Genomic DNA, 72,089 nt, shown 5'->3' with positions numbered 1-72,089 from the left:
CATGAATTGAGCACCCCACTCACCCGACCAAAGATCGACTTCTATTGATCATGATGTGATTTTTATTTACATTATATGCTCTTGTTCCGATTATTAGGATATCTTTACTATGTGAGGGCAAACAAGTATAAACTATTTTGCAAAAGTTGGAACACTTTGATTTTATATTTATTTGAAAATTGTTTTAAATATGCGTCACTTGAAAAAGTGAGTTTGTATGTACACTAATCAATTCATTCCAATTTTAGCAATCAGTCTTTATCTATAGGCATTCAAACAGGTATATCACTTAAGCATTTAGCCTCAGGGAAAATATGCTTGATATGGCAACACAAACATACAATGCAATATGCTAAAACAAGAAACGCTCACCTAGTACTCCAAGGCAAGCCAAATAAAGCAAAAGAAATAATTAGAACAAATGCATACTCCTAAACAAGGCAACATGACGAATGCGATACACACATGATGTAAATAATGAGTTCGGCTACTAGCATGGAATATGAACCAATTCAAGGTATGCGAGAAAGCACGTATTCGACTAGAGAATTTGAAATTGACATTGGTTAGTATAATGAGCCGGACCCAAATGCATGCGAGACGAGTGTATGTGAATCATGGAAAATGCTAAGGAAACATGATGGTCTATGCTACCATTATAAGCGAGTAAATAAAAGGGAAAAAGAAATGGGGGTTGGAAGACATACACAATTATTACATATTTTGCCCCTGCGCAAGAGAGTCCGAATGTCCAAGTGTCCGAATTAACTATTTATTACAAATCCAAATGAATACTAAATGGATTAGCTAGCTAACTAGTTTATTACAAATTTGGATAAATGTTAAATAAATAACTAGTTATCTAATTTATTACAACAAGGATAGCATAACAATAAGAATTACAACACTAACAATTACAACAATAATAACGATAATAATTGCAACAATGATTACAATAATAACATGAACGGTATTATTACAACATTAATTTGAACAACATTAACATGAACGATATTAATAATGCACAAGAATCGGATGCGCATCCATGCATACAGTCTTCAGAAGCTACTTTGTTTGCCCCACTGGGAATCTACCATGTTTCATCCTCAGCCACTGCCCAATGTTTCTGCCAAAATGCTCTGTTTACCAAACAATGGAGCCTGGCCGGCCCCAAATGAGGCCCGACCGGGTCTAAACAAGGCCGGTCGTGTCGTATTTTCTTGCAAAAAAATGTTTTTGTGCTCTGAGGTGAAAACATTGCAGATAGAGCAGTTTTAAACCATGTTTGTCCCTTCTGCTCTTCTCTATCATGGAAAAACTCAAGAGAAGAATGGATTCGGTTCCGAAATCATCAATGGTCGCAAGTTGATTGCGTGATGGTTTTGGACACAATTGGACATAAATTTACGAATGCAATGAAAGACACACCACCCCTTTCTCCTATCATAAAGTTAGCTCAAAGAGGGAGGTAGACACACCTCAAGATTCATCAAAACATCATGAATTGATATGTGATGACTCTTGACGCGATGGACTCGGCATAACGTCTGGCAGAATCCAACTAATTTTATTCATCTTCTTTATATCCGTTTAATCAATTTTAGGCCAATTTTATCTTACTTTTCCATTACTTAATCGGTTAGTCCAAAAGTGAGATTTAAGTCCACTAAAAGGAGGGAAATGTCGAACAAGAAGTTGTTTTGGGCATGAGAAAGATGTAATGCCTTGGTAATGAACCTTCGAAGAGATTAAACCATTAAGCATAGAAGGGTCTTTTTCTTAAGCATAAACAACACTTGCTTGAAACGACTCTCAAACAAAGAAAGCCAAGAAAGGAGGAAGGGTGCAGAAATGATTATGTGAAGTTGATTATTAAAATGGGACTCTTATGTGAAAACTATGTAAAGAAAGCTATCAACTCGAATGACTCGGTGTCTAAGGCCTAAACAACCGAAGCCATGAGGACTTACAACACAACAAGCAAAGTATTCAAAGCAAAAACTAATTAAATAAATTAAAATAGCCCTAAAATAGTCCCTAACATACAAAAACAGTAGCTAAAAGTATGTTGAAAATAGTAAAAAAGATAGCCAAAAACAAAGAGATACAAAACCAGTAAGCAAGACCAAGGAGGGTTGGCTAACCCCTCTACTTTTTGGACTTCTAAACCATTTTTTTAAGCCCATTTAAACTTTGAAAATCAGTTTGTAGGCCAAGAAAATAGTGGTAAAATAAAGGGGATGAGCTATGAAATAAGGTGGAAGAAAGGGTGTTAAGCCTCTCTACATTTGGTAGCTATTCAACCCCAAGTTCCAACATTTGAAATGGATCCAAAATAGTACAAAAACACTAGAACAAGATGAAAAAGGATTGAAATGAAAGCAAGGAAAAAGGTGACAAGCTTATACCTCTTGAAGAGAGTAAGCTTTAGTTGTATAACAAACTTGATCCTAGAGCACTCTCAAGGTTGAATTATGATTCTCAAGGCTCAACCAAGGCTCTTAGGTTCAGCTCTAAGGGTTTATATGATATGTAGATATAGTTCAAGGATGATACAATAGCACAAAGTTAGCTTGCAAGGAAGAAGGAGCTCTCAAAGGTGTGTTTGGGTCTTTTAAAATTTTCTAACCCTCAAAACAAAGATATATGCTTGTATTTATAGAATTTGAGCCAAATAGGGCACAAATATCTTCAAAAATAGACAATTGACGGATTCCCACCCAGAACAGTGTTTATCGCCCAAAAGGCACAGCCAGCCCCAAATGGCCACGACTGGTCCCCAATAAGGCATGGTCAGGCCCCAATGTGGCTCCCATGTTCCTCTATTTCAGGCTCAGTGTAGGTTGGCATAGTACTAAAAGATGGATTTTTGTGGTATAGAGGTATAGAAACAGCTTTTAGAGCTAAGAACCGGATTCCTTCATTAAGAATTCAAAACATTGGCAACGTAACTTCATCATTGAGTGCTTAGGATAAAGCGCCCAAGTCTTGCGGGCAGTCAAAAATGGGGTGTCTACACGCACGGAGAAGATACCACGTGTTTTCTGGTTAGGAGCAAGTAAAGTGGGGGACTGGTAGTGTTTGTTATGCCTATTTGCAAACACCATCCTGGATTACCCAAGTTGTATTTACCACCCCATTGTCTAAAGAAAATGAACATTTAGACGGGACATTGCATGTATTTTTCAAAAGAAATGGAAAACTTTGATATTTGAACATAGCATGACATTGCATTCGTGTATATGAGATTGCTTAAACATATATACTTTGTTAAGATATCTCTATTAGGCTTTGTGCTCATCCCTAGTGGGTTTGTGCAAGAAAGGAGGTGGTGATCCCGCCTAGTTAAAGGTCTGGGGTGTTTGAAAAGGGCAGGAGACCTCTTTTTTAAGAATCTTTGGCAAGCCTAGGGCTTAATATCTCTGGGGTTTGACAACCTTTTGTGTAACTGGGCTTAAGCCTTGGAAGTTGTAGCCTTTGGGCATATGTTTTGTAGTTATTTCCTTACTTGTTATTGTTGCACATTCTATAGATTCACCCTTTTAGGAGAATGAATATATATTGCATGTGAACACTTTTGTATACTTCTTCTATAAATTGAAATACTAACTGAGGAAGTTGGTTGGTCAAGGAAGGATCGTGAAATGAGTATATTTATCATGTCTAAATTATTGTTTAAAATTTTGGGAGAGTTACAACTTGGTATCAGAGTTACCGGATTGGAATAGTTGGGACTCCCGGGAAGTGGTTTTGCTATAATGGGTTCATTTCGCTAAATTAGGAGATGTTCCATGTTTTAATTTTTAAGTGATAACATGCTTACTTGACTAGATGGGTATGGGATTGAACTTTTAAGATTTTGTTTGCGTTTATTAGATCCCTTGAAGTCTTATTAGAAGGGCACTTGATCAATGCTCATTATAATGGGAACTCTCGGTATTTCGTGGGACAAAACATTATCTTGAAAGAGTAATCCGTATGTGTTTATGTGACAAAGTGCTTACGTGGAGTGAAACTAAGTGTTTATGTGAATTTGGAGTTTATTAATTATTGTGATAGGACGTGTGAGTTTCGGTTGTGAACACATGTGTGATTGTGTGCCAAATTGTTCACTTTTGTCCTTAAATTAGGATGACTAGACGAGACCCAACATGGGGTGGCAGAGGCGGGAGGCAAGGTATGCCTCATCGAGGTGTTCATGAGGTGCTGGTCCACGAAGTCTCGGCACAAGAAGAAGGGTTCGGTCAAGCTAATGTGGCTGACTAAGTGGATCAAGTCAATGTGGCCAAGCAAGTAGGACAAGTGGGAGTCCTGGAGCAAGTGAGTCAAGCCCCTATGGATGCCTTAGCTAGAGAGATGGCAAAGGCTTTGAGAGAGTTGATGAACATGTTGAGGGGGGAGAATCATCCTGAAAGAATGCAATAAAGACGAGGGCAGGCTTTCTTACCCGAGAATTCTTGCGGGTAAACCAGACAAGTTTCACGGTGGTCTAGAGCCCAATAAGGCGATGGGCAGTTAGAGCAAACGGTGAAGACATTTGAGATACTTCATGTCGATGATAGTGAATTGAAGATGACTCTAGTGAGTAACTATCTGAAAGGGGACAAAGGCCAAGAGTGGAAGTACGCCAAAGGTAGAGTTGGACTAACTTAGGAGGCATTTGTCATTACCTTCCAGGACAAATACCTACCTTCCACTGCTAGGGAGCGACTAAGGCAAGAATTTCAAAACCTCAAGTAATTGAAATTGTCAGTGGCTGAGTTTGAGGCAGCCTTCATCAGTTTATCCTAGTTTGCACCAGAGTTAGTGGACGGAGGAATGTCGTTGCATTGAATTTGAGAAGAGACTCAGGATCAAAATTTTGTTCAAGGTTGCCGAGAATATGATCCGGAACTATGATCGTTTAGTGGAGGTGGCGGCACATATTGAAATCATAGTGCAAGCCAAGGAGGAGAGGATCCGAGGTTTAAGGTCTAAAAGGTAGGAGTTATAGGGGGACTTTAGGCCTAGTAAGAAGCATAGGGGCTCCGCTCCATCCCAGTCCCATTCATAGCAAATCAAATCTACTTTTCCATTGCCTAGTGTAGGCTGGAGAAAGAGTGCTCAATGCAGTTTTACTTGTTTCAAATGTGGCCAGTAGGGTCACAAGGCCAATGTTTGTCCATAGAAAGAAGGAGAACAACAGATACCGCCATCACCACTGCCTAATCGATCCTAGAGTCAGTCCTATAGTAGAGGACAGGGACCTACTTGTTTTTAGTGCGGTTAGTCAAGGCAGATGATGAGAGCATGTGTAATAACTCTAATCCGTAATTAGCTATTAATTCGTAATTAAGAATGCTAAATAAGTATTAAAGAATGAATTATGTGTTAATTGTGTGTTGTGCATGTTATTTGCATTCTTATTTGTCGGTTGTAGGAATATCAATTCTATTTTGGTACGAAAATTGAAAGCCTTATTAGCATCCGAACATGAAATTGACTAGGTCAACGTGTTATTTGGCATTTTTGGAATTTTATAGTGAGTTTAATTAGAAACTGATTTGGAACCAAATAATTAGAATAGAGCCAGATTAATTACTTTTAATGACACTTAATTAAGCTAATACTAATCAAGCGTATATAAGGCCACTTATAACTCATGAAACACATTTTCTACAACATTCCATTTTCATCTTTGAGTTCAAACATGAGGGGGAGAGAGAGAGAGAATTGGAGTGAGAGCATCAATTTTGTAGGGGATTGAAGAATTAGCTTGGAATCTAGCTAGAAATTTGGAAATTGGGAAGATCAACTTAGGATTCTTGCTAATTCAAGACTTTAGGTGAGAAATCAACTCCTAATCTTGTGTTTAAGTAATGAATTGTAAGAAATCAAGTGAAATTGGAGATTAATGAGAATTGAACTTAGAATGTAGAATTGAGAATTGAATCATGCATGCATGCATAATGCATCCATTTTTAGTTTAATTTCCAACAAATTCTTACATACAAGAGCATATTTTTGTTAAGTCTTGAGAGCTCATCATGGTTTTGCACTTCACATTCCAAATTGTTCATGTTTTGAAAGAAAATATGTCAAATGGTTAAATGCATGTGTTGTATAAAAAGTTTCAAGCTTGGTTTTGAAGAATTAATTTGGTTTGAGCTTTGATTTTGAGAATTGACCTTCAATTCATGTTTTTATAGAAGATTCCAAGTGTTTTCCAAACTTTCGGCTCTAAAGAACAAGTTTTGGTACCTTAGAATTGTGTTTTGAATCTTGAATGCAAATTTAGAAATTCTAGAATTTGGTCTCATCGCTCGAGCGACCAAAGCTTCGCTTGAGCAAACTTCACGAGCTCTCAGTATTTTTGTAGAGTTTGGTAGTTGGCTCGAACAACCACCTTTTGTTTCAAACCTTGGCTCGAGCGACTAAAAAGTTTGCTCGAGCCTAGATTTTCAGTATCTAGTACTTTTGCAGACCAAGGGGTCTGCTCAATCAAACTGCCTTGTTTTTTTGAAATTTTGCAAAGTGTTTTAAAGTGCATAATTGCATCCTCATTCTATTCTAGGCATTCTTAAGCCATAATTTAAACCACAATAATGAGGAAATAAATTAGAAACACACTAAGGGAGAATGTGATAAGTTAAATATCGTTTGAGATGTGTGTTTTAATGTGTATCTATTATGTGTTTGTGTAGGTCATGCGCTACCGTTTGTCTGATCCGTCTGATATGTATCTGAAGCTATCTGTGAGTAACAACTCTGTAAAGATATGTTTGATTATATGTATTTTTTGATTATAAGTTAAATTTTGTTTTCTGAAATGTTATTTTCTGGTATGAATGAATGATTGTCCAACTTTCTGAAAAGTAATTATGGCATTCTTAGCATCACGTGTATTTGTTATTTGTTACCTGGTACTAGGGATTTGAGGGTTCCAATCATGGAACTATCTGTTAAGATTATGCATAATTATCTGTTTGATCTGTATAAGGGTCTTTATGACCATCTACTCTGCACGTGGGTCTTATATGACCAATCTATTCTGTTAGCTAATGGATGCACCATGTATGACTATTTACAAATCTGAATATGTATAAGAATCTGTTTCAGATCTGAAATTCTAATTTCTGAATCTGTTATGGGACATCATGCATTAAAACCTTTACTTTGTTGTTATTCACTAGGCTCCAGCTCACTGTTTATATTATGAATGTAGGTGATCAGGTGCGTGACCAGGCTTAGGACTTCCAGTCTAGATCTGTTTGTGTCAGCCAACCAGTGCGCCTCTCAAGGAGGTTCTGGAAGTCTTTTGTGTTCAAGTTTCTTGATCATGAATCAAGTCTTTGTTTCTTTGTTTTATTTGAACAAGTTTTTGTTTACTCTATACATAAGGCTAAGTTTCTTTTTGTTTTTTCTGTATATAAGATGATGTAAGATGATGTTACAATTATGTGAATATAAAGTTTAAAATTTTTTGTCTCATATAAGTCTGCACAGTTTAATGGACAATGTATGTTTATATATTTTGTTTCCGCCAACCCCTCAATTTGTGAATCTGTTAAGAAACCTTCGATAATCTTAGAATAACTGGCCGGTCATGATGCTAAACCTATAGAGACAGGTTTGGGTCGTGACAGCATGTCCGCAGTTGGGAGGTACCTTTGGTGCATCAGGATCGAGACAGACTCAAAGCCACCAGTAGGCTCATTCAATTCAGGCCTCACAAGCTTTCAATGAGCTTCCTCGGCCCAGTCAGTACAGTAAGCCTATGTTTCGAGAGATGAGCAAGTTGATCAAAGGCCATAGAGCAGCGTGTACGCTGTTACAGTGCCAGAGTATTTACCGAGAATCTCTGTTGTGAGTGGTAATTTTGTTACGTTCAATTCTGCGGCTAGTGTGTTGATTGATACGAGTGCATCACATTCATTTATATTTACTGCTTTTGCTTCTGCCTTGGGATTAGAGATTGACCAAATAGAATCTTTTTTGTGGTGAGTCACCAATTAGAGGTATAGTGGAATTAGGATGAGTGTGCCGCTCTTGCGTGATTGAAGTCACGGACCGTTGACTCTGTTTTGATTTCATTATCTTAGACATGCATACTTTTGATGTTATATTGGCTATGGATTAATTGTCACATTTCTGGGCCATGATAGATTGTCAACGACATCAAGTGTTTGTATGCACACCTACCAGGGATTGCTTTTTATTTTCTTTGTGACTGGGATAATAGTCTCATTCCACCATTGTGTGACCTTAAGGGTTGGGGAGGACTTAGCTTTCTTTTTGCCCTTTCTTGGGACAATGAGGGTAGCTGGATCCATGGTGATTTGCCGAGAGTAGTTTGTAACTATCCAAATGTTTTTCCTGAAAATCTCATTGGTTTACCACCCCACTGAGAAATTAAATTCTCCATTGACTTAATGTCTGGCATGACACCAATTTCCATGGCACCATAGGCTGAGTTGTATGACCTGAAGATCCAACTCCAAGAACTTTTAGATTAGGGCTTTATTCACCCTAGCACATTGCCTTAGGGAGCGCCGACTTTCTTTGCCAAGACAAACGATGGGTCATTGCAGTTGGGTATAGATTACCGCAAGTTGAATCGAGTTACCATTAAAAATAAGTATCCTCTACTCAAAATAGATGACTTATTCGACCAACTCAACGAGTCCCATTGCTTTTTGAAGATAGACCTGAGATCGAGGTACCATTAGTTGAGAGTTAAGGAGGAGGATATCCAGAAAATGACCTTTGTTGTTTTATAAAGACAAATATCTAAGTTAAAAATCATAAGAAGGTGCGTAAAATCCCTACCTCAAACTTAGAAGATGAGAGAAAGAGTGAAGGAACTTCAACAACACCCAAAACCAACTTTGTTCGAATCAAAAGGAAGCCCACAGCGTGCTCTACCTTTTTAACAAAAGGACATGGGTGAAGAACTCAACAGATCTAGGTGTATTTGTGGGGAAAAGTAGAGTTTTAGAGAGAGAAGGTGTAGATCTAAGGTTTTTAGAATGTTTAGAGAGAGAGATATGAAAAAGTGACTTTTACGGACTGATATACATGCAGATTACTCAAGCGGAAGAAGTGTTGCTCGAGCGTCTAGATACAAAAACATGGGACTGCTCGAGCCCAGGAATTACCGCTCGAGCGAAGAATACAAACTCCCAGAAGTTTTGCAGACAGAAGACCACGACTTGAGCTTAATAAAGACTGCTCGAGCGAACATCGCTCGAGCACAAAAAGTGTCGCTCGAGCGAAGAATGTCATCTTCTAGTATCTCTACAGGCCTGCAAATGTACTGAGAGTTCACAATTACCGCTCAAGTGCAGGAAGTGACGCTCGAGCGAAGAAGCCAAAATCTAGGCAACAACAATTTGAAAAACAAGCTACTAACTTCTTCCAAATGCAACCAACACATTCCAATAACTAAATTCAATGAGAAATAAAGGAAAACAAGACATGAATACTATATAAGACAATAAAACCCGGATCTAGAACATCAAACGGGTCGGGTCTAAACCAAAATCGCTATAACCTCCCCTCCCTTAAGAAATTTCGTCCCCTTAAGAAATTTCATCCCTGAAATTTTAAACCAAACATTAAAGCCATGTTTAAACCAATCCCACAATGATAGTAAATTGAATTCATCACCATGACCCATCCGTCGGTCATTCATTCTCATCACCAAGATAAACATATGCTCATTACTAAATATACAATTCACATTTCCAAAACATATACAATGTTTATATTACATTAACATAACAAAGTTTTCAATATATGTTCAAACATCAACAAATAGGTCCGGATGCTTCTCACGGACTTCCATCTCACACTCCCAAGTGGCCTCCTCAACCCCGTGGTGTCGGCACAACACTTTTACCAAAGGAATCGTCTTGCCTCACAAGACTTGGCCTCGAGTATCTAAAACTCTAACCGGTCTCTCCTCATACGAGGCATCTTTGTCTACCTCTAACTCCGTCCAATCCAATACGTGTGATGGATCCGACTCATATTTTCGGAGCATATAGATGTGAAACACGTCATGAACCCCTGAAAGCTGTGGCGCTAAAACGGTAAGCTAACTCTCCAATCAGTTCTAGGATCTTAAAAGGCCCAATAAATCTAGGAGACAACTTTCCACTCTTTCCAAACCTCATCAAACCCTGTCTAGGTGATATCTTCAAGAAGACATGATCTCCCACCTTAAATGATAACGATCAGCATAGCTCTTCTGATGACTCTGAGCCATAATCAATCTCTTGCGGATAAGTGCAACTTTCTCGTTTCCCAGACTAACTCTGGACCTATCATAGGTGCATAACCCACCTCGGCCCAACATATAGGAGACCTATACGGTTGGCCATACAAGGCCTTAAACGGTGCCATACCAATACTCGACTGGAAGCTATTGTTATAATCAAACTCCACTAAAGGCAAATGCCTCTCCCACGACCCCTTAAAGTCAAGAACACAGCTCTAAAGCATATCTTCAAGGATCTAAATGGTACTCTTTGACTACCCGTCAGTCTGAGGATGATAGGTGATACTGAACGTAAATCTAGTGTCCCAAGGCATTTTGTTGGCTCTGCCACCATTAACCCATGAAACCCGGATCTCTATTCGAAACAATAGTCATAAGGACCCCATGAAGTCGAACTATGTCCCTAATATATAGGTTGGCAAGATAATCTATCGAGTCACTCCTGCACATAAGTATAAAGTGCGCTGAATTAGTCAATCGATCAATTACCACCCATATGGCATCATAACCCCATTGAGTACTCGAAAAACCCACAACAAAATCCATCGTGACTTGCTCCCACTTCCACTCGACTATAGGCAAGGGTTGCAACAAGCTCGCTGGCCTCTGATGCTCGGCCTTCAATTGTTAACAAGGCACCTTGATACAAACATGGCTACATCCTTCTTCATCCCCTTCCAAAAAAATTGGCGACTAAGGTCGTGGTACATTTTTGTGCCTTTCGGGTGTGCTACAAGGCGTGAATGGTAAAACTCTCAGAGTACCTCCTCTCAGCAAGACTCTAGCATAAAAAAGGTGGTCAAGGTATTTAATACTCGAGTCAGAATATACGTTCAAGCCCTTCTCTACCTTCCTACTAGATATCTTCTCCTAGAGGGTTTCTACCTCAAGGTCACCTCTCTGTGCTTCTATAACTCTGCTTACCAGTGTAAGTTGTGCAACTACTGCAAACAAGGCTAGCGACTCAACAGACTCGCCAAGATGCAAGTCGAACTCACGAATAACACCCAACATCTCCCATTCTCGGATGGTAATACTCGTTACACTGCTAAAGAACTTTCTACTCAAGGCATCAGCCATTACATTGGCCTTCCCTGTATAATAGAACAACTCAAAATCATATTCTTTCATGAACTCCATCCATCTTCTCTACCTCGATTTCAAATCTTTCTATGAAAACAGATACTTCAAACTCTTATGATCAGAAAAGAACTCAAATCTCTCACCATATAAGTAATGCCTCCAAATCTTCAAGGAAAAGGTCACCACTGCTAGCTCTAAATCATATGTAAGATAGTTTCTCTCGTGTGTTTTCAATTGATGTGAGCCATAAGCTACTACCTTCCCTTCTTTCATCAAGACACAACCTAAACCTTCCCGAGATGCGTCACAATACACAGAATAGCCCAAACCCCTCTCTGGAATAATCAACATTGGAGCAATGGTAAGTCTAACCTTAAGCTCTTGAAATGACTTCTCACAAGTCTCATTCCACACAAACATAACTCCTTTCCTTGTAAGCCTAGTCAATGTTGAGGCCAACCTAGAAAAATCCTTCATAAGCCGAAGCTAATATCCAGTCAATCCCAAGAAACTAAAAATCTCAAAGGCATTCTTAGGTTGTTCCCAATCTTGCACTACTTCTATCTTAGAAGAGTCTACACCCACTCCCTCCCCGGACACCATATGGCCTAAGAACTTCACTTCTTTCAACAAGAATTCACACTTCTCAAACTTCACATACAACTTGTGGGCTCTAAGCAACTCAAGTACATTTTGTAGGTGCTCCTCGTGCTCCTCCTCAGAGGGTGAGTAAATCAAGATGTCATCAACAAAGACAAACACAAAAAGGTCTAGGAACTTGCGAAAGATATAGATCATCAAGTCCATAAACATGGCCAGTGCGTTAGTTAACCTAAAAAGTATCACTAGGAACTCGTAAGGGCTATACCGCACATGGAATGCCGTCTTCTAGATATCCTCCTCCTTCACTCTCAATTGGTGATAACCTGATCTCAGGTCTATCTTAGAAAAGCAACATGACCCCTTCAGCTGGTCAAACAAATCATCTATACGAGGCATTGGGTACTTGTTCTTAATAATTACCTAGTTCAACTTTCGGTAGTCAATACAAAGTCGTAGTGTGCCATCCTTCTTCTTGGCAAAGAGAGTCGATGCTCTCCAAGGCAATGTACTAGGGCGGATAAAACCCTTATCTAACAATTCTTGAATTTGAATCTTCAACTCACTCAACTCGGCAGATGCAAATCTATACGGTGCCATAGAAATCGGTGTCGTGCTAGGCACTAAATCAATGGAGAACTCAATCTTACGGTGAGGTGGCAAACTAGTGAGATCCTCGGGAAAGACGTTTGGGTATTCACAAACTACCTTCGGCAACTCAACTCGGACCACATCACTCTCAACATCCAAAAATATAGCAAGAAGGAGACTAGGTTCACCCCGACCACGCGGGTCACACATTGACAATAAAGCTCTATCAATTCGGTCCCCTAAGAAATGAAAACTATCACCGCTCAAGGTACATGCAGTAACCCTCTAACGGTAGTAGTTTATAACAGCCCGATAAGATGACAACCAATCCATACCCCATATAGCATCAAAGCTCAACATATCAATCAATGTAAATGCAAAAGGAAGTCGGAGATCGGCAATTCGCAACCTCTATCTCACAACCCTGACTCCCTTGGTCCAACACAACCTCACCACTAATTGGTGACTCTACCCTGAGTGGAGATGCTAACTGAGCTACTTCTAACCCCAATGCCGATGCAAATGCAGATGAAATAAAAGAATGGGATGCACCCGTATCAATCAACACATTGGCAATAAAATTGCATAACAAGAAAGTACATCTCACTACCAAAGGCGCTGGCACTAAGTCTGGCATGGCAACAGCATACACACGTCCTATAGGTCTCTACTCTACCTACTCACTACTCGAAGCATAAGTCTGTTGCACTGACTGAGCTGAAGAGGGTCCTTAATTGGCCCTCGAGGCCTGTACTGACTGGGTAGGCTGATGACTTTGTGTCTGTCTCGAACTAGACGCCTAACTGAGGGTAAAACCTCTTCATATACCCTGACTGCCCACACTGAAAACAGGTAGGCAGCTGCCATCTCCCTTAACTCTGGCTCTGAGGACGAGCCGATGACGGTGCAAATTGTTGCTCTCCTCCTCTCTACGGCCAAGTTGGAGACTTGTGACCCAATTGGCCACACTTAAAATAAGTGAAGCCTCCCTGATTACCTATCCCTGAACCCGAACTCAGCACTGGAAATGTGGACCTAGATTATGCTTCTTGGGACTATTGTGGATTAAAACCCCTCTGCCTCTTACTATCCCGATTCTCCCCTTGCACCTCCTGAAATCCTTTTTCTGGAGCCCATCATCCTCTCATCCTCGATCTGAATCACGGTCTTTAAGTGAGCTGCTGCCTCCACAAGACGACCGTAATCCCTAATCATGGACGCGGCCACCTCGAAAAGGAGTCCGGTCCTCAACCTCTTCTCGAACTTTAAGCAACGACTTTCCTCCGTCGCTACCAACTCCGATGCAAACCTCGACAAGTTAGTGAAGGAAGCTTCAAACTCAACCACCGATGTGTTAAGCTGCTTGAGTTTCAAAAACTACTCTCTCAACTTCTCCCTAACAATGGGAGGCAAGAACCTGTCCTGATGACGTTGAGGAAAGCCCCCCAAGTCACCTCAATGCGCCTACGTACAAACTTCCATCATTTACCCGCATCTCCCTTCAGTTGGAAGGATGCCAAGGTCACTCTCAGCCCGTTATCCTCATTGCCAAGCATCTCGAACATATTTACCATCTATTCTACCGACTCATCCACCTTTAGTGACTCCTTAGGATTACCCAAAAACCCATCCTGATTAGACCGGAAAAACTCCCTCTTCAAGAATGACAGCCCTGTTTTAGTAACTTGGGCCTGGACTTGATTCTCAGACCTGAGAATGTCCATAGATTCCCATAAAGCTCCGGCCATTTCACGGGCTAAAGCGTCCATGGCTTGTTGACCCACTAGTTCGACCACATTGGCTGACGAACCTCTTCTTCTTGCACCGACATCTCATCCAATAATGGCATTTCCTGCTGTCTAGGCCTGCCATACCTACCACCACGCCCACGTCCACGCCCTGACATCTTAATGAAGGTAACACAAGAGATAAACATATTTACAAATGTGACGAAGCTAATTTACTCACGTCCTCAGGCAATGGACAACAGTAATTCACTCCACATAAGCACATAGTCACATAAACACATACAAATTTCCTTCCTAGATAATGATTGTCCCACGACATTGCCAGAGTTCCAATTAAAAATAGCAGTGATCAAGTGCTCTTCTAACAGGACTTTTAGAAACTCGTAGACCCAATCAATATCTTAGAAATTAAATCTCATACCCATATAATCACATAAGCATGTTATCACACAAGCGTGTTATCACATAGCATGCCATATATACAAATATCTCTATCAAGCGAGATAAACCTATTATAGTAAGATCTACTTCCCATGTATCCAAAGTATTCAAATCTAATACGCTCTGATACTAAGATTTAACGCCCCAAAAATATAACGATAGCTCATGATGTATAACCAAATAAGATAGGGCATTTCTAAAATGAATATCCCTTCCATTCATATATGATTTGAATTATACAAAAAATAACACATGCATTTACACATTCACGAGCTCTAAACCTGAATCTGTAGCATGTGTTACAACAAGAGATATGATATGAAAGTACGACAAATAATAAATGCCCTAAACGCTTACAACTTTCCAAGATGATGCTTGGTTACAATGAAAGTGGATTTAAATCCAATACAGTTAAAGGAACTTGGCCTATACAAAACATATACAACAATCAAATAAAATGAAGCTCTTGCTCCAAGTCCTCTAAAGCTATTGCCTTGGTAGAGGCATCTTGTCAGCACCTAAAAATGTTTTTCCCACATAGGCTGAGCCAAAACCCAGTAGAAATAATCCAACATAATATATGAATCTTAACAAAGATATAAGATGAACGCATATGCAATGCTCGTGCCAAAACATTTTATATCTTTTCCAAAACCATGAAATGCCAAGTTAATATCAGAATTCATAAATCACTTCCTTTACAATAGAAAACAGGGCAGTGAGTCACACTTTGGAAATCTTAAAACAATTCCAACCTTTGATGAAAATTTCGTCTGTGGGAAACCGTAAACCGGCACTTATGTAAACGTAGGCTCTACAAACACTACTATTTCCATTTCACGAAAATTTCGTCTGCGGGATTGGCACCTATGTATACACGCAGTTTTTAGGACTTTCACTATGGACACTCAGGCCAACTTATTTCAATGAGACAATACATGCTTCCTAGATTCACCCATTTTTCTCAAAACGATAAACATTTCCAATGTATAAAAATGAAATCATGCTCGATGCAAATGAATGAGAAAATAGTTTCAATTCTCCTAATTCTCATGCATGTTTTACAAAAATCATAGCTATCCTCCACCGATAGCCCAAAACAGAAATCTCTAAACAGATAAAACAATTTTCAATAAAGATAAACTTTCCAAATTCTAAGATGTGAGTGATAATACATATCCAACTCCATCATCCTTATCAATATCAACCTAATTCCACATTCCAACATCAATTTTATTTATCCTTTAAAAATCAACATTTGATACATTTAGGGTAAAACCCCCATTCCTTTATAAACTAATTTTAAAGGAAAAAATTCGTTAATTCATCAAAAATCAACAATAAATACATTCTCTTAATCATTTCCAACAAAACATTTGAAAACTCCTCTTTTGAAATCAAGCCAAATCTTAGGTTTGTCCAAAACTCCAAATCACAATGTTATTTTATAAAGACAAATATCTAAGTTAAAAATTATAATAAGGTGCGTAAAATCCCTACCTCAAACTTAGAAGATAAGAGAAAGAGTGAAGGAAGTTCAACAACGCCCAAACCCAACTTCGTTCAGATCAAAAGGAAGCCCATGGCATGCTCCGCCTTTTTAACAAAGGGACACGAGTGAAGAACTCAACAGATCTAGGTATATTTATGGGAGAAGTAGTGTTTTAGAGAGAGATGGTGTAGATCTAGGGTTTTTAAAATGTTTAGAGAGAGAGATATGAAAAAGTGATCTAAAAAGTGACTTTTAGGATTGATATACGTGCAGACCTCTCAAGAGCAAGAAATGTCGCTCGAGCGTCTACACACAAAAACATAGGACTGTTCGAGCGCAGGAATTACCGCTCGAGCGAAGAATACAAACTCCCAGAAGTTTTGCAGCCAGAAGACCACTGCTCAAGCTCAACAAAGAAAGCTCAAGCGCAAGAAGTGTTGCTCCAGCGAAGAATGCTAACTCCCAGTATTTCTGCAGGCCTGCAAAAGTACTGAGAGTTCACAATTACCGCTCGAGCACAAGAAGTGATGCTTGAGCGAAGAAGTCAAAATCTAAGCAACAACAATTTGAAAAACAAGCTACAAACATATTCTAAATGCAACCAACACATTCCAATAACCAAACTCAACGAGAAATAAGGGGAAACAAGACATGAATACTATATAAGACAATGAAACTCGAATCCAGAATATCAAACGAGTCGGGTCTAAACTAGAGTCCTTATAGAGAGAGTGTGTATATTAAGGTATTATTTGGCATATTTTATATTAATACATTTTCATCTTTTTACTTTTTTTAAGTCATATTATTATTTTTATTATATATATGTATATATTTATAAAAAGTTAAAAAATATACTTATTTAAATGATCTCAAATATCCTCTAATATTAGATAAATAGATTGATGCATAACTCATTTATCATAAAGAAAGAGAGAGACAATGATAGTTTGGTTTTTCAAGGATAGAGGGTAGACGAAAAGAGTAGAGAGAGAGTGTAATCTATATATATATATATTATATATATATATATAAAGGAAGGTTTTTCAGTTAGGAACCTCGTGAGAATTTTAACATCTTATATTAATTTTTTTGATTTTCTTAATTTGAATAATTAAGAAAATCTTCATATAAAAATAAAATTTTAATTAGTCTATGATTTATTTGATAATCTCACATCGGGAGAAGAAAGAAAAAGTGAGTTATTTTACTCATATAAAGTGAATCTTATACTCCTATCCCATTTAATATTGTAGTGTTGTGCATGTTTCAATTCAATATAATTTAAATTTTAAAATAAACTTAAAAGTTTTAATTAATTAATTTTTGTGTAAGTTGGTTGGTCTTTTGACTTAGCCAATGAAGCTCAATCATTTTTTATTTGACTAATTCGTTAGTTTAATAGTGATTTTAATAGTTTTATCAAAATATATTGGTTAGATTTGTTTGATTTGTGATTTATTTGATAATCTCATATCGGGAGAAGAAAGAAAAAGTGAGTTGTTTTACTCATATAAAGTGAAGGTTATGCCCCCACCCATTTAATATTATAGTGTTGTACATGTTTCAATTCAATATAGTTTAAATTTAAAAATAAATTTAAAAGTTTTAATTAATTAATTTTTGTGTAAGTTAGTTGGTCTTTTGCCTTATTAAGCTGAATCAATTTTTATTTGATTAATTCGTTGGTTTAACAGCAATTTTAATGATTTTATCAAAATATATTAGTTAAATTTGTTTGATTTATGATTTATTTGATAATCCTATAACGGAAGAAAAAGTAAAAAGTGAGTTGTTTTACTCTTATAAAGTGAATCTTATACTCCATCCCATTTAATATTATAGTGTTGTGCATATTTCAATTCAACGATGGTACTACATACACCAATTGGTATACCAGCTACTGTACTAACATATTTTATGTCATTATTATTGACCCCACCCATATACAAATTACAAATACCCAAGATCTCTAAAATTATGCAACATCATCTATTAGTACGTTAATTGGTATACCAATTGGTACATATAGCATTATTCTTCAACTCTATATAGTTTAAATTTTAAAATAAATTTAAACGTTTTAATTAATTAATTTTATATAAATTTGTTGGTCTTTTAACCTAGCCAATTAAGCTAAATCATTTTTGATTTGACTGATTCGTTAGTTTAACAGCGATGTTAATGGTTTTATCAAAATATATTGGTTAGATTTGTTTGATTTGAAATAAACTAAAGATTTATCTAATTAAAAATTGAATGACTGAGATTACTTGATTAGAAATAATTTCTGCTCAAACAATTGTTAACTTTTATTTTATAATCCCACATCGAGAAATGAAAGAAAAAAAGTGAGTTGTTTCACTTATATAAAAGTGAACATTATACTCTCATTTAATATTGTAGTATTGTGGATATTTCAATTCAAGACAGTTCAAATTTTAAAATTAAAATAACATTTAAAAGTTTTAATTAATTAAATTTTGTATAAATTGGTTGGTCTTTTAACCTAACCGGTTAGGCTGAACCGTTTTTAGTTTGACTGATTTGCCGGTTTAACCGCGATTTCTCATACTGATTTTCTTAATTTTAAATAGTTAAAAAAATCTCCATTGACTAACTTCCATTTAACCATATAAAAATAAAACTCTAATTAGTATATGATTTATTTTATAATCCCACATCGAAAGAAGAATGAAAAGTGAGTTGTTTCACATATATAAACTGAATCTTATACTTTCATTTAATACTATAGTGTTATGCATAATTCAGTTCAAGACAGTTTAAATTTTAAAATAAAAACTCCAACTAGTATATGATTTATTTTATAATCCCACATTGGGAGAAGAAAGAAAAAATGAGTTGTATCACTTATATAAAGTGAATCTTATATTTCCATTTAATATTATAGTGTTGTGTATAGTTCAGTTCAAGATAATTTAAATTTTAAAATAAAAACTCTAATTAGTCAATGATTTATTTTATAATCCCACATCGGGAGAAGAAGGAAAAAATGAGTTGTTTCACTTATATAAAGTGAATTTTTATACTGCCATTCAATATTGTAGTATTGTGCATATTTTAGTTCAAAATTATAAATTCATGGTCAAAATTGAGTAAATTAAAATTGTAAGGATAAAAATAACATCAGAGTTAAAATATAGGGACTATCAATGTAATTTATCCTTTTAAGAATAACTACATAATTTCTTAATTAATTTTAAAATTATTAATAAATATACCAAACAAATATGTGCATATTTCCAATTTTTGTTATAATTTGTTTTTAAAATATATTTACTAATTAAAAATTAAATAAATAGGTGGGCCTACTAACTCATGGATTGGAGATGAACTAAATGATTCCCTGGACTAGGCTTAAATCAAAAATTATTAGCAAAAAAATCAACTTGTGCTAAATTTTCTTGTCTATTTTTTAGTGTTTAATCTAATATTAGAATCGCTAAACTAGCTTATATCAGTCACGAACTGATAAACTATGATATTATTAGGACTAGAAAATGACCTACAATTTAGGGTGGTTCTATCTTAGATAATTTTTTCATACATAAATATATATATATTATTTTAAACGTAAATATATAGTTTTTTTTTAAAAAAAAAAAACTAAGTTCAAATTTTTTAACAAGAAAATATGTCCATATTTCTTATTTTTATTATAAAAAATACTTACAAATATGTATTTACTAATTTAATAAATAGATAGGTCAAATGATTCATATAAGTTGGGAATTGATCAAGACAATTTTTAATGATTAGGTAAATGACAAGTTGGCGTAAATCTAATGTTAAGCTCAAATATAATATTACAAGTGAATCCTAATCCAGTTTTACGTAAATCTTATAACATAAGACAAATTATAATTTTGATGCTAGACAAATTTTTAGACTTAAAAAAACATGAAAAATTTAATATATTGATAAATGTAATTTACCACTATCATATGATAAATTAAATTTACGAAAGTCATAAGACGAAATGTATTTATGTTTTATCATAAACATAATTTTTGTGATTTTTTTTTTAATTTTTATCAATTAAATTATGACATGTATTTGTATTAAAAACTTACAGCACACAATTATTGACAAAAGAATTTTAAAAAAAAAATCTATTATATGTAACTATGATAAAAATGAATAAAATTTAATTGATTCTAAATCATTTTTGCTAAATATTCTAGATAAATTTTCTAAATTATTATTTAATTTTAAAAATTAATTTTTAATTATTTATTTATACCTGTGCATAGGACAAATAATTATGCTAGTTAAAATTATAAAGAAATATAAAATCCATTTCTTGAAAAGAAGGAGAGAGTGTCAGATTTCCAAGGCTAGAAATAAGGAAAAAATTTTGAGTGCTAGGAGAGTATCATGTGGCATGATGTATTCAACCAATCACAAATATTATGGCTTTTATGTTGTTTCCCCATTACCTAATACATAAATATAACCCCACTCTCTCAACCAACGAGAGAAAAAGAAAATACCACAACACCTACCATCTTTGCACACAAAAATTTCTCAGAAATATGAATATGCATCATCAATGTGTGACTAGAAATAAGGATATGAATCAATGTGTAATCTGGACAAGTAATAAAAAAGCAACACGTGGAGGTGAAACAATATATTTATATAGAAAAATGATTTCAAGCTCTAATTGTAAAGTTTTAGGAGAGCTCTAAATAGATGGGTCTCATTTGTGATGTGTGCATTTGTGTTTTATTTTTTGTCCGGGTTATGATTCATCCCTTAAAACTAGAGTTCTAATTGAGCTTTGTAAAAAATTTATAATAAAAAAATAAAAAAAAATGTCAAAATATCACATCAGATGGGATACACACATAAATTAGAGCTATTAAAACTCTTTTCCTAGAACTCTCAAACATTTCTCTTTTTATTTTTTGTTTTTTTTCATTGCCACGTTACTAGAACTCAAATTAGAGCTCTAAATTAAAAACTCTATGTCGCTTCCTATTTATATATATATATATATATATATATATATTATGTGCTATATCAGTCGATTTGGGTTTTTGGTTTCGATTTAGCCATAGCCGTTTTCGATTGTCAAATTTGCAGAGTAACACCTGCAGTCGACCCAAACAACATACGAAATCATCCGTTCAAATTAGCCAATACCACTTTTTAAATATATTTTTTAATTTAATAAATTTACAAATTTATTATGAGGTTTTGAAACTCTCACAACACTCTTCACAAAAACCCCTTTTACTTATATATATACTAGTGGTCACCCGTGCGATGCACAGGATTTTAGAAAATCAATAATTACTATAAAAAAATTTGCTATTTGTTTATATTTCTTAACATTTTTATTTGGTTTGTATATATAAATCTTATTTCACATCATTAAAAATATTTAATATTTCACATTATTGAAAATTTTAAAAAAGTATCATACATTAGTAAATCATCACATATATAATAGCTAATTTATCTAAGAATTACTTCAAAAAACCAAAAGTAGAGTAACAAAGACATATTATAATTAATCAAAATGACTAATATATTAAATAAAAGTAACACTAATTTTGCTTAATCAATAGTAGATATTACAGTAATCATCTCATATAATATAATAAATTAAAATAAATTTAATTTTAATTCCCATTTTATTTAGTTAGTGGGTGGTTAAAATTTTTTACATGCTATTTGTTTTTTCGTTATATTGATTCATTAAACACAAATAGGTTTGGAATGATTATAAAAAAATTTTAAAAAAAATGTTTGAAAATGCATTATACTTGAATTGACAAACATAAAGAATATAAATATTTAAATTATTCAAAAAAAAAATTAACATTTTAAATATGAGATATCTTCCATTTGCTCAAACTCTGAATCTAAATAAATAAATAAATAATTTAAACATAGAAGAAATTTGTGGTTTAGTTCTCAAAGGAAATGAGTTACTAAAAATAAATTTAATCATGAATTATTTCAATAGGATAATCAACAATAAAAAATCAACTGATGAATACATTTAAAGTATAACCCATATCCAATAAATTTTGATTCTTCATTTTCAATCTAACATCTACACCAAAAAAAAAAATTAAACACAAATAATCAATAAGTGAGAGAGTTACAAATTGATAATAGCAGTGCTTTTATAAATATAAAAAAAGAATAAAATCTCAATTAAATGACAAATTATTAACAAAAAAAAAAAGAAATAAGGAAAAATACAGATTGTAACCAAAAAAAAAATTAAAAAAATAATAATGTTCATTTATATGAACTCACTTTCTTACAAATGCAAAAACTCATGCAAGTATACATTTCAAATGTAAAGCAAATATTTAAGATTTTTAGGCACCGAAAAGGGATCAGAAATGGCTCAATGTTGATTGTTTTTCCCCCAATTTTCTATTCATGGTTTCTTTTGCAGGAACTTGTTTTTATATTAAAAAGATTATGTTTAAACAAAAGATATATATGGAATTCTATCATGTTTAAAATTTGTATGGATAAGTAATTGATGATTTTAAAAGATAAAATATTAAGTTCCACTTAAAGATAAACTTTAAAAAGATTAAGTTGAAATATATAGAAATTCTATAACAAACTAACAAAAGATAAATATAGATCGTTAAAAAAATTATCATCTTTTTGGGATATTTATATCCCAATCTTATTTTTTTTATTTAAATATTTTGTTATCTTTTATTTGAATTTTCATTAAATAGTTATATTTTTATTTTTGTATATTTTTTCTTCTATATTTATTTTTTTATTCATATATACATAATTACCTTTTTATTTTAAAAATCATTTGACTCGTAATATTTTTTTATTTAAATTTTTTTTAATTGTTCATATATAAATAGTTAACTTTTTTATTTTTATAATTATTGACTCGTAATATTATTTATTTATTTATTTATTTATTTATTTATTTTTATCTTTTATTTGACTCTTTATATTATTTTGTAGTTGAAATTTGAATAGTTATCTTTTTATTTTATTTATTTTAAATTATGTTTAAACAAAAGATATATATGGAATTCTATCGTGTTTAAAATTTGTGTGGATAAGTAATTGATGATTTTGAACGATAAAATATTAAGTTCCACTTAAAGATAAACTTTAAAAAGATTAAGTTGAAATATATAGAAATTCTATAACAAACTAACAAAAGATAAATATAGATCGTTAAAAAAATTATCATTTTTTTGGGATATTTATATCCCAATCTTATTTTTTTTTATTTAAATATTTTGTTATCTTTTATTTGAATTTTCATTAAATAGTTATATTTTTATTTTTGTATATTTTTTCATCTATATTTATTTTTTATTCATATATACATAATTACTTTTTTATTTTAAAAATCATTTGACTCGTAATATTTTTTTATTTAAATTTTTTTTAATTGTTCATATATATAGTTAACTTTTTTATTTTTATAATTAATTGGCTCGTAATATTTTTTATTTATTTATTTATTTTATCTTTTATTTAACTCTTTATATTATTTTGTAGTTGAAATTTGAATAGTTATCTTTTTATTTTATTTATTTTATATTTTTATCTCTACCTCTTTGTTGCTCATATTTAAATATTTATCATTTTATTTAAATATATATAATTCTTTTGGCTTTTGAGATTTAGATAATTGACAAATGATTAAAAATTAAGAAAAGTGGGAGGGGAGAATTGAAAAGTGACACATAAGAGAGAGAATTCATAAGAATTTAGTATTATGAGTTTGGAAAATTCCCATACTCCACTACATTTGTTTACTAGCAGTAACTCGTGCTATGCACGGAAATCGGAAATGTATAAGTTAAATAATTTATTATACTTTTTTTGTATTATAAAATATAAAATTCTTATAAATTTAAAATATAATAGGGAGTTATAACTAACAAATATTTTGAATATGATAACTATCTAATATCTAAGTTCATACATTCATTTTTTCCATCAATTTGTCATTTGAAACATTGATTATAAAATTATCTTAGTCCAAGTAGATCATTTAGCAGCATGAACTATATTTATATCGAACATTATTCTAGCTTTAAAAACAAATAATGTAAAAGTGGATACCATTACAAATAATATAAAAATATAAAAATGAATACTACTACAAATAATGTAAAAAAATTCAAAGGCCCCTTTAAAGAAAACAACAAAAAAAAATAACCCCACTACATATACATATAGGTATACAAAGAGAATAAAATTCATCCAAACTCTAAAATCCTACAATTGCCTAACCAATTATAACGTTGTCGATGGTTGAATGTAACTCGAATCTTAAACGTAGAGTTTGAACAAAACTCTATACCCAATATGCAAACACTAAAAAAACTTGATGGCATGTTAAAATATATAGCTAAAGTGTGAAGCATTTGAAAAATAAGATAGAAATGAATTTGAAGATAATTATTAGATTAGAGATTAAAATAAATTAAAAAAAGGATCATACGAAAAATATAATAAAAATAAAGTTGGAGATAATGATAGGATTGGGGATATAAAAAAAAATTAAAAAGGAAGAAATAAGAAATAAAGAAAAATGAAAATATTGGAGAAGAATAAGATAAATAAAAAATCAATAAAAAGAGATAAGGGGTCTTCGGTAATAAAAAGATTTTAAAAGTTAAAAATTTAAAATAAAAACAATAGTAAGTGAAAAAAAATATTTCTTATTGGAGAAAAATAAGGATGAAAAATTAAAAACATAACTTTGAGAGAGCAACATGTAGGAAATAGAATCTTAACTCTGCTTAAGAATTGAGTATAGAGACTTTAAAAATTTTAGAGAACACATTATATTTGCTTATATATATAGTATAGATATATACATAGGTAAAAAGATAGATATCAAATCTAATTTGAAAAATAAAGATAAAAGTAAAATAAACATCCTACAAAAAAAAGAAGAGAGAAATATGGGAATTCGGTTGTTGATAATCAAAATTTTAAAAAGATAAAATATTTATGAGAGATTACGTATGAGTAAAAGATAATTTAATTTTGTTTGTTATATCAAAATAAAGGCATATATATTTTATTGAATAGTAGCAAAATAAATTTACTTTTTTAATAAAGTTGTAATAGAATAAAATATATTTAATTTTTAAATTGCATGCTTGATGATGATTTTTTCAAAAAAAAAAAAACGTTGATAGAAAATTTTAAAATTGATGCTAGTCAATTGTTATCATTATAGCCTACAAAAAGAACTTTGGATAAAATCATGGATAGCCAATAAAAAATCAACACTTAGCATTAAATTTTGCAAAAATTAAAAAAAATGAAAAATTCAAAACAAAGTATTAGAATTCCCCTAATCATATAATTAGACATTTTAGTTAATTTTAAAATTTAAATGTTAAATCCAGTAAGATTATGCCATGTGGGTTAATTCAAAATTTAGATAATACACTAATAGATTTGAACCATTTTTTTTTAATATTATTAAAAAAATTCAAAAATTTAAATCAGGTATGTTTAGATAGAATTTAAACATTTAAAAATTTTAAAATTAAATATTGTTAGATGTACCTATCGCTTTAAGCCAAATATATTTTTTATTTTTAAAAATTTTAAAATTGAGAAATTGTGTTTAAGGTTTTGAAGCTGTTTTTTGTGTGTGTATTTAACTGGATGTATATTGGTTGTAGACGATTGAGAGAGCTTGAAGGAGCAAATGTGATATTAACTCTATGCATAGCTGATCTTCTTGATTTCGAGAATTTATTTGAAACTATTAATGTGTGTGATGGTGTGATAGATATGAGATAAAATAAAAAAAAAATTAAATTCGAGATTTGATGAGTTTCAAATCTGATTAAATTGAAGAACAAACGCAATTCACAATTTTTTTTTTTATTTTTAAAAAAAAAGCAAGCCCAAATCATGTAAAATATAATAATGAAGATGATGAAAAGATGTGTAAATGAATTGAAAAACATTAGGGAAAAAATATACACACATAAAAGTAATAGACATTGGAAAAATACATATAAAGTAGGAAATAATATTAGGATCATAAAAATGGAGAAAATGAAAAGATGTGTAGATGAATTGAAAAATATTAGAAAAAATATATATGCACACAAAGTAAAAAACACTAAAAAAATACATAGAAAGTAAAAAATAATATTGCACATGACCTTGTAATGATTTTCACAGATTATCAAACTTGCAAAATATAACAATCGAGAAGATGAGTTATTTTGAGAAAAAATAGGTAGATGACAGAATGATTGAATGTAATAATGGAGAAGATGAAAAGATATGTAGATAAACTGAAAAATATTGGCAATATATATATATATACATACAAAAGTAATAAACACTAAAAAAATGCATATAAAATAAGAAATAATATTAGGAGCATAAAAATGGAGAATATGAAAAGATGTGTAGATGAATTGAAAAATATTAAGAAAGAGAAATATATACACACAAAGTAACAAACACTAAAAAAAGACATATAAAATAAGAAATAATATTACACTGACCTTGTAATGATTTTTTTTTCAGATCATCAAACTTGCAAAATGTAACTATGGAGAAGATGAGTTATTCTGAGAAATAAAATATGGATAGATGAGAACATGATTGAATTTGATTGGAATAAATTGAATAGAGGTGTGTATGTGAAAGTTATAGGAGTTCTGGGTTTTTTTTTTTTTTTTATTAAATTGAGATTGAGAGTGAGATAGATATTATTGTAGGTGATGGATATGGATGAATATTTTATTATTTGGGGATAAATATTATTGTTGGTGATGGATATGGATGAATATTTTAATATTCACTATAAGAAAATACACATTTGGCGACTAAATTTTTAGTCGCCAAAAGTGATGTTTTAGTTGCCAAAAGTCACGTTTCAGCTTTTCCCGACTAAATTTTTTAGTCGCCATGTTTGTCGCTGGAAAACAGTCGCGAAAGATATGGGCGACTAACCCACTTTTAGTCGCCAAAAACAAACTCTGTAGCGACTAAAATTTTTGTCGCCAAAGCTCATTTATATTTTTTAAATTATACATTTGGCGACTAAAGTTTTAGTTGCCAATAGTGAATGTTTTTTTTTTTAATTTATACATTTGCCGACTATTTTTTTCGTCGCTAATACTAAAGCTTTTGGCGACCACCTGTTTTAGTCGCCAAAAGCATTTTTAAAAAAAAAAAAAATTGAACCAGTTGCTCCCAGGTTTTGAACCTAAGACATCCGACCACCACAGTCCAAACCTTTTGCCAAATGCTCCCTCCACTATGCCACTACGCCATCACATTAATATATATGCAATATATATTATTTATATAGTATATTAACCGCTATTAATACAAAATAATATTTATAAATATAATTTTTTTTAATTCAATATAATTTATGTAAAAAATAAATTATTTACTAAAAAAAAATTTAGGTCACTTTTGGCAACTAAAACCATTATTTAGTCGCCAATTCTATTATTTTGGGCTACTAATTATTTTTTTGTCGCTAAAAAAAGAAGTTCCAATTAAAAATCAGCAATTTTGGCGACGAAACCTATTTTTAGTCGCCAAAAACGTCCCCTTTTGGCTACTAAACTGAATTTTAGTCGCCAATACTCAGTTTTTAGCTACTAAATTTTTTTTGTAGGCAAAAGTCTTCACTTTCAGAGACCAATCTGTTTTTAGTCGGCAAAACACCTACAATCGGCGACCAATCTGCTTTTTAGTCGCCAAAACCATCACTTTTGGCTACTAAATTATTTTAGTCGCCAAAAACCGTCACTTTTGGCTACTAAACAGCCTTTAGTCGCTAAAACCCCTACATTCGGCGACTAAACTGCCTTTTAGTCGCTAAAACCATTGTATTCGGCGACTAAAGTGTTTTAGTCGGCAAAAGTGTTCAATTTTGGCGACTAATGCCATTTTAGTCGCCATTTGTACTACTTTCAGCGACGAAAAATGAAATTTTGGTCGCCAAAAACGCTTTTTCTTGTAGTGATTTTATATTTTATATAGAGATATTATTGTAGGTGATGGATATGGATGAATATTTTATTATTTGGGGGTAAATATTATTGTTGGTGATGGATATGGATGGATATTTTAATATTTTATATTTTATATAGCGAGAGAGTGTGTGAAAAGGCTTGAAGAGGGAAAAGAGAGGTGAAAGACAGTGCCACGTAATATTTTTTTCTTTCAAAATTATGAGAATTTAAGATTCAAGTTTTGAAACTTTTAGGGAGAGAGTGTGTGAAAAGGCTTGAAGAGGGAAAAGAGAGGTGAAAGACAGTGCCACGTAATATTTTTTTTTTTTTTTCTTTCAAAATTATGAGAATTTAGGATTCAAGTTTTGAAACTTTTTGACTTAACAACTACATTTGGTTATATATATAATATAGATATATATAGTATAAATAGATATATATAGATTGATAGATATGATTAGGTTACAAAGGATCTTGTTATATACAATATTCACACATGAGAAGGGTGCGTGACATTATTTTGGAAAAAATGCTATGGATCTCAATTAAATTATCAAATTTTTTATCAAACTTCTCATATGTGTGTAAGATCCACACAAATCACATGTGTATGGATTCCACAACTATGTGAGAGGTTTGATAGAAAATTTGTTAATTTATTTAGGGTCCCTAATATAGCTCTTATTTAGGTCCTATTTGAGAAGCGAGTTAAAAGTTAAAATTCAACTTTTAACCCATTAAAAGTCAAACAAAAAAAAATAAAAAATAAGAAAAAAGCCCCTCACATTTTTTCACACACATTTTTTCAAAAAGATAAAGTCAGAAAAAAAAAAAAAAAACCCAAAAAAAAACCAAAAAAACCAGCTTTTATTTAACCATTAACGTGTTTTGTAGTACAATTTTTTTTTTTTTGGCGAGGATATGAAGTCATATCCCATGAAGATCTCTGTCTACAAATACGCATTGGCACACACAAGGATAGAGAGAGAATGGCAAGTGGGTTGAGCAAGATTCTTGTATTTGGGGGAACTGGGTATCTTGGGAAGTACATAGTAAAGGCAAGCATTAGAATGGGGCATCCAACCTTCGTGTATGGAAGGCCAATCACCCCCAACACCAAACCCTCCAAGGTGGACCTGCACAAGGAGTTTCAGTCCATGGGTGTCACTATCATCCAAGTATTAATCATCTTGCTCTTACATATGTTTCATATTACACTTTGTAAATTACAGCATATGCTCTTGTATTTTATATCAAATTTTGTTTTGATTTCTTATTTTTTTAATTATAATAATTAATTCCTTGCAATATCAGTCAAGGAAAATGAGTTGGACCCCCTCAAAGAGGCACCCCTTTGACCCCCTCTCTTTCTGATTGGCCAGTTTTTCTTTTTTCTTTTTCTTTTTTTCCTTCTCCTCCAATCACCACCCACCACGTGTGTGTGGGGGGTAGTAGGGGTGGTGATTGGAGGGGGTCTCAATTACTTTCCATCAGTCAAAATATGAACTTTCTGTTAGTTTTCTGTTAAATTTTTTAGCAAAAATTAGGATAGTTTATACTTTGTTCCCTTTTACTTTACATTAAATCTCATTTTGCCCTCTCATTTTAAAATTATAACAATTAACTCTTTACACTTTTGGTCAATTATAACAATATGGCCCTTCCGTTAATTTGGTGTGAAATTGTTTAACGAAATTGTCATGTAACCCTCATATGAGAGATTTTTTAGGGCAAAATATATATATATATATATTTTTGGGTTACTGTTCTTCATATGCTGCAGTTTTTGTTTTTTGGATTGTTGTTCTCCTTCTTCTTTTACTTCTTTTCAAAATATTTTTAAAAACAAAAATTATATATCTATTGTATTTTCTAAACCAACCACCACCGACTGCTCCTTCCTTACACTACAAAAAATTAAGATTTTAGAGATCAAAATTTAAGGATAAAATAGTTTTTTAGGGATCAAATATTTTTGTTGTGAAAAGTGTTGTTATTATATTTTTAGCAGCAAATATAGACATTAGTGATAAATTATTATCCTTTTAGGACCAAATTTTTTGTCTTAAAAAATAAACCATTTTGAGACCAAATTATTTTGTCCCTAAAAGTATATTTATTAGTGACATTTTCAAAATTTTGTCGCCAAAAGCCTTGTTTTTGACTTTTTGGGACAACCTTTTAGCGACTATCTTTATGAAGATTTAAATTAGTCCTTAAATGTCTTTTGCAACAAAATTTCACTTTTAGAAATCAAAAGATTTGGTTTCTAAAACTCTTATATGTTGTAGTGTTACTATAAATCCTTTTTTCATAGCACCCCCTCACTTTCCACTACCTCCATACCTTCCCTACTCGCTCCACCTCTATTGTCTGCCTGCCAATCTCATTTCTTCTCACGAGAGTTGTGTAAAGAACAGCAGTGATTCATCCCTCTAAAACTAGTGCTCTAATTGAGCTCTAGTGATGTGAAAAAAAAAATTAAAAAAAAAAAAGGCCAAAACTTTACATCAGATGGGGCTCACACACAAATTAAAACTATTAGAGCTCTCTCTCTAGAGCTTTCAAACATTTCTCATGTAAAGAAATTGGGGAATATTATGGTACACATCCCTTCAAAAGGTATGTACCATATGCATTTATTATGTATTTTTATGATAAATGTTATGTATTTTGTGATAAATATTACATATTTTTTTGGTAGGAGTTACAATAATTTGTGGTTCAGAAAGAAATAAAGTTACACATTTTGTGCTAATGTTACATGTTATTTTTATTCAAACATTTTCTAACTATAATATATGTAACAATATCACAAAATATGTAGCATTACCACAAAAATGCCTAACTTCATTTTTCAACCACATATTGATGTAACTCCTACCAAAAAAATATATAATATTTATCACAAAAATACATATCACACCACAAAAATACATAACAAAGTGCATATAGTACACACTTTTGGAGGGGTGTGAACCATAGAATTTCCGAAAGAAGTTTTATATCAGAAGTGTGTAAAAAGTGTATTAAAATATGTAAAAGTATTTTGGGATATTTAGTATATTGAAATTATAAATATTTTGATATTTTATAGTGTTTATTGACAACTTGTAAAACTGTCACTAGCAAAACTCGTATAGCAAATGACAAATTATATATACATCTCTTGAAATTTATTTAAAACACAGATTGCTTCTTTTGTTTCTAGAAATTACAAATATCCCTTATCAGAATTTTTTATTTAACAAAATTAACACACAAAAAAAAATTATAACTACTCTTTTATATAAAAATAAAATTATCATAATTGTTACTTGAAATATTATTCCGATATCATTAAAACTGTTAATTGACTTAATAATTTATTAATAAAAATAATTATTTGTCATACGATTAAAAATTTAAAGAGATATAATGTAATTTTCAAAATTAAAAATATATATATATATATATATTTTAAATAAATTTTAAGAAGTGTTTTTCTAATTTATCCTATAAAAAAATAATGCTAAGTAGTTTTATTTGTATTTTACTTTGCTTTGTGTGCAGGGAGAATTGAACGAGCATAAGAAGCTTGTCTCAATCATTAAACAAATTGATGTTGTAATCTCTGTGCTTGGGGCCCCTCTCCTACTTGAACAACTTAAAATCATTGATGCCATAAAGATTGCAGGCAACGTAAAGGTAACTCATATATACCAAATATTATATCATCTACTTTTTTATTGTTAAATTTTAGTAGGTGATTCTATAATACATATTTTATTTTTTATTTTTTTTTACGTGTATCATATATAAATTATTATATTTATGGTGTTGATAGCATAAATGTCATAACTAAATCAATTTCAATTATAAGTAAAAATAATACAACGAGTCATAACAAAATATACATTTTTGGTCATAACCAAAATAATAATGACAATAGGTAATAACAAATATCACAATAAATCATAACTAAGGCCTCATTTGGCAACATCACATTTTAGAAAAGTCAAAAAATCACTAAAAAAATCAAAGATTCTATTTTCTTTCTACTTTTTGTATATATTTTTGTAAAAAATTAAAAAATCATCCCAAACATACTAATTTTTTTTACCTCATGTTTTAACCAAAAAACTAAAAAGTTACTAAAATAGTATGTTCCCAAACAAACAAGAGTTATAACCAAACAGTACAATTTTTTGGGGCATACAATAGAATGTTAGGGAGTTAGTAAGTTAAACCAAGACATTTGGTCTAGTGGTTGTGTAGCATCCTTTGTAATGTCAGATCTTGAGTTCAACCAACTTCTATGGAAAGGAGTTTGATACCCTTTGTAGTTTATAAGAGTTTTATGTGATTATTTCTCCGTCTTTATAGGGGTTGTATGTGATTATTAGTGATTTGTTGGAGTTGGCTTGGAGGGTTGGTTGTTAGATTTTATTGACTTTCTAATTATTGTGGATTAGTAATTTGTTTGATGATTTAAATATTTCTCATACTGTAATTACTCTTCTATCTATTGACAACAACCAAAAAAAAAATGTTAGATTACAATGAAAGAGCCACAGTCTCTCCATTGATTCGAACCCTGAACTTCTAACTTTCTTACTGTCCTAAGGAACAGCTACATAAACTACTGGGCCAACTGCTTGTCCACCAAACATTACTTGAGTCATAACAAAAGACCTTTTTGATGGTAACTAAAATAAAAATAACAAGAAATCATATTATGTCATAACTAACATCATAATGAATCATAACCAACACAACGAGTCATAACCAAAGATTATAAAAATTACAACTGGACATATGGTACACACCTAAAAAAGTAGGGGTAAATATGGTCCGGATTAGGGTAAAACTAGGCCAATCCGTTATCTACGGCTCTTGAGAAATTAGAACCAATCCAATCCGTTTAAATCATGGAACCAATCCGATTAAACACATATTGGATTGGTTTAGGATCACGGATTCACATAATTAAATAACAATATATATATATATATATATATAACATTTCAAGCAAACAACATTATATGTGAACTGATCAACAAAAATAACAACATATAAAATAACAAAAACCTATTAAAATAGTATCACCAATTCTCCAAAATGTCATCTTATGTAACAAAATTCCAAGCAAACAAACAACAGTAGTAGTAGACAACAACAAACAAGAAATCATACAAGAAATCAAAGAACAAATATACATTGTATCTCTCCGTATATATAGAAATCATACCAAAAATCAAAGAAAAAAATTAAAAAGAGAAATCATATTATATATACACACCCATTTAAGATGCACCGTTTCTCTCCTTATATACAAAAACCACTGTTTCTGAAAAAAAATAAAAACAGAAAAAATATACACACCGTTATTTAAGATAAAAACCAAAAAAAAAAAAAAACTCTTAACTACACACCCACACCCATTTCAGAAACAGAAAAATACACACCCATTTCAAAAAAAATATATACAAAGTGTAGAGTTCAGAGATGAAATATATACAAAAAAAAAAAAAATACACACCCATCTGAAATGAAATCACAAGAAAATTTTTTACTTACATTTACTGAATCCACGTTGTAGATGAGATGAACAATTGATTTCAGAGTGTAGAGTTCACTGAATATCTCCGATCTGAGATTAAATCTACTGATCTGGCATGAAATCCACAAAAAAGTAACAATGTTAGAGAGAGAGAGAGAGACAAGCAGCTACAACTACCGATCTGACTTGAGATGGATGATCTGAGATGAGATGGATGATCTGAGCTGACTGCGACTGAGAACAAAGGAACAAAAATAGTGTCACCGAGAGAGAGAGTGAGAGTGAGAGAGAGAGAGAGAGAGAGAGAGAGCTCACCGAGAGAGAACCAAGAGAGAGACAAGCGGCTCACTGATCTGATCTGAGATGGATGAGAGTGTGAGAGACAGTACCGATAGAGAGAACTCGGTTTGAGATAAGAAAGATAAGAGAGAAAGAGTACCGAGAGAGAGATGAGAGTGTTAGAGAGAGTGAATGGTGTGGCGTGTATGAATTAGGGTTAGAGTTTAGCTTGCTTTTATATGAAACAAGAAATGATATTATGTAGGAGGGTATATGGTATAAATATAGACTATTTCTATATGGTCTGAATCGGTTCCAATCTGGAATCGTGGGGTTAAATCCGGAACCGATTCGGGACCTATGGATTTGTAAATTTTCAATCCAGAACTGAACCACGGATTCAAAACACTAATTCAAACCTACCGGATTAGACTGGACCGGATCATATTACGGATTGTACGAATTGCTTGCTCGGTCCTATAAAATAGGTGTATGTATTCACTACAAAAAAAAGTCACTTTTAGCGACTAAAATATTAGTCGCCAATTGTCTGTTTTTTGGTCGCCAATGACATTTTGCGATCAAAAATTTTGGTCGCTACGTTTGTCGCCAAAACCCTTTCGGGAAAGGTCTTGGAGGGTTTTGCCGACCAAAAAACCTTTGGTCAGCAAAAAGCAAGTCTTTAGCGACCAAAATTTTAGTCGCCAATAGTCAATTATATTTCTTTAAAATTATACATTTATCGACCAATATTTACTTGCCAATAGTCAAGAAATCGCCGACCAACACCTTTAGTCGCCAAAAGCTTCAAACGTGGAAAAAAAAAATCATTGTAGAACAATTTGATCTGCTCTTGCAGAGACTCGAACCACCAACCTTCCGCATCATAAACCTTATGCACCACACTCTTCCCACTATGCCTCTATAGCACCACATGACTATATATATGACATATATTATTTATATAGTACATACACCCATATTAGTATAAAAGTATACGTATAAACATAATTATTTTATAACATAATTTATGTAAAATAAACTATTTAGTAGCAAATAAAAATAAAAAATTAACTTTTAGCGACCAAAATAATTTTAGTTGCTAAGAATGACCAATTTTGATGACTAAACTTATTTTTCTGTCACCAATACCGGTGGGTGGATTCCAGTAGTCAAGCACAGGAAAAGGAGTGGAGTATGGAGCAACAAGGGAAGTAAGGGCTTAATCTCTATTTTTGTGGATAACATCCCTCCTACTATGGACCCGAAATCTTTGTTTCATTTGTTCTCCGAGTTTGGACTAGTGAAGGATGTGTATATTCCTCAAAAGCGAAGGATAAATACCAATACCCGTTTTGGTTTTGTTAGATTTGATTGTTCAGTAGCAGCAAATGTGGCTGTACAGAAAACCGATGGTTTGTGGGTGGCAGATAAGGAACTTCAAGTCAAATTAGCTGCGTATGATCGTAGTGCAAATAGAGTGGCGAGAGGAGATCAGGTTGGAAGGAGTAGTAGAGATAAGGTCGCTGAAGGAAGGTATAATGGTGACCAGTTGGGTTTTCAAAGATCTTTCGCGGATGTGGTAAAAGCAGGAGTTAAGGGACAGGGAGGTAAGGAAGGAGTTACGATTCAGGTAAATGAAGAGGGGCATGGTTGGTTGTATGATAGTGTGTTGCTAAAGTTTAAATCGGAGTTCTCGATGAAGGGTATTGCGATGGTGCTAAAAGAGAAAGGAATGGGGCATGTGATGGTTAGAAATGGGGGTGGTAGGAATGCTATTTTGTCTTTCTCATCAAAAGAGGTTATGTTGTCACAGCTTGTATTGATCAAGGAATGGTTCCAAGAATGGTGTGAAGATGTCAAGCTATGGGAACTAGGGGTATATCCAGTGCAAGAGAGGTGTCTGTGGCTCAGGTGTTATGGTGTTCCTCTGAGTATGTGGAATAGAACCACATTCAACAAGATTGGGAGTATATGGGGTAGTGTGCTGAGTTTGGATGGGAATATCAATCAACCAGAGTCCTTTAGTCATGGAAGAATTAGAGTTGCAACGCATCATATGGAGCGTATAAATCAAACGATAAATCTGGAATGTAAGGGCCGATTTCACCCAGTCTTGGTCTGCGAAGAACAACCAAGTATCTTAGTTGACTGTGAGAGCATGATGTCTAGCGAGGGGAGGGAGGATCGAAACTCAAACGTGGTGGTTCAGCCTCAATCTGCTGGGGTTGATGTTGGTGATCAATTCGATGTGAGTCTGGATGTGGAAGATGAAGACGTTGATGATGTTCTTGTAACCAAACAGGTAGACACAGTGGTAGAGGAGACTGTAAGTGGAGTAGGGGACAACTTGGTGGTTGAGGAGCGTATGAAGATGGCGGTGGCAGAGGGTAGGCTACGGGAAAATGATGATAATCTACGTGTGGAGGAGCAGATAGCTACACCTGGATTCATTCAGTCTATGGGTGGGCCAGCTGGACATAGGCCTGGTATTAAGCTGGAAGTAAATTTGGGCCTTGCTCAAAACCCTGTGGTAAAGAGTAGGGTAGGTGTTGGGGTGAGAGGCCCAAATTCAAATTTAAATACTAATTCTATCAGGGAAGCTACAAGGCCCAATTTGTGTATGGGGAAACCAGAGCATAAAGGTTGTAATGGTAATATGTCTATTGGGCTGAAGTCAAAACAGAAAGGGAAAAGAAAGGTCAGTTCCTCCTGTGCATCGAAATCCATCACTGAGATCTCTGGCTATTCTTTTCTTGCTCGAATGTATGGCCATAAAGGGGCATCATCAAGTAAGCCCACTACTAAATGTGCTGTTTTTCGGGCTGCTACTGCTGCCATGTCTCTTTCTACTTCAGATGAAGGTAGTTCTAGTAGATTAAATCACATTCTTAGTGAGGCACAAGCAAACATTTAGTTGGGGAAAATCCTGGGTATCAATTACAAAGGTAAGGAGTCTGAAGCTTTAGAAAAAATGGTGGATCTGGAGTTAGTGGACAGAGCAAGGAGGAAGGAGAAGAGGAAAGAATAGGGGCTTGAGTCTTTTATCTGGGCTGGAAGATGGTGTTAAAATTGTTTAGTTATGAAGTTGATGTCTTGGAATGTTAGAGGCTTGGGAAAGTTAGAGAAGAGGGGAAGGATTAGGAAGCTAATTTATGAGAGTAAGGCTGATACTGTACTTCTGCAGGAGACAAAGAAGGTTTACATTTTGGAGAAGGAGGTTAGAGCATTATGGAGAAGGAGTAACATGGAATTTATGGTGGTGGGTTCCGATGGATCTGCTGGGGGACTTCTTTGCATATGGGACCCAGATGTTTTTAGGATGGTGGATTGTTGTTGTAACAGAAGGCTCATTCTTTTATCAGGTAAATTGCTAAATTCATTTGATTGCAATATTTTCAATGTGTATGCTCCAAATGAGGTGAGTAGTAGAGATAAATTCTGGGACACATTAATCAAGCTAAAACCTGAATTTCCAAATCCATGGTGTTTGGGGGGATACTTAAATGAGATTAGAAATATTAGTGAGAGGGTGGGTTGCGCCAAACGAGATAAGGGGATGATGGATCTTAATTCTTTTATTGAGAGTTGCTAGTTGAATGATTTGCCTCTATTAGGCAGGAAGTTCACATGGTCTAATGCACAAGATGGGGAAAAATGGAGTAGAATTGACCGTTTCCTACTTAATCCGGAATGGCTTATGAAGTTTAATTTTAAAGAGTGGGGTCTTCCTAGGTTGTTCTCCGATCATTGTCTTATAATGCTGATGGATGATGAGAGGGATTGGGGACCTAAGCCTTTTAGGTTTATTAATGCGTGGTCTAGCCATCCAAGTTTTTCCTCTTTTGTGGCAAAGGTTTGGGATGAATCCAGGATTATTGGGGAAGCAGGATATGTGCTGTTCCAGAAGCTAAAAATGCTGAAAGTGGAGCTGAAAAAATGGAATCTTGAAGTGTTTGGAAATTTAGCAACAAAACTCAAGAAGGCTGAGGAGGACTTGGTAGAGCTAGATATTGTGGCTAAAAATAGAGGACTGGTTGTGGCTGAGATCGCTAGAAGAAGACAATTGAGGGGTGAAGTTTGGAAGCTTAGTAAAATGGTAGAGTGGCTGTGGCAACAGAAATCTAGAGTGAATTGGACCATTAATGGCGATAAGAATACGAGGTTCTTTCATATTATGGCCAGCAGCAGAATGAGTAAAAATTCAATTAATTCCATCACAGTTGAAGGTGAGACAATTGAGGAGCCAGCTACGTTAAGGTATGAGGTGCTACAACACTTTAAGAGACTATATTCAGAAAGTTGGGCCAGAAGACCGGTGCTAGATGGTGTGTTTAAATCAGTTCAAGATAGCTCAGATTATCAGGATCTTGAAGCTACCTTCTCTGAAGCTGAAGTAAGGGCAGCAATTATGGAGTGTAATGGAGATAAGGCTCCAGGCCCTGATGGTTTCAATCTTCTATTTTTCCAGAAATATTGGAAGATAGTTCACCAAGAGGTTTTGTTGTTTCTGAGAGACTTCCATGCCAGGAGCAAACTTTCGTATGGGATTAACAGCTCCTTTATCACTCTCATTCCTAAGACCGATAATCTTATTGGGTTGTCAGATTTTAGACCCATTAGCTTCGTGGGTAGTTTGTACAAGATTCTCTCTAAGGTTCTGGCTCTTAGACTTAAGAAAGTTCTTCCTACAATTATTGGTGAAACACAATCTGCTTTCTTAGGGGGGAGAAGTGTTTTGGATGGCGTATTTATTGCTAATGAAATTGTAGATGGATGGAAAAAATCAAGAAAAAAAGGCGTGATTATTAAACTTGATTTTGAGAAAGCTTATGATTCTGTTAATTGGGAGTTCTTGGCTTCGATGCTTCATAACTTTGGGTTTGGCTCTAAGTAGGTTTCATGGATGAAGGAGTGTATCGGTACAACAAAGTTGTCGGTTCTAGTGAATGGCTCACCTACAGAGGAATTTTCACCTCAACGAGGCCTCAGGCAAGGTGATTCCCTATCTCCTTTCCTGTTTAATATAGTGGCTGAAGGGTTGAATATTCTAATGAACAGAGCTTTCGAGGAAGGTATTATCAGAGGGGTAAAAGTTGGTGTTAATGAGGTAGTGATTTCACATCTCCAATTTGCGAATGATTCAATAATTTTTTGCGAGGCAAATTTGGATCAAATAGTGTTTATAAAGCGGATACTAAGATGCTTTGAAATCCTTTCTGGCATGAGGATAAATTTCCATAAGAGTGTGGTATGTGGAGTTGGAGTGGAGGAGGAAAGATTGGTGTCTTATGCTAATATCTTGAATTGTAAGGTACAAGGACTACCGTTTAAATTCTTAGGTTTGCCGTCGGGAGCGAATCCAGGGAGGAAATCTACTTGGAAGCCAGTTTTGGATACCATAAAGACTAGGTTGACTGGGTGGAAGAGAAGGCTACTTTCCTTTGCAGGTAGATTAGCGTTGATTAAGTCCGTTTTATCTAACCTTCTAATTTATTACCTGTCTCTGTTTAGAATGCCTTGTGGTGTGGTTAGAGAGATTGAAAGGCTTGAAGCTTCTTTCCTTTGGGGTGGGAATGATTTGAAGAGGAAGGTTCATTTGGTGAAATGGACTGAAGTTACTAAAAGTTTGAACCAAGGAGGGTTGGGAATTAGAAGAATTAAGGATGTCAATGCAAGTTTACTCCTTAAATGGTGGTGGAGGTTTGGAAGTGAAGTAAATGTTCTTTGGAGAAGAATGGTATGCAGCAAGTATATGATTGAGGAGGGTCAATGGCTCCCACCTATAAACTCATCAGCTAGACTTTCTAGAATCTAGGGTGATGTTCTTGCTGTTGCTAGTCTGAATCAACCTCTTGTGGAGTTCTTTATGGAGAAATTTCAGATAAAGGCGGGTAATGGGAGTAGAATCAAATTCTGGTATGATAAGTGGCTTGGTGGTAGTTGTCTTAAAGATGAATTTCCTAGATTATGTAGTTTGTCAACAGTAAAAGATGGCTCACTGTCCTACTTTTTTGAAAGGAAATTCAGCTCCGGGGATTGGAACTTTTGCTTCCGTAGGCCATTATATGATTGGGAAAAGGCTGAGGCAAATAGGTTGGCAGAAGTGCTCTTGGTGACCCCTCCTATAAGACTGAATGAGGAAGACTACCCTGTTTGGAATGGTTCTGTTGGTGACAAGTTTAAGGCCTCAGATATTTATCGGTATAGTGATTCCCTCTTGGGCCCTTCTCTCCAACTTTGTAAGTTTGTGTGGAATAATGACATTCCCCCTAAAGTTCAATTTTTTGGGTGGTTAGCCTGGAGGAATAGAGTGAAAACAGGGGTCTTCTTAAAACATATAGATGTGCTGAACAATGAGGCTCCTGTGCTATGTGTTTTTTGCAAAGTTGAGAATAAATCTGCTATGCATGTTTTACTTCACTGTCCATTCTCATGGCAGGTATGGTCTGATGTAGGGGTGAAAGAATAATCACAGAAACCGAACCGACCGGCCGAACCGAACCGAACCGCCGGTATACGGTCTGTTTATTTTTTTAAATTCGGTCGGTCGGTATGTTTATTACAAAATTTCGGTTTTCGGTTTACGGTTTGGTTTGCATGAATTTTACACCGAACCGAACCGAACCGAACCGAACCGCACCGAATTGTACTCCCATCTAAACCATCCACATGTTTTAATCCTAGCCGTCCACTTAATATAATATATAACATTAGTACAGCCCTTTTGTCTTCCAAGTTCAAGTCCCACGGTGAGAAAACAAAAAGTTGAATCACTTTTTTGTTTTTCTTTATTTATTCTCAGAAGCTCTATCCCATTCCCATACTCTTTGTCTTCTTCCACTTTATACTTCAAACAAATTAGGGCTTTTTTACTGCAGGTGAGAAATCAATCGGGGTTTTTACTAAGGCACTCTCGGGTGGTCCACCACTATCATCCATTACTCAGAAGAATCTTGAAGCAAAGTCTTGGTACTAGGTAAATTTCATCCCTAATTTTTTTATTTTCAAAACCCTATTTTTTATTGTTTTACTTTTTGAACAAACCCTATTTTTTATTTATTAAAAACACCATGTTTATGACACAAATTCCTAATTTTTTTAAACACTTTTCAGAAGTCCTAGTAGACTGACTTTTGTGTCAAAGAAACAATCCTGTTTTTGAACTTGTTTATGTGTGTACATATATATATATATATATATATATATATATATATATATATATATATATATATATATATATATATATATATATATATGTATAATATTTATGATGTTTTCAAACACTTGATTTTGGTGGTATCTATAAAAAGATTATAAAAAAAATTTAAAAAAATATATAAATTTATATAATATTTATGATGTTTTCAAACACTTGATTTTGATGGTGTTTTAGATCCATAAAAAGATTATAAAAAACAAAATTAAAAAAAAAAACAAAAAAACAAAAAACAAGGTGTTCGTTATTGATTAACATGCAAATAAAACACTACTCTTAACATGCAAATGAAAAAAAAAAATTGATGATTTAATTTTTGTTCTTGTTATTCTTATTTTATTATGATTTTTTTTTTCTTTTAGTGGTAGTAATATATTTTTTCTGTTAATAAATAGGAGGATCATGATTTTTTTGTTGGTTATTATGTTTACATGAATGATTTATTTTCTGTTAGTTAAAATTTGTTCTTGTTATTAGTTTTTTTTTGTATTAGTTAAAATTTGTTTTTCTTCTTCTTATTATTTTATTAGTTACTATTTCTTCTAGTTAATTTTTTTTTGTTGATAAATCAAATATTTCTTGTTGTTATTATGTTTAGATGGATGATTTAATTTCCCTTACACAAGGGCCCAGTGAAATTGCTACTGAACAACCTACAACACAAGAACATGAGAATGAAAGTACAAAAAATCAGTCTAACAGTGTCAAGGGTAAAAGAGAAAGATCTTTGGTTTGGGATCATTTCACGAAATTGAAGTGTGAATCTGGTAAAAAACCTAGGGCTTCTTGTAACTATTGTGGTACAACTTATGCATGTGATCCAAAAATTAATGGGACAACATCAATGCGAGCTCATCTAGAATCAAAGTGTAAGAAGTATCCCCTAAGGCAAGATGAAAAGCAAACTACACTAGGTTTTAAACCAAAAAATGAAACTGGTGATGGGGAAACAGTTGATAATCTTGTGGCTATAAGCTTTAGTGTTGATGCATGTAGAAAGGCCCTAGCAAAGATGATAATAATAGATGAATTGCCATTTAAATTTGTGGAGGGTGAAGGATTCAGACAATTTATGCGTGTGGTGCAACCCAAGTGGTTAAAAATCCCATCTAGGATTACCATTGCCAAAGAATGTATGTCAATATTTGTGAGTGAGAAAAAGGCTTTGAAGAATGCACTTAGAGGTCAACGACTATGTCTTACCACAGACACTTGGACATCTGTGCAAAACTTGAATTATATGTGTCTCACTGCACATTTCATTGATTGTGATTGGAAACTTCATAAAAAAATTCTGAACTTTTGTATTGTTCCAAATCACAAAGGTGACACACTTGGTAAGGTGATTGAGGATTGTTTGGTAGCATGGGGAATTGATAAGTTTCTCACAATCACGGTTGATAATGCAAGCTCAAATAATGGTCTCATTAACTTTTTGAAGCGAAAGACAAAGAGAAGAAAGAATACCATATTAGAGCATGACTTTTTACATGTGAGGTGTTGTGCTCACATATTGAATCTAATTGTTTGCGAGGGATTGAAAGAAATTGATGATTCCATAACAAGAATTCGGCGTGTTATAAAATTTGTGAGATCCTCTCCATCTAGAATGGCCAAGTTCAAATTATGTGTTGAAAAAGAGGGCATTGAGTTTAATGGTAAACCTTGTTTGGATGTGGCTACTCGGTGGAGCTCTACGTATTTCATGTTAGAACAGGCTATACAATTTCAAAAGGCTTTTGAGCGGTTAGATGATGATGACACTCACTTCCGCTCGAATCTTAAAGAGGATGAGATTGGTGAGGTTGGAGAGCTTGATGAGATTGGTGAGGAGGAGGAAGAAGTTGGTGACATTGGTGAAGAGGACGAAGTTGCTTTAAGTAATAATGGAAAAGGAAAAGAGAGAAGAAAGACAATCGGGCCGCCTACAAAACATGATTGGAAGAAGGCAAGATTGTATGTCAAGTTCCTAAAATTGTTTTACAATGCCACATTACGTTTTTCAGGTTCTTTATATGTCACTTGTAATGCATTTTTTATTGAAATTATGTTGATAAAAAATGCAATCATTGAATTGTGTGACAATGAAGATGTAAGCTTGCATTTAATGGCACGTGGCATGAGTTCTAAGTTTGATAAGTATTGGGGTAAATTTGACAAGGTTAATTTGCTATTGTTTGTTGCGATTGTTATTAATCCCCGTTACAAACTCAATTATATTCAATGGTGCTTGGAAGAAATTTATGAAGCTAAGCATGTTGATGATTTGATGATGAAATTAAAGAATGAGTTGACACGATTATATGATTGGTATGCCTTGAATGCTCAAAGTGGAAGTGTGCAAACACAAACTGGGGGGGAGTCATCAAGGGCAATGGATTTGGATGAAGAACATGACATGGATGTTCGGGCAAAAATGAAATCCAAGTATAAGATGCGTTTGGAGAAACAAAGTAACATGGTTAACAAATCTGAGTTAGAAAAGTTTTTTGTGGATGATTGTGAAGAAGACAATGATGATTTTGATATATTGGGTTGGTGGAAGGCTAATTCCACTAAGTATCGTATCCTCTCTCTCATAGCTCGGGATGTTTTAGCTATCCCTGTGTCTACAGTTGCCTCAAAATCTGCTTTTAGCACGGGAGGTCGTGTGCTTGATCCATTTCGTAGCTCTTTATCACCCATCACAGTAGAGGCCCTCATTTGTACACAAAATTGGTTACGTTCCCCATCTCAGATTAGTTTTAGAGATCAATTGGATGAATTGGAAGATATTGAATCAGGTACGTTCCTTGATCAATAAATATTTCTTATTTTCTTTCTTTTATATTTTCTAAAAGTTATATGGTTAATACTTGAATTTCTTATGTTTTGTTTCTTTCATTTTTTTTTAGTGCTTATGGAAGGATCAAGCAACAAGGATGTCAACATTATTGATTGATGTTAGAAAGGAATGGTAACAAGTTGAATATTTGATCTATTTTTTTTATTATTATTATTGTATTTATGTTAAATTCAATTCTTATGACAATATTTTTATTATTTTTGCAGGACTTCTTGTGTTTTGTTGGTTGGAAAATATGCCAAACTTCTGCACATTTTAGTTTTTGATTTTTGAGATTGAGTATTAATAGTTGGAAAGGTAAGAAATTGAATAATTCATTTAGATTTTTTTTCTGTTAAATTCAATTATGATGATAACAATTTTTTTTTTTTTTGATTAGATGATGATAACAATTTTATTTATTTATTTATTTTGGCAGGACCACTCTTGCTTGGTTGGTTGAAAAATGCATACTCTATCTATTTTATTTTCAATTTTTTAATATTAATGTTTGTAATATTTGGTCATGGATATATGATTTTTTTTTGGAGGGGCTGAATATGATATATGGTGCTTGTTGGATAACGGATAGGTTTGATGCATGGTGCTTGTTTTGAACAGACAAATAGTTGGTGGATATATTTGGATAAATTTTGGTATGTTTGGTTTGTTGGATGTTTGATGCTTGTTGGATATGTTTGTTTCAACATAAACAGTTTTGTTAGGTTTGTTGGATATGTTTGATACATTTTTATTTTTAAATTTTTTAGCTCTTACTAGACAAGGATTTTCAAAGCCCAATTCATTTTATGTTTTTTGGGGGGGTAAATAAAGCCCAATTTAATTTGATAAAGCATATGTAAAAATTATGTTTAGGTGTTGTTGGACTTTAGTTCCCAAGGCCCAAATTCATTTTTGTAATGGATAAAAATAAGCCTAAAATGCGAGGCCCAAAAGCACAAAACCGTAGGACCGGACCGAACCGCACCGAAACCGCATATAGCGGTTTGGTTCGGTTTGTAAGTGTCTTTCGGTCTGTTCGGTTTTTGAAAAAATACAACCGATTATTTCGGTTCGATTTAAAAACTACGAAAAAACCGACCGAACCGCACTGATTTCACCCCTAGTCTGATGTAATGATTTGGTGGGGGTGTATATGGGTGGTGCCAAGGAATATTGACGTATTGTTTCATTGGTGGATAGGATGGAAGTATAAGAGATTAGCTAGGAGATTGTGGAGAGCCTTGCCATGTATTATACTTTGGTCCATCTGGAAGTTAAGGAATGAATGTTTGTTCAGTGGAGTGCAACCATGCGCATTTGAGTTAGGTGAGCTGATAAAGATTAGATTTGCTTTATGGGTTAAAGCTGCTGTAAAAAAGATCAGCTACTCTGTCTTGAATCTAACCATCAATTTGGCTCAGGTTAAGGAATGCATTTGAGGAAGGCCATGGTTTCTATTCAACTTATAGCCTGCTGAGTTTGGATTCTGGACTGGCTTTGGGGTGTATGGTCTGATATAATCGGCGTATATAATCTGCTAATCTGTGGAGCTGCTGTGTGTATACTGTTGTGTGTTAATCTGATGACTGCTGCTGTGAACCTGCTGTATGTGTGATGCTGTATGCTAATCTGTCAATCCCTGTGGACTAATCTGCTGCTGTGAATTCTACTGTAACAAAGGGGTGTGCTAATCTGTCACTCCCTGTAGGCTAATCTGCTGCTGTGATTTCTGCTGTGTGTATGGTTCTGTAAGTGGTTATCTCTGTTGGTTCCTCACCAACAGGGGTTTGGTTTGGTGATGCCATGTGATGGCTTGCATTTTTCCTCACTTTTGTTGATTTTTCTTCCTTCTTGTAGGGTTTCCATCATCAATAAAGGGATCTTTGTTGTTGATCAAAAAAAAAAAAAAAAATTGTAGACTTTTTGGCTACTAAATTTTTTTTGTCACCAAAAAGCTTTACTTTTGGCTATTAAAATTTTTTTAGTCGGTAAAACCCATATAATTAGCAACCAAACTTATTTTTAATCACCAATTGTAGATTTTTGGCTACTAAATTTTTTTAGTCGCCAAAAAGCTTTACTTTGGGCTACTAAAATTTTTTTAGTCACTAAAACCCATATAATCAGCGACCAAATTTATTTTTAGTCGCCAATTGTAGACTTTTGGATACTAAAATTGTTTAGTCGCCAAAAATCTTTACTTTTGGCTACTAATGCTGTTTTGGTCGCTGAAAGTTATACTTTCAGCAACCAAATTTTTTTTAGTTGGAAAATTTGTTCGCCGAATGTGTTTTTTCCTATAGTGATTATAGAATTTCTCTAAATTTCTTGTTTAAAAATAATTTCAAAATGGAAGAAACTTGGTCTCCAATCCACAACTAGATCACACTGTTTGCATCCGTAGGGCCTACCACGAGTCTCACTTTGATAATTTAAATCATTATTTTTTAAATCACAACATATAAATTATTCATGGAAAAAATCAGGTCGATCCAATAACTGTAAAGACGTTAATTTATGATATTTATTTGTAAAAAAATGAACGCCAAATGTTATTTAAAAAGTAGACCATCCATAATTTGAGAGACAAATACAATAAATTAACATGGTTATAGTTGTTGGATCGATCTGATTTTTTTTTTCATAGATGATGTATAGATTGCAATATAAAAAATGAACAGATTAAATTATCGAGATGAGACTCATGGTGAGTTTTACAAGTCCAAAAATATTTTGTGCTAAGTCCTTTTAAAATAATAAGGTGCACAATATTTTACCATGTACAGTGTTGATATAAAATGACGAAAAAAATTAGGAAAAATTTCAAGTATCCAGAAATTGAGACAAAGAACATGACCGAGAATGTAAAGAAATTGTCACGATTTAAAAAGTGAAGGGTAGAGTTCACGGATTAATTAAGGGGAGAATATATAAATAAATAAATAAAGAAAAAAAAAAGTAGAGAGTAGGAAAAATAATTTTAATATGATAACAATATAAGTTATTATTGTGTTAATTTATGCATCAACCAGTTGTACTTCTATTATTTTAAAATTATTGGGAAGAAAAATGCTAAAGATCCTAGGAAACCTATTAAATTTTTTACCGGGTGTGGGTGTGGGTCCCACATCGATGTAAGTGTTTGGTAAAAAATTTAATAATTTTCTTAGTGTCCCTAACTTTACTCTATTAGGAAAGCATTACTCTATTTGGTAATTTTCTTGGGGTCCTCTCAAAGGGTGTGTACACTTTACAATTAAAGAAGGGCAAATTATACTAACAGTCCCTATAGTTTGGGAGTCGTGCCACTTTGGTCCCTAACTTTTCAATTGTGACATATTTTATCCTGAATTTTGAATCTTGTTCCAAATAAAGACAATTAAAGATACCATTGTTTAATTTCAAGGGCAAAATCGTCAATTTAATAAAATATAAACTAATTTGACAAAAATAAATGTCAAAAAAATATTTTTAATTTTTTAAAAATTATTTTTATCCACCAATGATAAAATTGATAAAAATTAATAAAAATTACATGATTAATTTTTAAAAATTAATTTTACATGATCATCATTCAAACACATAATAAAAATTAATTTGGTAAAAAAAAATAAATGTCTAAAAGATTTATCAATTTTACATAATTTTATTTTTAGTGGATAGAAATAATTTTTAAAAATTTAAAAATATTTGTTTGACATTTATTTTTGTCAAATTAGTTTATATTTTATCAAATTGACAATTTTACCCTTGAAAAATCTAATGATATCTTCAATTGTCCTTATTTGGAACAAGATTCAAAATTCAGGGTCAAATGTGTCACAATTGAAAAGTCAGAGACTAAAGTGACACAAGTCCCAAATTATAGAGACTATTAGTGTAATTCACCCATTAAAGAAAAAAAAATGATATAATTTCATATTTTCTGAGTCTTAACTGAAATTAAAAAATAAATAAATAAAAGAAAATTCATAACCAAACAAGACATGAGGTATAACTAAGATTTTATGAGTCATAACTAAATAAGAAAATTACATAACTTAATAGTGCATATGATAAGAGATGTGTATAATTGAATTTTCCAAACTTATTTTGTCCAAATTCTATTTTTTTGAACCAAACTAAACTAAACCAAGCCAAGCCTTGCCTTAAGTCCCATTAAATAGGGTCTATTACATAAATTATTATTCTCTACTTGACTCTATCCAACGCCATTTTGTTAGTTAAATTAATGAGATTCATATATCTATTTATTATATTAATCCACGTCAATTTAGGTTTGCTCACTCCCTTAACACTTTCATCTACCGCTGAAAATTAACAATTAGTAACATTTTAAAATAGTTTTTGATGAAAAACACCATTAATTATCATAGAATTTATTGGACAATAAGCCTATCTATGAGAACCTACACGTAACTCCCTCAAAATTTTGAAGATTCCCTCCAATCCAAAATATGGACTGAATGGGATTATTTGGGCCCGTGTGGCCCACCACGACCCCTGTTTTAGTGATTTGAACTGCTCATTTGTTGGTCACTTTGTGTATTTCATCCACAAAAAAATTTAAGTGGATCTGATAAATATAACTTGTTTAATTTACTGTGTTTTTCACTAAAAAAATGGATGATAATTGTGTTTTTAAAAAATAAACTGCATATTTTTTTATGATAAAAATAATAAATTGAACAAATTACTGTTATCGAATGAACCTAATTTTTTTTTACATATGAAACATATGAAATACTAAAAAAATTAAATGTTTCAAATTATCAAAATAAGGCCGTGATGAGCCCACAGACTCAAACAACTTCCTTCAATTCAGATTTTAAGCTGAAGAAAATCCTCCTCCAAATTTTAAAATGGTGTGAGAGTTAGGCACTAAACCAAACAAACTTGATTAGTATAATCTAGACAAAATAGCACCGAACTTTTTAGGCTAAAGTTCTAACATTTCCAATGAAATAAGTAACTGAACTTTTACCCAAAGCCTTTGGTGCTGCTGGCACTATTTTGCGGTTTGAGATTTGAATTTAATTTTTATGAACAAAAATTTAATATTTTTTTTTTGGTATAGATCGATTTTTTAGATTTTAAAGATGAAAATTTTGTTGAAAAGAATTAGGAAACCAATTCTTATTGTTGCCAAAGTTCGAACTTAAAAAACATCCCCCGAAGTTTTAAAATAAAATAAAATAAAATAAAAAAATAAAAATTCAAAATGTTGTAAAAAAATGCACTTTTTTGCCATGTTTCGTTTGGTTAGATTTTCAAAAACTTATTTCAGAAATTTTTTTAAGAACTAAAAATTAATTTCATGAAAAAAATGAAAAAAAATAAAAATACTCATCATTTTTATATAGTTTTATCTTTTTTGGAGAACATAAATAATTTTTTTAAAAAATATTTTGGATGTTTACTTTTGTCAAATTAATTTATATTTTTTCAAAAAATTTAGAAAATAGTTTCAAAAATCAAACCAAACATGACAATTTCGTGCCAAAAAGATTTGTTTTTTGAGATGAAAAACTTTAAAAAAAAAAAGAAGAGAAATCTAATCTAAGGAATGTACAAGTTATTAGGTTTAGTAGATATTTTTTGTTGGTAAAGGTCCACTATTTGTCAAACAGTTTGGTGAGAAGTACTTTTGTTTATTTTGGAGAACATTTTGTTTTTAATTTTACTCCTTAATTTATCGGTTGACTTTTTTTTCACTATTTGTTCTAAATTTTTTCCCTTATCTTTTTAAAATTTTGCTATCTGTTGAATTTTTATACCTCTTTTCTCTTTCTCTATACGTTGAAAATTCTCATTTTTAACTTATCTACTCAAATTGTCGTTTTGAACAGATCATATCCATTGTTCAAAAAAAATATTTGCTTATTTTTTATTTTTTTTTAACAGTTAAAAATATATGTGCATGAATGCACTATCTATTGGTATACTTTTCTCTCTCCCCCTATCTGTTGCAATATGTTTCATCACCATCAACAACAACAACAACCATCAACCATCAACCATCAACAACAGATAATAAAGAAAAAAAATGAAAAAAAAACAACAACAGATCATCATCATCATGTAACCCTGTGCTTGGTTGCTAAGAAAATGGATGAAAGGGCAATAAAATGTTGCAATGTACTCTGAACAACATCATGTAAAAAAAAATATTAAAAATATATATATATATATATATATATAAATTGAGATTAGATTGTACGATTAGAAATGCATTTAAGATAGACAAATAATTTTGAAGATAAAAAATTCCATGTTATAACTATTAAATGAAGAGATGGATTGGAAAGAAGCAAAAACAAGAGCAAGAGCAAGAGCAAGGAACATCTTCATTGAAAGTTTAAACCTACAAGAAAAATAGTGTTAGCGGTATTTTAATATTATAATGTGTTTTTGTCTTCCTCTTAGTCTTCCTAATCTCCATGACTTCCAAGCTAAGTCTCTCTAGTCTTTGCCAAGTCTCTCATGCTTATCTTTTCAACTCTTCTTCAAGTCTCCTATCCATTCCTTGCTTTTAAGCTTTCTTGGTCTTGGTCTTCTTGGTCTTGGTCCAAGTCTTGGTCTCTAACTTATCCATCCGTGAGCCTTGCCTATTAAGTTTTGTTTCCTATATATATATATATATATATATATTAACTTGTGTCATATTTTTATATTCATATATAAGAGAGGAGTTTTGGTTGCTTTGGTTATGTCTTGAGTGAGATTATTAGGCAAATAAAAAGGGTGTGTGTGATAAAGCTTTAGGGTTCAACCAATTGTGCAGTATTGGTGAACCATACGACTTAGTCGGACTGTTGTATCCTGGGTGGGACAAGTCAAGGTTTTTTCTGCTGCACCGGTGTGAGGCTTTGCCTAACCGCAGAGGGCTTGAATCTCCTTAAAGAGAGCGAGTTTCCCGCGCCTCAGTCCTGATAATAAGTTATTGTAATTTTATTATTTGTATTTTCTGGTGTGTTATTTGTAATTATCACCAACAATTTTAAGGAGATTCAAATAGCAAAAGTTCTTGGAGCCAATACTGAAGAAGCCCAACGAGAATACCGACGATCTCAACAAGCCTTTCCGGTTCAAGGGAGCTCATTTCAAGAGATGGAAAGGCAAGGTGCTTTTCTACCTCAGTCTCCTCAAGGTGGCGTATATCCTGACTGAGAAAAATCCAAACAAAGTTCCCACTGAAGAGATGACTGACGAGGAGTATGTTGCTCATCTTGAAAAAATCGAAAAATACAACACAGATGAGTATAAAAGTCGATACTATCTTTTGAATTGTCTTTCAGATCAATTTTATGATTATTATGATACTACTTACACCACTGCCAAGAAAATTTGTAAAGCCTTGCAGAATAAATATGACACTGAAGAGGCAGGCGCTAAAAAATATGCTGCAAGCCGTTTTTTCCGCTATCAGATGATAGATGGAAAATCAGTGGTGGAGCAAGTTCAAGATTTTCAGATGTTAGTAGCTGAAGTTAGATCTGAAGGCATCAAAATTGGAGACAATCTTGTTGTAGCAGGTATTGTTGACAAACTTCCATCATCTTGGAGGGAGTTCCAGAAGTCAATGCGTCACAAGCAAAAAGAGACGTCCTTGGAGACTCTAATCACACGGATTCGGGTGGAGGAGGAAGCACGAGGACAAGATGCGCTTATGACACAAGAGCATTCCACTGCAAAGGTAAATTTAACTTCTGGTAATACTTTACCTAAAGGTCGATTTCATAAAAATAGTCACTTGAAGCCAGTTAAGAAAATTTGAAAAAATACTGGAAGGCCACAAAATAAAAATTACCCGAGGCAAAAGAAATGGAACCAAGAACCTCCTTCACAAGATTTGACAAATGTGACATGTTTTGTGTGTTGCAAAAGTGGGCATATTGCTCGAACTTGCAAATTTCGGAAACAACAGTCTCGACCACAGGCTAATGTTACCGAGGAACCATTTGTGGCTATGATCACAGATATTTTTATGGTTCAATCTGTGGAAGGGTGGTGGGCAGACTCTGGTGCCAATAGGCATGTCTGCTATGATCAAGATTGGTTCAAAGATTTCACTCCTTTTAATGAGGAGAAGACTGTTATGCTTGGTGACTCCAGTTTAACCAAGGTGCTTGGGTATGGGGATGTTGAGCTGAATTTTACCTCTGGACGTGTGCTTGTTTTAAAAGATGTGTTGTACACACCGTCCATGAGGAAAAATTTGATGTCGAGTTATTTGCTCAACAAAGCTGGTTTCAAATAGACTATTGAATCTGACCAATATGTAATCACTGAAAAAAGGTATATTTGTGGGGAAAGGGTATGCCTGTGATGGAATGTTTAAATTAAATGTTGAGAATAAGAAAGCACATGTTTCTGTTTACATGCTGTCTTCTTTGAATTTTTGGCATGCTCATCTATGTCATATTAATAGCCGATATGTGGGAGTCATGAGTAGTTTAGAATTAATTCCCAGACTAACAAACAAGTTTGAGAAATGTGAAGTTTGCAGTCAAGCAGAAATAACTAAAAGGCCTCATAAAAGTGTGGTGAGAAATACTGAATTGTTAGAATTAATTCACACTGATTTATGTGAATTCGAAAGAATTTTAACACGTGGTGGAAATAGATATTTTTTCACTTTTATTGATGATTTTTCAAAATACACTTATGTATACTTGTTGAAAAATAAAAGTGATGCTTTTGAAAAATTTAAAGAATTCCTTCTTGAAGTTGAAAATCAATTCGGTAAAAAGATTAAAAGGTATAGAAGTGATAAAGGCTGGGAGTATGAATCTTTTGGATTCAACTCGTTTGCTCAGTCTTTGGGAATAATCCATGAAACTACTCCACCATATTCACCTGCATCGAATGGTGTAGCAGAAAGGAAAAATAGAACTTTAACTGATTTAACAAATGCTATACTAATTGAAGCAAGTGCTCCTTCAAATTTGTGGGGAGAAGCAATCTTAACTGCATGTTATGTTATGAATAGAGTGCCACATAAAAAAACAAAAGTTACACATTTTGAGTTGTGGAAAGGGCATAAGCCAAATTTGAAATATTTGAGGGTTTGGGGTTGTCTAGCTTTTGTTAGACTTGTGGACCCTAAAAGACCTAAATTAGGTGTGAAAGCTGCCACTTGTGCTTTTCTTGGATATGCAACAAATAGTACAGCCTATAGATTTTTTGATATGGAAAATAAAATAATTTTTGAATAAGGTGATGCAATTTTTCATGAAGAAAAATTTCCTTTTAAATCTAAAAATGGTGGGGGTCAAAATTATCAAGAAAATATTTCATCTGAAACTGGTTCCTCTACTCTTCTTTTACAAAACCAAGGCATTGTAGTTTTTGAACCTAGAAGGAGTAAAAGAGCCAGATTAGAAAAAGATTTTGGCCCTGATTATCATGTTTTTAATATGAAGGAAACTCCATTAACTTTACAAGAAGCTTTGGCATCTCCTGACTCTGTTTTTTGGAACGAGACTGTAAATGATGAGATGGAATCATTATTATCCAATAAAACTTGGGTATTAGTAGATTTACCACCAGGTTGTAAAACTATTGGCTGTAAATGGGTTTTGAGAAAAAAAACTTAAACCGGATGGAACTATTGATAAATATAAAGCAAGACTTGTTGCAAAAGGTTTTAAACAACAAGCAGATCTTGACTTTTTTGATACAGTTTCTCCGGTTACTAGAGTTACATCCATTAGATTATTAATTGCAGTGGCTGCAATTCATGATCTAAAAATTCATCAAATGGATGTTAAAACAGCTTTTTTAAATGGGAACCTGGGTAAAGAAATCTATATGGATCAACCTGAGGGTTTTGTGGAATCCGGTCAAGAAAGCAAAGTGTGCAAGCTAGTTAAATCCCTTTATGGCTTAAAACAGGCCCCTAAACAGTGGCATGAGAAATTTGATTCCTGCATGATTGAGAATGGCTATAAAACAAATGAATGTGATAAATGCATTTACTATAAATCTGAAGAAAATTCACATGTCATTATTAGCCTCTATGTGGATGATTTACTTGTATTTGGCTCTAATTTGCATATCATCGTGGAAACTAAAAATATGCTTAGTAGCCATTTTGATATGAAAGATCTTGGTGAGGCTAATTATATTTTGGGAATGAAAATTACCAAAACCTGTGATGGTATATTTCTTGATCAGTCGCATTATGTTGAGAAAATTTTGAGAAAATATAATTTTTATAACTGCAAGCATGTTCTTACTCCTTTTGATTCTCATGTGCGTTTATTTCCTGTTGAAAATGATGAGGATGTAATTAATCAAAAGAAATATGCTAGTATGATTGGCAGCTTGCGTTATGCGACTGACTGTACTAGACCTGATATTGCCTATATAGTTGGAGTACTTAGCAGGTTTACTAGCAAGCCTGGCAGTGATCACTGGCTAGCCATTGAGCGTATTATGAAATATTTATCTGGTACCATAAAATATGGCTTGTTTTATAATAAATTTCCTGTAGTACTTGAAAGTTACAGTGATGCCGATTGGAATACCTTGTCAGGTGATTCATTATCAACCATTGGTTATTTATTTACATTGGGAGGTGGTGCTATAAGTTGGAAATCGAAAAAACAAACCATTATTGCTAATTCAACAATGGAGGCTGAGCTTATTGCTTTAGCTACAGCTAGTGAAGAAGCAAATTGGTTAAGAGATTTGTTCAATGAAATCTCTTTGTGATAGCACCGCAGCAATTGGTCGAGTTAATAACCGTTATTATAATCGTAAATCCAGGCCTATCAGAAGAAAACACAATACTGTGAGATCTTGTATGAATAATGGCATTATAAATGTGGATTATATTAAATCTGGTGATAATCTTGCAGATCCATTAACTAAGGCCTTAGCACGAGATAGAGTCTGGAATACATCGAGGGGGATGGGGTTGAAGTCCATTGAATATAGCAGGAGCCATGTATGAGGATACTCAACCCAGGGACCGGAGATCCTGTAACTGGGTTCAATGAGAAAAACGATCATATAATGGCCGTGAGAAATGCACTAAATTACTTTTACCTATCCCTATGATGTAACTGCATTTATCCTGTAACGTTGTAGAGGTTAAGTTATTAAAAAAAAACTCTTAATGAATTTCTGTAGCTCTTATTGAGTGGGGTGTCATAGTTACAAGAGCACCCTTGACAGAATTCACCTATGTGAGTGTGGTAGTGGGGCCGTTACCTATGAGATTTGGGTTCATTCTCAAATACACTCATGAATCCTGGGATCGCACAAGGCCGTAATGTGCTAGCTTTTAAAGCTTTTATGAACACCTGGAATATTATGTGTGTGCAATAATTATTTATTTCCCTTAAGCAGTCATAGTTCAATGCTGAGCATACTATTGGCTCTGGAGTAGATATTATTGTTTCACTAATGGAGGTTCAATGCAGAGCACACCTACCATGATGCATAATATCCTTATTTGCCTAATAATCTCCATTTTTTGTTACCTATAGTATTAAAATAGGTGGGGGAATGTTAGCGGTATTTTAATATTATAATGTGTTTTTGTCTTCCTCTTAGTCTTCTTAATCTCCATGACTTCCAAGCTAAGTCTCTCTAGTCTTTGCCAAGTCTCCCATGCTTATCTTTTCAACTCTTCTTCAAGTCTCCTATCCATTCCTTGCTTTTAAGCTTTCTTGGTCTTGGTCTTCTTGGTCTTGGTCCAAGTCTTGGTCTCTAACTTATCCATCCGTGAGCCTTGCCTATTAAGTTTTGTTTCCTATATATATATATATATATTAACTTGTGTCATATTTTTATATACATATATAAGAGAGGAGTTTTGGTTGCTTTGGTTATGTCTTGAGTGAGATTATTAGGCAAATAAAAAGGGTGTGTGTGATAAAGCTTTAGGGTTCAACCAATTGTGCAGTATTGGTGAACCATACGACTTAGTCGGGCTGTTGTATCCTGGGGGGACAAGTCAAGGTTTTTTCTGCTGCACCGGTGTGAGGCTTTGCCTAACCGCAGAGGGCTTGAATCTCCTTAAAGAGAGCGAGTTTCCCGCGCCTCAGTCCTGATAATAAGTTATTGTAATTTTATTATTTGTATTTTCTGGTGTGTTATTTGTAATTATCACCAACAAATAGCAACAAAAAAAAAAGGAAAAAAATGTTGACACAGATCTAACACAAATCATCATCACTTCATCAACAACAGATCTAACATAGATCTCACAGATATGAGCTCAAATCTGTAATATATATATATATATAACACATAAAGAAAGAGAGAGGAATAGAGAGAGATGGAAAGATAAAGAAGAGAGAGAGAAGCTCCAGATATGGGGCGGAGGTGGGCAGCGGAGGAGATTGGCGAAGGAGTTGATAGAGAAGTGGCGCTGTGAAGAGGACGAGGGCCGTGAGGTCCATGGCGGCTCAAGTAAGCTTTTCGGAAGCGTTAGAGAGAGGAGTCGAGCGAGTCGATCTGGGACTGTGATGAGCACTTCGACGAAATCGTCGGAGTCAGGTCGTCAGATGGTGTTGTTGCCGCAGAGGGTGGTGATGGTGGCGGTGCTTCGGCGAGCTTGGCTTCACCGTTGTCGGTGGTGGAGCTGAGTTGTGTGTCTGAACACATACAAAGCAGCTCGGGAGGCTTCCGGTGGTCCACTTCTGCGCCGGTGGTGTCACTACTACTGCCGACGCAGTGTTGATGATGTAGCTAGGCTGCGATGGTGAGAAAGAGAGGATGATGAGAGAGAGAAAAGAAGAGAAGAGAGAGAGAGAAAGTGTTTGGAACAGATAGAGAGAGAGGGGGGAGAGGGGTTTGAACTTCGATGGTAGAAACGAAGGAGGTATCACTTTAAATAAATAAGAAGGTTAGTCATTTTATATGGACTTGTCGTTATGAACATTGTAAATTAACGCCTAGACTTTAGACCAAGAAAATTTAAAATTAAAATTTCCAACTGAACGTCCTAAAAAAATGATAGTAATTTATTCCAAAATATGCAACTTCGTCATAAAAATATAAAAATAACACTTTTGACAACTAAGATAAAAATTGATTTGGTTCCTAAATTTTTGGTTCTAAAATCTCAATTTATTGCAGTGGTAATGTTTATTTATAGTTGTATGTAGTTATTTATCTCTTATTTCTTTGTTAGTTGTTAGACTTGGTGACGATTGGCTTTCTGATTATTGTTAGCCTTTAATTATTCAATTCAATATAATATTTCTTATATTTGTAATTACTTTGATGTCACCTTGCAGAGATTCATTCCATCAGATTTTGGTTGTGAAGAGGAGAGGATAACTGCACTACCCCCATTTCAAGCTTACCTTGATATAGGAAGAAGATCAGAAGGGCCACAGAAGCAACTGGGACACCTTTTACATTTGTTTCTTCAACTTGCTTTGGTGCGTACTTCTTAAATTTCTTGTTCCATTCACATGATCAACAATCTGGGGAGCTTACAATCTATGGTAGTGGTCAAGCCAAGAGTGTGGGGATATATTTTCTGAGTACCAACACGTGGTAAGGTGACGCCGACGTGTCAGCCGAGGTGCCACGTGTCCTGCTTGTGACGCCAAGGTGATCTCGGCAAGGCCGAGGTTATCTCCGAAGATATTGGAATCCGAGATAAGTGGATAAGGGACAAGAGTCCTAAAATGAAAAGGGAACTCAACCTGGATGAGGGACAAGAGTCCTAGAATGAGAAAAGACTTCAGTTTGTATTAAGATAAGACTCTTAGAGAGTTTATCCTAATCTTACTGGGAGTTCAAGATTAGCAGTAATCCTGAGTCCATAGAAGTTAGGCTTCTATTGGGACTAGGTTTATGTTGGCTATAAAAGAGAGGCACCCCCATGGGTCTAAGGCATGTTTTTGATACTCAAGCTTGTGAGTGTAGTACTTGATTTATCTTTGAGAGATATACTGACTTGATCGTCGGAGTGCCCCCGAGTGGACGAACCACCGCCGGAAACTCTTATTTCTGTTGCAGGTCAGCCAGGTGCCATCTATTCTGCCAGTGCTCTCCAACTGGTTACTAAGCGGGCAATGTGGTCGGAAAATCACTCACACAATTTGGCGCCGTCTGTGGGAAAGAAAGAAGAATGGATGGCCAATGACGAACAGAAGGATCAGATTAGAGACAACGCTCCTGCTAGGAGTGGAAGACCTATTGATCTCGATGTTGAAGGAGACGACCGCAACACAGAAACTCGTGACCAGAGTCACGGAGTAAAAGACGCCGGCTAGGATGGTGAAGCACCAAAGACAACAAATCGAAGCGGATACTACAACGAAGATGACCTCCAGGTATGGAACGATAGATACCTGCGGAGGAACGAAGACCCTTCCAGAAGGGATGCAAAGATAGAGGACATGAGCACTCCCAAGGAGATAACATTCAAGTATAGAAGAGCTCAACCTGAGTGAGCAAAACTCGGATCCCAGATCCCAGAAGACATAATCTCGGCCTCGATAAGTAGGTCCGAGAAAAGAAGAGCTCAACCTGAGTGAGCAGATCCAAGATTCCACAAGATAAGATCTCGGCACCTGAGTCCGAGAAGAGAAAAGCACAATGAGCAGATCTCAGATCCCAGAAGATAAAAAGGAAACGCACAAGATCAGACTAAAGTTGGCCAGAATTGAGAAGTATGCTAGGGCCGAAGAGGACATGCCGGGAACAAAGGCGTCGGAACAAGAAAAGAGAAACGGCTCGCCGATGCGAGGCCGAAAATCAAACTCAGGTTGGAGCCAAGTAAGATCAATAGAGAAACCAAGGACGACAACCTCGGCTTGAATTCAACCTCGGCGACAAGGTCGAAGCTACATGTATGATGAGAACCCAAGTGGATTTTAAGTTCACACTGGGGGCATAGGGAAGAAGAATGCGTTTACCACTTGTTGAAATTTGTAGCAATTTACAAGTTGGTTAAACCGATATGATGTTTAACACTTGTTGAAATTTGTGGACAATTTACAAGTTGGTTAAACCGAAAAGTATTGCTTAACACTTGTTGAAATTTGTGGACAATTTACAAGTTAAGTTAAGCCGAGATCATTGTTTAACACTTGTTGAAATTTGTGGACAATTTACAAGTTGGTTAAACCGAAAAGTATTGCTTAAACACTTGTTGAAATTTGTGAGCAATTTACAAGTTAAGTTAAGCCGAGATCATTGTATAACACTTGTTGAAATTTGTGGACAATTTACAAGTTGGTTAAACCGAAAAGTATTGCTTAAACACTTGTTGAAATTTGTGGACAATTTACAAGTTAAGTTAAGCCGAGATCATTGTTTAACACTTGTTGAAATTTGTGGACAATTTACAAGTTGGTTAAATTGAAAAGTATTGCTTAACACTTGTTGAAATTTGTGGACAATTTACAAGTTAAGTTAAGCTGAGATCATTGTTTAACACTTGTTGAAATTTGTGGACAATTTACAAGTTGGTTAAACCGAAAAGTATTGCTTAAACACTTGTTGAAATTTGTGGACAATTTATAAGTTGAAGTTAAGCCGAGATAATATTTAACCGAAGTTAAACTGAGATAATGCTTAACCGAAGTTAATCCCAAATGATACTTAACCGAAGTTAAGCCTAGATGATGTTTAACCGAAGTTAAGCCGAGATAATGTTTAACTGAAGTTAAACCGAAGTAATGCTTAACGCTTGTTGAAATTTGTAGGAATTTACAAGTTGAAGTTAAGCCGAGATAATTGTTTACCTTCACTTGTTGAAATTTGTAGCAATTTACAAGTTGAAGTTAAGCCGAGATAATTGTTTATCTTCACTTGTTGAAATTTATAGCAATTTACAAGTTGGTTAAACCGAGATGATGCTTAACTGAAGTTAAGTCGAGATGATGTTTAACCGAAGTTAAACTGAGATAATGCTTAACCGAAGTTAAGCCGATATATATTGTTTAACACTTGTGGAAATTTGTAGCAATTTACAAGTAGATCATTGTTTAGCACTTGTTATAACTTAAGAAAAGTTTACGAAGTTGAGATTAAACTAGTATATGTTTATCCTTGTTGAAATTTGTAAGCAATTTACAGGACAAGTACTTGCCGAAGTAAAACGTCAGGTGGCATAACCGAGGTGTGTCACCCCGAGAAGATTGCACAAAGAAGGAAAAGTATATAAGACATGCAAAATATTCTAAGTATAGAATCATGCAAGAGCAGTTAGAAGAAGATCAAGACAGAATTCATGGTGATTGACACGCACTCGCCATACAATATCATCTTGGGAAGGCCATGGTTGCATACAATGGGGGCAGTTCCCTCAACGTTATATCAACTACTACAGTTCCCAACAGAACATGGGATTGAAGAAGTCAGAGGGGATCAACTGCAGGCGGAGAATTGCTCCATGGCAACAATGAAATCCACCTGCAGCAATCGAGAACCAGAGAAGGCAGAGATTGAAAACGAGGACACAGAGGTCCTAGATGATGTCGGCAAGGAGCCAGCAGAGAAGAGTGAAGAGGCACTGAGGAAAATCCTCGTCTAGGAGGGTGATGAAGAACGCTTTTTTCTTCTCGGCTTAGGCTTAGCCGAAGAAGAAGAAAGGGAATTGAAAGCTTTTTTTAGAGCAAACATTGAGGTATTTGCTTGGACACCTTACGAAATGCCTGGCATTGACCTCGAGGTCACTTGCCACCAACTGAACGTCGACAGGTCGGCGAAACCTGTAAATCCAATGAGCAAAAGGACCGACGTTGATGCACGTCGAAGCAGTAGAGGAAGAAGTAGACAGACTTCTGGAGAACAGGGCTATTCAAGAAGTCAATTACCCGACATGGCTATCAAATACAGTGGAAGAAGGAATGATAATCAAGGAGCAAGGAATGTTAACATCGGCCAACAACAGACTTTTTTCAGAAGCAAAAAAGGTTACATATGCAAAGAAAATAAAAGTACAAAGATGAAGACCCTAAGAACTAGGGACTAAGACAAGAACGTCGGACTAATCTACTTCAACAGTTGATCGTGGTTCAGTATTGGCAGTCAGCTGGAAGAGCTTCTCTACCATTATCACGGTAACAATTTCAAGAAGGGATATGGTTCTAAGACTATGCAGAAAACAGAAACGAAGGCAAGAATCTGGAAATACAATAAGAAAAACAAGAAGAGAAAAATCAGAGTCAAGAAGATGACAAAGTTTAAAGAAAAAAGCCAAAGTACGTAGGCACTAAGTAAATATGTGAAGAACAATAAAGTAATGACCTAGACATGATGCTAGCAACAGAAAGCGGATATGGCAAGAACAGTGCCAGGCGTTCAAGCAATTCAAAACTTGAAAACAGACGAAAATAGAAGACAACAGAGGGCAAGTAAACGGATTCAGAAGAGTTATGAAAGATTGAGCTTAATAAAAGAGTTTATGAACCTACCAAGAGAAATGAACGCCGATATGAAGATCGCTGGAGTCAAATAGATGACTGGACGTCGGGAATCCACCGAAGAATGTGAGTGGAACAGTTGCAAAGCTTCTGGAGTTTACGAATTGATCGAACCATAAACCTCGGCTAGAAGATGCGATCTCAAGTAGCCTGAAAGGCATGAATCTTGATACTTGACAGAAGTGGACAGTGAAGTCCAGGGAACTTTGAGGTCAGCAAGTTTGATCTCGAACAGAGGGGCACAGATAAACGAACAGTGTAGGTTCCATCACCTCATAATGTCGAGGTAATAGAACCTAGGGGCAGTTGTGGGGATATATTTTCTGAGTACCAACACGTGGCAAGGTGACGCCGACGTGTCAACCGAGGTGCCACGTGTCCTGGTCGTGACGCCGAGGTGATCTCAGCAAGGCCGAGGTTATCTCCGAAGATATCGGAATCCGAGATAAGTAGATAAGGGACAAGAGTCCTAAAATGAAAAAGGAACTCAACCTGGATGAGGGACAAGAGTCCTAGAATGAGAGAAGACTTCAGTTTGTATTAAGATAAGACTCTTAGAGAGTTTATTCTAATCTTACTGGGAGTCCAAGATTAGCAGTAATCCTGAGTCCATAGAAGTTAGGCTTCTATTGGGACTAGGTTTATGTTGGCTATAAAAGAGAGGCACCCCCATGGGTCTAAGGTATGTTTTTGATACTCAAGCTTGTGAGTTTAGTACTTGATTTATCTTTGAGAGATATACTGACTTGATCGTCGGAGTGGCCCCGGGTGGACGAACCACCGCCAGAAACTCTTCTTTCTGTTACAGGTCAGCCAGATGCCATCTATTCTGCCAGTGCTCTCCAGCTGGTTACTAAGCGGGCAGTGTGGTTGAAAAATCACTCACACAAAGGGTATATGATCTTAAACCCAACAAAACTCTTTTTGTCTGTCTACTAAATTGTCTTTTGGTCTTTGTTTGGATGTGTTTTTGTCTTTTTTGTTTTCGCTTTCCATTTTTGTTCGGTGTTTTTATAAACAAAAACAAATAAAAAATTTGAAAACAAAAGTATCACGGTATATGTAATTATTTTTGAACAATATATCGTTCTTTTTTGAAATAAAACTTTCATTTGGTTTGAGTTTTTTAAATTAAGTTTTTTGAAAATTGAGTATTTTGGTTTTCTTGTTTTTTTGTTTTTAGTAAATATTTTTAAATTTTTAAATATTTTTTTTTACTTTTTTAGATGCACATTGTTTAGATATATCTAAAAAGTAAAAAAATTGTATTTTTGGTATTTAGAAAATTTTTAAAAGGTTTTTTTTACAAATTTTTTTACTTTTTAGGTATATTTATGTTAGATATGTCTAAAAAATAAAAAAAAATTGCTTAAAATATTTAAAAAATTCAGTAAAAAGAAAAAATTACGGAAAACAAAAAAGTAAAATTTTTTGAAAAGTGTTTTTGGAAAAATGGAACCAAGCAAGCTGAAATTTCAATTTTCTAGAAATTGAGTTTTTTATTTTCCTCATTTTTTTTTTAAATTTTTAGTGAATATTTTTAAAATTTTAAGCAATTTTTTTATTTTTTAAAATGCACCTTACTTAGATGTATCTAAAAAGTAAAATATTTGTAAAAAAATATTTTAAAAATTCAATAAATATACAAGAATGCTAAAAATGTATTGAATTCTCGTATTTATTTATTTTGTATTTTTGGTATTTAGTGAATTTTCTTTAAAAAAATTCATAAATATTATACTTTTTAAGTGTATTTATGTTAGGTGTATCTAAAAATAAAAATAAAAATAAAAATTGTTTAAAATATTAAAAAAATTCAATGAAAACAAAAAATTTTGAAAAATAAAAAGTTTCATTTTTCTGAAAAGTTAATTCAGAAAACTCAAACCAAATAAGCTGAACACAATTTTTGTTTTTGGAAAACATTTTGACAAAAAAAATTTATTGGTTAATTACACTTTTTATTCTCGTAATTTGATCTAAATTTTACTTCTGTTTCTACACTTTAAATTCAGTTTCAATTTGGTAATATCATCCAAATTTTCATTAATTTTTCTTATGTGCGCACATTAGAAAAGTATCAAATAACCTTCAACTTGAACAAAATGAACAAATTGAAATTATACTTAAAGTGTAGGGATCAAATTGTTCAATTTAAAATTATAGGACCAAAGTGAAATTTTAGTTAAACTATAAAGATAAAAAGTATAATTATCCATCTTTTTCATATTGTTTTTATTTTGTATGAAACAACCTTTTGACGTTTCTTAGAAAATAATATTTTATAGAAAAAAAAAATTTGGAAACATTTCACTGGACAATTTTTTTTTTTTGGAAAATGAAAATGCGACTCTAGTTGTTGTATCTATAGCTTATTTTTTGTGATCTCTGATATCATGTCTAGCTGTACTTACTTGTGAATAAGACATTGCTATCTATACAATTAAAGTTGCAAATGATCCAAGAACTTGCAATCGAATTGTCTTCTATCGGCCTCCAAGAAACATTGTGTCTCAACTAGATTTGGTCTCGCTTTGGGAGAAAAAAACAGCTCGTTATTTTAAGAAGGTTTATGCTTCAGAGGAAGAGATTGTGAAGCCCTCGGAGAGTAAGACTATTTCTTTTTTTAATTTTTTTTCTTAATTTATCTAAAAAACATATAGATGCACCACTTATTACATAAAATTTTTTACCGTCTCTCATATGGCGATAGGTTTCATCTACCGCCTTTTGAGAAAGACGGTAAAAATATAATGGGATAAATGGTGACCGCAATATTATTGTTTTTATCTATTATATATGAGTGCCATTGTTATGGTGCCAAAGTTACTTGAATTCTTTTCAATTAACTTTGAAAAGTTGCTAAAATTTATTAAATTTTTGTAATCACAAATCTCACTTAGATTTTTTTTTTATTATTCCTCTTTCTTCCAACCACCGCACACTGCTTATCACCAACATTGACTACCATCGCCGATGACTTCCTTCAACAACAATCTTCAATCACCATCTCTCGTTGTTACCAACCATCTCTCACTAGTGATAATTATTTTTAGTCATAACTTCTTGCCAGAAACCACCTTTGGCCATCATCTTTGGCATCCTGCCAACCGCCACCGCTGATAACCACTTTCAACAACCATCTCCACATTTGGTAAACCATCTTTGCCCATTGCCAACCAACTTCCACCAATGGCAACCACTTTCGGCTACCATCTTCAACCGTCGATAACCACCTCTCTTAGACCACCCTTTTTACTTACTTTCAAAACAAAATTTTAAATCGCAATAAACTAAAAGACATTACCAAACAACACCTTTTTTTTTCTTTTTCTTTTTTTTGATGACCGGGTGTATGAACCAACTTATGCGTAAATCCTGAGACTCACGCAAAACGCTCCTTTCACATGGATTGGGTAAATCTCGAATAGAACCCACAAGCGTTATCGCAAGGAGTGGATTACTCCTAATAGGAATTGAAATTGAGATCTAAAGGGAGTACACATCTAAACCCCAAAGTTACACCCAGTAGGTCAATCCCTTAGGCTAACCAAAACAACACCTTGTCAAACATGCTTTTATTTTTATTTTATTTTATTTTTTAAGATTAAAAATTGAAAACAAAAGTGTTACCAAACATAATGTTAGCTTGGATCTTATATTTGCCAAAAGAAAAATAAAATAAAATAAAAGCTACTTATATATATACCCTTTTGTGTGGTTAACCAAAAATAAATAAACTTTTTTTCATTAAATTTTTGAATGACAATGTGAATGGATTTTATTTACAACATCAGAACATCCGCATAATGTACGAGCCGCCATTCTGCACAGCATATTTGTGAAAGGGGGAATGACAAACTTTGAACTAAGTGAAGATGACATGGAAGTCTCTAAATTATATCCTGATTTTGATTGCACTACAGTTGATCACCTCTTTGATGTTTTTCTTGCTAATGCTCCCAACTTTGAACATGCTGCACTTTGATTAATTTATTTCTATTTTTCCCTTAGATTTTTTAATATGTCAAATAAGATATGTCTTGCTATCTAGAAGCATGTCAACACTAATTAGTATGAGAGTACTGATTTATAAATAAATAAAAATTTAACAAAATTATAATAAGAAAAGAGGTGACTAATTGTGATATTTTCATTTAAAACATGTAGTCAATCGTTATAATCATATTTATATTGTAGAACAACCCTTTGTCATATTATTCTAAAAGAAAATAAAAATTTTAATGATTTAACATTTTTTTTAATAGATAGGTGGGGGAAAAAGTGATTTATATACTCTCTTTGTCCTAAAATAATGGTTTCTTTTAGGGAATCTAATTGTTTTTGATAATACAATCATTATATTATTTTAAAAATATTAATTTTTCAAAATTATCCTTTGATAGTACATTTTTTTGAGAGTATCAATTGTCATAATTGTATTTTTTGTGTTATTAATAAATTTAAAATAAAGGCAAAATAGTAAATTTATATTATTTTATTCATTGATTTTTGAAAAGGAACTAATATTTTCCGACAATAAAAAATAGAATAAGGGACTAATATTTTAGGACGGAGGAAGTATTTCTTTTGGAAAATTCTATGCATATGCTCCAGTTACAACATTTGTGATATTTGGTTATAATCTATGGTGATGTTAGTAATAACTTTTTTTTAGAACTATGTTAGTAATGACTTGGTTATGACTCATTGTAATGTTGATTATGATATTATTTTGGTTATGGTCTAAAAAGTCTTTAGTTGTACCTTATATGATGTTTAGTTATGGCTGAAAGTGACTCAGTTATGACATTTGTAATAATTAACCCTACAAATGTCATAACTTACATGAAGGGTGTATATCATAGCATGACCTCTTTCTTTTTCATATATTACTTGACATGACATTTATTTTAAAGGTAATAATTGAAAAAATTTAGGATCAATTATATTTTTACTCCCCAAGATCCTTGTGTTATTATTGTCTCCAATGTTTAAATTCTATTAATTTGGTCGGTAACGTATAAAATTGTTTCAATTCATTCTCCAATGTATAAATTATGTCAATCTGTCTCTCAATATAAAAAAAGTATTTCAATTTAGTCCCCAAATGTTTAAATTGCCTCTATCAACATATAATTAGGTTGGTAGGCTAAATTGAAACATATCTTTTATACATTAGAGACCATTGGAGACCAAATCGATACAATTGAAACATATCTTCTATACATAAGTGATCTTATGAACTATTTAATCCTCTTTTTTTTTTATGGACTCAAAGGTCCAATTCTAGTGTGAATTACATAAAAAAGCAAACATAAACACGTGTGTTATGTGTTGATGGACAAATGTGGGATTTCTCATAATGTTGAAATTAATAAACGTAACACTTCAAAAAAATTCTTTTAGTGTACTTTTTCCAAACGTAACACTCCAAAAATGTAACACACTAAAAAATTTCTTAGCGTATATTTTCCAAACGTAATAACGTAACATTTCAAAAAAATTCGTTAGCGTATTTTTTCCAAACGTAACACTTCAGTTAATATAACATACAAAAACTCCTTGGTGTACTTTACCTAAACGTAACACTCTAAAAACGTAACACTCCAATGCAACATAAAAAACTCCTTAGTGTATTTTTTTTAAACATAACAACGTAAAATTTTAAAAAAATTCATTAGTGTATTTTTTCTAGGGGTGCAACTTGGTCGAGCTCAACCCGAGCAACCCGAGCCCAGCCCGAATTTTTTTAGGGCTTGGACAAAATATTTTCAAATTCGGTACGGATTTGGGCAAAAATTCAGAAGCCCGAATTAAATTTGGGCGGGCTTGGGCAAAGACGTCAAACAACCCGAGCAACCCGAAGCCCGAATTATATATATATATAGATATATAAAAATATTAAATATACAGATAAATTATTAGCCATTACATGATATTAATGTAATTTATATTGTTAAATCATATTGAATATATATTATATATATAAATAACATAAAATCTTACTTTTTTTTCTTTTTATTTTCACTCATAAATTGTAAGGACTACTATAGTGGCATTTCTCTTACATTATATAAATTATTTATTTTGATGGTGTTAATGATTTTCTATAAATAAAAAAAATTGTAAATAGAGTCAAATTTTAATAATTTAATAATGTAGCTGCAAAAAAAAAAAAAAAAAAAAAAAAAACTAAAATTCATTTACACTCGGGCAATTCAGGTTTAACTCGGGTCGGGCTTGGGCAGACAACCTCGGGTTACAATTCGGGCTTGGGCAGGTCTCAACACAACTTGGGCTGGACTTGGACAACCTCTCAACCCGATCGAACCCGCCCGAGTTGCACCCCTAATTTTCTAAACGTAACACTTCAGTCAATGTAACACAAAAATTTCTTAGTGTACTTTTTTTTAAACATAGCGCCCTAATATAATAACACTCGAATGTAAAACCAGAAAACCACACTAACAAAAATATAGATTTTCATGCTCCACAAGTGACACTTCAGCCACTAATTCCCCTAAAAAGATTCTTCTACACTTCACCTTTCCATTCTCATCCCCAAAAACGAATCAAAAAATTGAAAAAATGAATCATAAAAGGACATTCACTTAAACTCAAATGGTACCAAATCAAATAAATACAACCTTCCAAAATAAAAAGAATTAATTGATTCAAAAGAAAATTTTAGGACTAAATGGATCAACATTCTCCCATATAGGATTCATAGGTAAAATTTCCTTATATATATATATTAGGAACCAAATTGACACAATTTGAATCTAAAACAAATGAGACAGTTGATATAGTGGTTGTGTGGATCGACGACAATGGAGTGTAAACCTACGATGGTAGAGTGTAATCTGCAAAGGTAGAGCTAAAGATGGTGGGTGGATGACAACGATGACGATTACTTGATCTAAATTCATTGCCCCTACCGTTTAATTAAATGAATATAAAGCTCAAATGCTCCAAATGAAATAAAATATAGAGCTTAAGACAAATTCTGAAATCACAAATCCTGGACTCAATCTTGAGCTGGTGAGTATGGCTTGATCTAAATTCAATGCACCTACCGTTTAATTGACGAAAATGTATCCGTTGAGTATGACAATTGTAATTTTAGTAGTTTTTTTTTTTTTTTTTTTTTTTTTGGTTGATACTAGACTACAAAACCTTAAAAATTAAAAAAAAGATTTTTTTGTTTTTTTCTAGATTAGGACCACTTCAAAAGGTTTAAAAAAATGACGCAAAATTTTAAAATTCACTAAAAATAAAAATAAAAATCTGAAAAAGCAAAAGAAAAGGAAAAAGAAAACTTTTTTAGTTGTTTCCGAACTCTCAAAATGTAAAATAAGCATTAATGGTTGTTGAAAACACAACAGAGTAGCAGCCCATTGGCCCGAAAACTGGAGAGGCCCAAAGAGAGGCCCAAAGTTATAGGAGCGTGTGTTTTGGGTCAAGTAATTATGATACTTAGGCCTCGTTTGGGAACAGGCTAATTTAGTAACTTTTTGACTATTTGGCTAAAATATGAGCTAAAAAAAACTAGTATGTTTGGGATGACTTTTTGGCTAATTACGAAAAGATGTGCAAAAAGTAGAGAGAAAAGAGAATCTTTGACTTTTTGGTATGGGTTGTTGGCTTTTTGGCTAATTTAGTAACTTTTTGGCTAAAACAGTGCCTTTCCAAACGAGGCCTTAATTATGGGGAAAGAGTGTGTTTTGTCGAACCCTTCAATTTTTAAGCATATTTTCCTTCTATATTTTCATTCGTATAGATTTTAGGGCAAACCACACTAGCAATTTTTGTAGTTTCGGATTTGTGTCGCTTTAATACTTGACTTTTCAATTGTGATACATTTTATTTTAAATTTTGAATTTTGTTCCGAACAAGAATAATCAAAGATGTTTCCTTTACAAACGATCCATTATAAGAGTAAAGTCGTCCTACAACTTATCTTGTGTTAGTTAACTTGTATGTTGTTTGAAATGTAATGACCTTTTTTTTTTAATGAATAACATTGGAATTTTCTTGGTCATAAAGTTTTGTTTGGTTGATTTTCGAATTTTTTTTCTAAGAAATTAAGAATTAAATTGGCAAAAAAAAAAATTAAAAACACATCATTTTTATATAATTTTATCATTTGAGAGGGTAAAAATAATTTTTTTTTTAAATAGTTTTTTATATTTATTTTCATTAAATTAGTTTGTATTTTATCAAAAATCAAATATGGCGACAATTTTGATGTCATTCGTAAACCAATCCATTAAATCAAAAAAATTCAAAACTAAAAACATTTCATATATTAAACATATCGATTACACATTAAAATCCTAATAACCATCCTGTCGTACCTGAATTTTCACTTTTAATAATTATTTGAAAAAATCTGATTTTTTAATAGCAACATTTGAAATAGTGTTTAATTTTACTGCTTGATTCAGACCGTCAAAAGATTTATTTACAGTCGCCACCTAACATAAAATTTGGGTGTGTTAGGCCACCCAAAAAATATATTTTTAATGAGCCGGTACTTTTATATTTTCGATTTACTAATGTGTGGTCTGTTTGATTTTAATGACTTTTATTAATAGTTTGTGTGTATCAGAGATGAGTTTGGAGGGAAGGTGTTAGGCACCCTACATCACCCTTGCGGTACTGTTTACCCTGTTTATACTGAAACCTATTGGAGTGCATGTGCTTTGATTTTTGAAATGATTAGTTTATCAATTTGTTAATTTTATTACGTGTGAAGATGAGAATGTGCTAATTGTGATTTTTTTAGTTTGCTTGTGATCTTGGTGGCAAGTGGGTGGTTACTAGTATTAATAGAATGTGCTGATTGTGACATTTGTTAATTTGCTTGTAGGTCTAATGGCAAGTGGGTGGTTATTGTTATTATTAATTTGTTTGCGAGTCTGGTGGCAAGTGAGTGGTTATTGGTATTAATATACCTAATCCAATGTATGGGTGAGAATGTGCCGATTGTATTATTTATTAATCTTTTTGCAAGCCTGATGGGAGTGGATGGTTAGTGGTATTAATATGCATAACCGAATGTATGGATATATGGTACAAGTTAGTAGTTAGCTTGTTAGAAGTCCGGGTAATAGTATATTTACTATACACTATGTTAGGGAAAATAATATATATAGTGCTGAAAATGTAAACAAAAGGCCGAAACAGTTTGTGCTGGTGTAGTTACTATACATTCGCCTAAGAGACAGTATATTATAATAATATGTATTATTTACATATATATAGTACTGATATTTAAATGACAAAAATGTAAATAAAGACCAAAAAAGTCTGTGTCAGTGTATATTTACTATACATTCAGCTAAGGGATGGTATATAATAATAATATCTATTATTTGCATATATGTAGTACTAGTATTTAAATGACAAAAATGTAAATGAAGATCGGAAAAGCCATTGTATATTTACTATACATTTGGCTAAGGAACGATATATAATAATAGGGAGAGGTTTCTCTCCAATTCACTGTATGGATTGGTGCGTAATGTCGGGCTCATGGGGACCACCACGGGTCCCATTTCGATAATTCAAACCATTTAATGAGTAGAGCTCGTCGAGTATTTCATGCCTACAAAAAATCACTTTGATCGGATATCAGTAGCTCCTTATTTGGAACATATTTTTGTCAATGGTAAATATGATTTTAAAAATAAATTATTAACAAAAATGTATTCTGATAAAGGGGTTACCAATATTCTATCGACGTAATTTTTTGCAGGTATGAAATACTCGACGAGCTATACACATTGAACAATTTAGATCATTGAAATGGGGCCTGTGGTGGGCCCCACAAGCCCAACAGGACGCTTTAATCCACACAATGGACTGAAGAGAAACCTCTCCCATAAAAATAATATATATTATTTACATATATATAGTTAGCGGGGGTTAATAATGTTAGTGTTAATATGGAAAATTGTTAACATGGAGAATTCTATCTCAACATTGATATGCGATGAAATGAAATAATGTTAAGACCCATGAGATGATAATAAATATTATGAACAATCAACAATGATAGGTGATGACGAGACTTATAAGATGATAATAACTATTATTAACCGTCAACAAAGATATGTGGTAATATGACAATGAGAATCATAAGATGATTATAAATAGGAGTAATAGTCAATAATAATATGATGAGACTCACGAGATAATAACAAATATTACTAACAGTCAACAATGATATATCATGATGATAAGATTCAAATATTATAACAAATTAATAAAATTATTGGATTATACATTATTTTGAATTGGGCAAAGGTTCACCTTGATTTGTTTCAATAGTCTTCCACAAATTGAACAGAGGTTCAACTTAAATTATTTGAATTAACCTATACTTATTGTGTGTGTCAATTTCCGATCACACTGCCAAACAGGTACCCAGCTGAAGAGCACTGGCAGAATAGATGGCACTTGACTGACCTACAACAGAAAGAGAAGATCCTGGCGGTGGTTCGTCCACCCGGGAGCACTCCGACGATCAAGTCAGTACTCAATATCTCTCAAAGATAACCAATATTGCTTAACTCACTAAACAGAATATAA

The 72,089-nt window shown here is 33.3% G+C and overlaps 1 pseudogene; it reads left to right on the top strand.

The window, feature by feature from the left end:
• The first annotated feature begins 29,207 nt into the window (after positions 1 to 29,207).
• Positions 29,208 to 65,478, top strand: LOC145819212 (eugenol synthase 1-like; annotated as a pseudogene).
• The last annotated feature ends 6,611 nt before the right edge of the window (positions 65,479 to 72,089 follow it).

The sequence above is a fragment of the Camellia sinensis genome, chromosome 2, assembly GCF_055761805.1.
Source record: "Camellia sinensis isolate YWXY chromosome 2, ASM5576180v1, whole genome shotgun sequence".
In the NCBI taxonomy this organism is placed as follows: Eukaryota; Viridiplantae; Streptophyta; class Magnoliopsida; order Ericales; family Theaceae; genus Camellia; species Camellia sinensis.
Note: the sequence above shows the minus strand (reverse complement) of the source record. Positions and strands in the feature narration are given on the sequence as shown.